The sequence below is a fragment of the Pristiophorus japonicus genome, chromosome 22 (assembly GCF_044704955.1).
Source record: "Pristiophorus japonicus isolate sPriJap1 chromosome 22, sPriJap1.hap1, whole genome shotgun sequence".
NCBI classification, from domain to species: Eukaryota; Metazoa; Chordata; class Chondrichthyes; family Pristiophoridae; genus Pristiophorus; species Pristiophorus japonicus.
Genome location: NC_091998.1, coordinates 54,909,342 through 54,980,812, shown reverse-complemented (window position 1 = coordinate 54,980,812; position 71,471 = coordinate 54,909,342). Strand labels below are relative to the sequence as shown.

Here is a 71,471-nt window from a genome sequence, read left to right as displayed (position 1 = left end):
CGGTGTCCATCGGTACGTTCGCGGCCTTCCGCGAGAGGTGGGCGCAGGAGGGACTGGAGTGCATCATCACCCCCGGCAACCAAATTTTAATTTGATTTTACATGTTTTAAAATTTAATTTGTTTTATTGCCGGGTTTTAGTGTCCCCTCCCTTTTACCAAGGGGGCACTTGTAAAATTTGTGTTTTTTATTGCCCAAAAAAACCTCCCAAAAAATCACCAAAAAAAACCCCCAAAAAAACACACAAAAAGAAAGGGCACTTGAAAAGTGTTTGGAGTGCTCCTCAGATCGGGGGGCACTTGGTTTAACTGTTTAATTTTGTTACAACAAAAGAGTTGTAGAGCTGTTGAGGTTCATAGGCCGCCTGCAAATTCTGCGGTCTGGAGGAGTCTGTGTTCCATGTCTATGTGGAATGTGAATGCAGCCCCTATTCCATTATTTGAAGGGGCTGCTCCTCAAATTCTGGTTGCACTTCAGTCCCACGCTCCTGATCTTTGGGCCTCCTGTGCGGAGGGGAGCGGGCAGGTCGGAAGGCCTCCTCGTAGGACTGCTCCTGGGCACGGCCAAGGGGGCCATCAGCCGGTCCAGGCAGCGGGCGGTCAAGGGGGTCATTCAGCCCGACTGCCTGCCTCTCTTCCGTGGATACATCCAAGCCAGGGTGTCCCTGGAAATGGAGCACGCAGTGTCCACCGGTACGCTCGCGACCTTCCGAGGGACTGGAGTGCATCATCACCCCCGGCAACCAAATTTGAATTTGATCATGAAAGTTTAAAGTTTAATTTATTTAACTTGCTTGTTTGAGTGCCCCCCCCCCCCCCACCCACCCCCGTTAACAAGGTTCATAGGTTCACAAAAACAATTGTGGAGCTGTTCCAACAAAATAGTTGTAGAGCTGTTGAGTTGTGAGTGGCTTAGCCAGTCATGTGATGTTCACAAGGCTCAATAAAACCCCAGCCAGTTGGGTTCGGGGGATCCACGATGAGGCAGGTGGTTGTGAGCCTGGTGGATGAACCGGTAATGTGTCGTGTGATTGTTAAACCTTTGTGAACAAACGAACTAGTTCTTAATAGCAATGTGTTGCTACGAATTCTTAAGCAAAGAACCCATGAAGCAAATACATTACAATCCTAAACTTGAACATTTCTCTTTTATTTTAAAGAGGAAGAGCTAAAGCATAAAAGTTAGGTTTTAGTTCTCTGGCCAATGACACCTCTCAAAATGGCTACCTAACCAGCCTGCACCAATTAAAAGTCTAACTGCCCATGATTAGTCTCGTGTCGTTCGCTCCCGTGTCCTCCACTGACACTGACAGAAACGTCCCGGTGCTCACCAATGAGAATCTGAACTCATCGCACAGCTCGCTTAGAAATGAAACTGTACAAAGACGTCTCGATGCCTCCTAAAAGACTTCTTGATTAACAAAAGCCCAGTTGTCCTGCTGATTTCATTTGAGGGGGAGAAGCTACTGATTTTGCTCAAGCTTTCCACAACTGTGTGTTAACTCTGTCCATTAGTGTTTAGTTCCACGAGCAGTCTAAATTGAGAATAGTTTCAGACATTAGGTCATCAGTGTCCATTGTCCACATACATTATACTCTAACTGCAGCACTTCTAGACGGCCAGCGCTTGAAAAAGCAACAATTTTTCCACATGGATATTGTAATGTTACTCAGTGTGGTGTCTATCACCTGTTCTGGCAATCACCAATCCACACACTCGTCCATGGACATAATGTAAGCTCTTCTGTGACCCGCAGGAGCACTACTTTAGCTCAAGTTTTGCTCCAACCAACTTTGAACTTTGTACGCGCTCTCGGCCCACATCATTGTGATGGTGGGGTGGGAGTATATTCTGAACCTAGTCAAGACCCAACAGGTTTCACGTGTCACTGGCTTCCTGGAGGATACCTGCAGCTTCTCAAATAAATAATTTGCATTTATATATCGCAGCAGGATGTCCCAAAGCACTTCGCAGCCAATGAAGTCGTTTTTGAAGTGTAGTCACTGTTGTAATGCAGGAAACGCGGCGGCCAATTTGCGCACAGCAAGCTCCTACAAACAGAAATGTTATAATGACCAGATGTTTATTGAAGGATAAATTTTGGCCCAGGGTCCCGGAAGCACTCCCTTGCTCTTCTTCAAAATAGTTTCACGGCTTTACATCCACCTGAGAGAGCAGACGTTTAGCGTCTCATCCGAAAGACAGCACCTCCGACAGTGCAGCACTCCCTCAGCACTGAGCTGAGAGTGTCAGCCTAGATGATGTGCTCATGTCTTTGGAGTGGGACTTGAACCCACAATCTTCTGACTCAGAGGCTAGGGTGCAACCCACTGAGCCACGGCTGACACTTTAAAGTCAAACATTGCAACTATCCTAGCCTGTGCTCGACAAGGCCACATACGATATTTTCCATTTGCTTGGCTCAGCTTGCATAGTTTAATTTCTTCCTGTTGTCCATAACGACTGTATCCAAGTCAAGTGGAAACGGTTGCTGCTCATGCCAGTGATTATCACGAACTGTGGGTAAACACAAAACACAAATTTCCTTATCACCACCTTCCATTAACTTCCACGACTAACTCTCAGCATGCACATTTTTCCAAAACACTTTCATTTATAATGATAAGCAATGGTTGCAAGTGTGTTTCATGCAACTCATTTCTTTACTGAGTACCCACGGGTACAGGTGCCGCACCACAACTATCAAAGGCTACTGTAGGAGATAGACCCATTATACAATGTAGGGTAGACCCATTATATAATGTAGGAGATAGACCCATTATATAATGTAGGGTAGACCCATTATATAATGTAGAAGGTAGATCCATTATGCAATGTAGGGTAGACCCATTATATAATGTAGGAGGTAGACCCATTATATAATGTAGGGTAGATTTATTATACAATGTAGGAGATAGACCCATTATATAATGTAGGGTAGACCCATTATATAATGTAGGAGATAGACCCATTATATAATGTAGGAGATAGACCCATTATATAATGTAGGGTAGACCCATTATATAATGTAGGGTAGACCCTTTATATAATGTAGGAGATAGACCCATTATATAATGTAGGAGATAGACCCTTTATATAATGTAGGGTAGACCCATTATATAATGTAGGGTAGACCCTTTATATAATGTAGGGTAGACCCATTATATAATGTAGGGTAGACCCATTATATAATGTAGGAGATAGACCCATTATATAATGTAGGGTAGACCCTTTATATAATGTAGGAGATAGACCCATTATACAATGTAGGGTAGACCCATTATATAATGTCGGAGGTAGACCCATTATATAATGTGGGACAGACCCATTATATAATGTAGGAGGTAGACCGATTATACAATGTAGGGTAGACCCTTTAAATAATGTAGAAGGTAGACCCATTATACAATGTAGGAGGGAGACCCATTATACAATGTAGGAGGGCGATCCATTATATAATGTAGGGTAGACCCTTTAAATAATGTAGGAGGTAGACCCATTATATAATGTAGGGTAGACCCATTATATAATGTAGGGTAGACCCTTTATATAATGTAGGAGGTAGACCCATTATATAATGTAGGGTAGACCCATTATATAATGTAGGAGATAGACCCATTATATAATGTAGGGTAGATCCTTTATATAATGTAGGAGATAGACCCATTATACAATGTAGGGTAGACCCATTATATAATGTAGGAGGTAGACCCATTATATAATGTGGGACAGACCCATTATATAATGTAGGAGGTAGACCGATTATACAATGTAGGGTAGACCCTTTAAATAATGTAGGAGGTAGACCCATTATACAATGTAGGAGGGAGACCCATTATACAATGTAGGAGGGCGACTCATTATACAATGTAGGGTAGACCCTTTAAATAATGTAGGAGGTAGACCCATTATACAATGTAGGAGGGAGACCCATTATACAATGTCGGAGGGAGACCCATTATACAATGTAGGGTAGACCCTTTAAATAATGTAGGAGGTAAACCCATTATACAATATAGGAGGGAGACCCATTATACAATGTAGGAGGGAGACCCTTTAAATAATGTAGGAGGTAGACCCATTATATAATGTAGGAGGTAGACCCATTATATAATGTAGGAGGTAGACCCTTTAAATAATGTAGGAGGTAGACCCATTATATAATGTAGGGTAGACCCATTATATAATGTAGGAGGTAGACCCATTATGCAATGTAGGGTAGACCCTTCAAATAATGTAGGAGGTAGACCCATTATACAATGTAGGGTAGACCCATTATACAATGTAGGAGGTAGACCCTTTAAATAATGTAGGAGGCAGACCCATTATACAATGTAGGGTAGACCCTTTAAATAATGTAGGAGGGAGACCCTTTAAATAATGTAGGAGGCAGACCCTTTAAATAATGTTGGTGGTTCATAATACAATAGAATATAGAAAGTGCAGAGGAGAAGCAAAAACGGAATTGAGAAGTTCAAAGAGAGTTCATGAGAAAAGATTAGCGGGTAACATAAAAGGGATCACTAAATGTCTTTTTTAAACCTATAAAGATATAAAAGGATATTCAAAGGAATGGTGGGGCCAGTTAGGGACCGAAAACAAGATCTCCTTGTAGAAGCAGACGACATGGCTGAGATTCTAAAATAAGGTTCTTTGCGTCTGTCTTCAAAAGTAGAGGTTGCTGCCAATGTCACAGTAAAGGACGAGGTTGTAGATAAATTGGATAGGGTAAAAAGATAAAGAGAAGATACTAAAAAGGTTGGTATTGCTCAAAGTAGAAAAGTCAACCTGTCCAGATGGAATGCATCCTCAGTTGCTGAGGGAAGTAAGAGTGGAAATAGCGGGGGCTCTGGCCACAATCCTTCAATCCTCCCTGGATATGGGAGCGGTGCCAGAGGACTAGAGGGTTGCAAATGGTATACCCCTGTTCAAAGGAGGGATAAACCTGCTATTTACAAAACCCGGGGGGAGATGCGGAAAAATAGTTTTACGCAGCGAGTTGTTGTAATCTAGAATGCACTGCCTGAAAGGGTAGTGGAAACAGATTCAATAGTAACTTTCAAAAGGAAATAAAAATGAAAAATCTGTAGGGCTAAGGGGAAAGAGCAAGGTGAGTGGGACTAATTGGATCGCTCTTCCAAAGAGCAGGCACAATGGGCCGAATGGCCTCCTTCTGTGCTTTTGGATGATGTTTTAAATTTTATTGTCAAACGGCGATGCACAGTAAGCGGTAACTTTACAAACCAATGCTTGCAAGGCAGGGTCGTGCGTGCCAAGAGCACTTGTTAAGAGGTCAGATGTGCACACAGAGAATTCCTGAGTTACAGTCCCAGTGGGTGAGGATTCAAGCCGGGAGCTCGATTTGGTCAACTCGCTGTGGATATTGCCAGTGCTCAGAACTGTTCCTGCACAGCTGGAATTTGGGCTTAATCCCAGCTGCAATTAAGCTCTTGCTTTTTGCATAATCTATTTTGACACCGTTTAGATCAGTGTACAGGCTGTGAACAGATCAGCATTTTTGCAGATAATCAGAAGAACGTGCAAAGAAAGAGGATTTATCAATCCAATCCAATAATCCTGAAACTCGATCCAAACAGTTGGCTTACTTGCTGCACTGTTGAATCCATTTGCAACAAACCTTGAATATACAAGAGTAAAGCCGTGGTGAGACCATACCTGGAGTATTGTGTACAGTTTTGGTCTCCTTATCTAAGGAAGGATATACTTGCCACAGAGGGAATGCAACGAAGGTTCACCAGACTGATTCCTGGGATGGGAGAATTGTCCTATGAGAAGAGATTGAGTAGACTAGGCCTATATTCTCTAGAGTTTAGAAGAATGAGAGGTGATCTCATTGAAACATACAAAATTCTTACAGGGCTTGACAGGGTAGATGCAGGGAGGATGTTTTCCACTGGCTGGGGAGTCTCAGAAAAAGGACTCGGCCATTTAGGACGTAGATGAGGAGGAATTTCTTCACTCAGAGGGTGTTGAATCTTTAGATTTCTCTCTGCCAGAGGGCTGTGGAGGCTCAGTCGGTGAGTATATTCAACACTGAGATCGATAGATTTTTGAATATTAAAGGAATCAGGGATATGGGGATAATGCAGGAAAGTGTTGAGGCACAAGATCAGCCATGATCATATTGAATGGCGGAGCAGGCTCGAGGGGCTGAATGGCCGACTCCAGCTCCTATTTCTTGTGTTCTTAGGAACTTAATATTTCTGCATCAAAGTTTGGAGTCACGCAACAGGGGTCACAATTTTAAATTGTATAACAGCAACCTACATTTATATAGCGCCTTTAGCGTTAACAGACAGAAATTGACACCGAGCCATATTAGGACAGGTCAAAGAGGTCGGTCTTAAGGAGCATCAAAGAAGGAGGATAGAGAGGTAGCGAGGCGGAGAGGTTTAGGCAGCGAGTTCCAGAGCTTAGGACCCCTTCAGCCTCCAATGGTGGAGCGATGAAAATCGGGGCTGCTCAAGAGGCCAAAATTGGAGGAGCGCAGTGATCTCGGAGAGTTGTAGGACTGGAGGAGCTTACAGAGATAGGGAGGAACGAGGGCAATGGAGGGAGTTGAAAACAAGGATGAGAAGTTTAAAATCATGGCATTGCCAGACCGGGAGCACAGGGTGATGGGTGAACGGGATTGAGTGCGAGTTAGGAAAGTGGCACCAACTGGAGTCAAATGATGAGACCCTGAGCTGCGGGGATTTACGCGGCTGAAATGTTGCACTGTTATATTATTACAGATTGTAGCATCTCCTTGTAACAATAAAGAGGAATGAATACTTGGACAGGAAGCTTTGGAGTGGAAATTCAGTCTTCTGCTGCCCTATCAGCGCCCCAGAGGGGCGGTAATGGCAGCAAAGAGCACCTGCGCCCGGGCAGCCAGCTTCCAGCACCCCGCCCGGACATTCGGTGCCGGGTTTGCGGGGTGCAGTACTGCCCGGGAGAGGTGAGCCGGTGTGCAACGCCCCTGGTTGCGACACTGGCTCGATTTTTGGTTGCTGCCTGACCCTTGGTGCGCCCTGGAGGGAACGCCTGTGAAAGCTGCCATTCCGAGCTGTAGTGCCCACACTGAGTTTAAGTAAGACCTCAGGTAAGTGTGATTGGTTTAAAACATTTTTTTTTTGCGATTTATGTTGTGGTGGTGTGAGCAATGTATCGGGAATGATTTAATTGGGTTTCCCCGCCCCCCCCCCCCCACCCCCGCGGGCCTCTGATATGGCACTCCGAGGCCTGCTGCTTAGCTCGGGATTTTCCCTTGCTCAGCCGGCCTAGCGCCCTAAACTAAGTGTGGAACGCCTCCCTTAGCGCTCCACTCCAAACTCCGGGCCCAGCTGATTTGCCGCCGCACAATTTACCGCTCCGCCTGGGACACCACCCCAACTGAGGCACGACCAAATTTTTCACCCTTTGTGTCTTAATTAAAAAAGGTGCGGTAAAGATAACCTTTTCCGATAGCCAACAGCTTTATAGAGAATAATGAAAAATCTGGGATCTAATCTTGGCGTTTGTAACTGCAAGAGCAACTCTCGAGCAATTTACAACTCCGTGCTTAGACTTTTGTCACGGTGTTGTTCACTGTCTCTGCTTCGTGGGGGCTTTGTGCTATTGTTAATGCACACGGACTTTCACAGCGAAGGATTTAAGTTAGTCATCCATTATCGCAGTTTATTGGGAAATAATCAGAAGCTGAGTCCTGGGAAATTCTCTGGCCTGTGCGGTTGTAATTGTTTCATCTCCATCCAGCTGGAGTTGGACAACTGTAGTCGCAGGTTATGTTCATCTCTTATAATCAATGAAGTCACTTTGATATAATTTGAAATGTTATTTCCAAACTTTTTAATTTCTCCAAAAGTGGTTAGCTTTTGTTCCACTCATGGAAATCTGGAATTCTCTTCCCCAGAAGGCTCTGGATACTGAGTAGTGTAATGTATTTGCTTCATGGGTTCTTTGCTGAAGAATTCATAGCAACACATTGCTATTAAGAACCATTGGTTTAGAAGCAAAAGGTTTAACAATCACACTACACATTACTAGTTCATCCATCAGGCTCACAACCACCTGCCTCATCGTGAATCCCCCCAAACCCAACGGGCTGGGGTTTTATTGAGTCTTGTGAACATCACGTGACTAGCTGAACCACTCCCAACTCAACAGCTCTACCAACCTGTGAGCGTACTCACCGGTACCTACATTACAGGGGGCGATTGGAGCTCTCAAGGCTGAGATCGATAGATTTTTGTTCGGTGAGGGTATCGAGGGATTATGGAACGTACGCGGGAAAGGGGAGTTGAGGTGCATATCAACCATGATCTGATTGAGTGGCGGAGCAGACTCGATGGGCTGATTGGCCTCCTCCTGTTCCTAATATTACAGAGGGTGATTATGTTATGGCTGCATATAGTAATACCCCTATTCCCTGCCAAAATAGATTTTTTTAAATTATTCATTCATGGGATGTGTGCGTCGCTTGCAAGGCCAACATTTATTGCCCATCCCTAATTGCCCTTGGGAAAGTGGTGGTGAGCCGCCGCCTTGAACTGCTGCAGTCCATGTGGTGAAGGTGCTCCCACAATGCTGTTGGGGAGGGAGTTCCACGACTTTGAACCAGCGATGATGAAGGAACGGCCGATATATTTTCAAGCCAGGATGGTGTTATTTGGAGGGGAATGTGGAGGTGGTGGTGTTCCCATGCGCCTGCTGCCCTTGTCCTTCTAGGTGGTAGAGGTCACGGCTTTGAAAGGTGCTGCAGAAGAAGCCTTGGCGAGTTGCTGCAGTGCATCTTGCAGCCACGGTGCGCAGGTGGTGGAGGGAGTGAATGTTGAAGGTGGTGGATGGGGCGCCGATCAAGTGAGCTGCTTTGTCCTGGATGGTGTAGAGCTTCTTGAGTGTTATTGGAGCTGCACACATCCAGGCAAGTGGAGAGTATTCCATCACACTCCTGACTTGTGTCTTGTAGATGGTCGAAAGGTTTTGGGGAGTCAGGAGGTGAGACACTCGCCACAGAATACCCAGCCTCTGACCTGCTCTTGTAGTCACAGCATTTATGACTCTGGTTAAGTTTCTGGTCAATAGTGACCCCTCAGGATGTTGATGGTGATTTTTTTTTTTTTTTTTGAAATTCGTACCCAATCGTTCCAATTCTTTGTCAAATCACAAACGCCAGAGGTCACCTTGGGCCCATTCAAGGATCACTCTGCGCCAATGCTCTTAGCCAAAAGGCCTAGAGCCACTGCACCGTTCCTGGAAGTACTGCAATACCAGGTTCATGCCATGGAGGTGGATGGGTCAGGTCCCCCACACACCTCCGTGGAGGTGGATGGGTCAAGCCACCCCACCCACCTCCTATGTGATGGTGATATGATTGGGTAATTCGTCAATCATTAGAGAGGGAGTTCCAGGATTTTGACCCAGCGACGATGAAGGAACAGTGATATATTTTCAAGTCAGGATGGTGTGTTACTTGGAGGGGAACTGGGATTGTAGGTGACTGGGATTGGTTTTACGCACATAATTTGTATTATGTAACTATCCCACATTCACTGCATATTGCTTTAATCAGGAAATGTTGCTGCAGTTTCTGTCACGAGTTCTGTTTGCTGCAGTTTATAGAGACTCTTTTTAGATATACTCTGTAGACTGTTGCTGTATTGTACTGTTTAAATAGACTCTGTTTGCTGAGTAAGTAGACATTATGTGAATCCTGCCATAAGTCCCGCCCCACCTCCAACTCATTGGCTGACACAACGGTGTCAGTAGACTTTCTGCAACATTATTAGAAGAAGTGTTCAGGTTTTGTATTTTTTTCCTGCTGTGCTCGGCTAATCAGCAATTACATAAGAAGATGAGGAACAGGAGCAGGAATAGGCCATTCGGCCCCTCGAGCCTGCTCCACCATTCAATAAGATCATGGCTGATCCTCTTCCTCAATTCCACCTTCCCACACTGTCTGCATAACCCTTCGTTCCCTTAGTAGCCAAGAATCTATCGATCTCAGTCTTACTGACTATTGGACCTTTCTGAAATGCAAGTTTGTTAATTGTTGACTGAAGCAGCTCCGTTTAATGCCTCATTAACCTGCTCCCATTATAATCCAGTCAGCGTAAATATTACATTCTATGCACTTGTAAGGTTTACAAAGCTGGCCGGCTGTTAGACAAAGCTCATTAGTCTTAATATGTTTGGTTTTGTGCTCCGTATACACACGGTACAGACTCCTCTTTGGGTACGTGTCATGATGACTGTAAAACAAACAAAGGACAATCAGTTTGAAGAGAACCATCCCAAAGTTCCACACCCAGGGTCCCACCGTCTGAGGCTGCGGGTTTCAGTGGGATGCAGCGAGCCACAACCAGGGCCCCACCGTCCGAGGCTGCGGGTTCCACTGGGATGCAGCGAGCCACACCCAGGGTGAGGCGGGGAAAGAGAGCTCGACAGCGCTCTCCTGAGGTGCAGGATGTAACAAATGTGGTTCAGATATGGCAATGAGTGCGGAGAGCATTGACCTTACGCGATCACTCCTGGACACCATCAGTGGGGTGGGTGATGAGGTATCGGGACTGTCGGGATAAATAACAACACTCTCACAAGAAATGGGAACACTGTCCGGGCACATGAGAGCGAGAATGTCGCAGGCAGCTGATACACTGTCAGTGAACATGAGGGAGGGAATGTTGCAGGTAGCTGAGACACTGTTGGGGCACACAAGGGAGGGAATGTCTGAGTTAGCTGCTGCAATAAGGGAACACGCCGAGGTCCCGTGGCCATTGACAGAATCAACTGCCACTTCCACTCCAATCCCCAGACCAGTTTCTGAAGAGGCCCAAGCGGGGCCTTCCACATTATCGTCTGCCCACAACCCCCCCCATCAAGAAGTGGGCATTACCCGAGATGCTCGAAAGTATAAGCTTGGTACCAACCCAAGAAACACTGCACCACCGCCTGCAGGCAGGGGTGCAGTCACCAAGACCAAGTGCAGTGGACAGTCTTAAAATAAGGTTGAGGAGAGATGGGTGCAGCCTTTCTTTGCTGGTGTTGTTGTTGTTATTATTGTTGTTACCGTTGTATCTGTTCTCAAATTAAAAGTTTTTCGTAAGTGATGTAAATTTACAAGTTTAAAAGTTTGTAAATGATTTTAAAGTTTGTAAGTAATCTTAAAGTTTGTAAGTGATCTAAACTAAAAACTTTAAAGTTTGATACAAGAATATTTTTATTAAAGTTAAGTACAATCAAGTGTTAAACTTTTGCATAAAATATATTTTAAATTACAACTGAATCATTTCCATTTGTTCCATTATTAACACAACTTTTTGAATTAAAGAAGAATAATTTGCACTATTTATTCCATTATTAACATAACTTTTTGAACTACAAAGAATCATTTCCATTATTTGTTCCATTAACACAACACAACATTATGGAACAGGTCCAAACAGTAAACATGGTCCATTTGGAATAGTTGCAGCTGAGCCTTCAGGCAGCAAAACGTTCACGGATGAGCTGCTGGCACAAGGCTCAAGCAATTGTCAAGAACACAAAAAATAGGAGCAGGAATAGGCCATTTGACCCCTCGAGCCTGTTCCGCCATTTAATAAGATCATAGCTGATCTGATTATGGACTCAGTTCTATTTCCCTGCCCACTCCCCATAGCCCTTTATTCCCTTATCACTCAAAAATGTATCTATCTCTGCCCATGGAGAGTAGGTGAGAAAAAAGGAGCTGAGGTTCAGATCATCCACGATCAGATTGAATGGCGGAGCAGGCTCAAGGGGCTGAATGGCCCTCTATGCTATTTGAAAAGGTGAGACAAGAAAATGCTGAGCTGAGAATGGGCGAGAGAAGGATGTGTGAAAATGTCACGATTGCCGAGAAATGGTCCAGAACTTGCTGGGGGAAAAATGGTGAGTTTAATGCATTTGCTGTTATTAACGTGTGAAAAAAAACCCTAGCAAGTCGTGGTGAGCTGTGAGCTGCGAATCACCACAAGTTGTTGGACGATTTGCGTCGCTAGCCTCGCAGAAATGACATTTCCCGCTAAACCTCCCCATGAGTCTCAAGAAATTGTTGGTTTTGCACTTTAAATATTTTACATTTAAATTTTTAAAAAATCTTACATTTTCTTCCTGTCCTTTATTTCTCTCTCTTAAACTAATCTTCCCCTTTCTTTATTTCTCTTTCTGTGCCTGATTTGACTCTAATTCACCCTATTTCCTTCTCCACCGTTCCTCTGATTCTTTCTCAATTCTTAAATCTCATTGTTGGTCTCATCAGTCACCGAGGTCCCAGATGCCCCGTTGCCCAGTTAACATAGAATCGTGGGATGGTTACAGCACGGAAGGAGGCCCATTGAGCCCATGCTGGGTCTCTGCAAGAGCACTTCAGCTAGTCCTACTCCCCCGCCCTTTCCCCATAGCCTTGCAATTTATTTTCCTTCGGGTACTTATCCAACTCCCTTTTGAAAGCCACGATTGAGTCTGCCTCCACCACCCTTTCAGGCAGTGCGTTCCAGAGCCTAAACACTTGCTGCATAATAAAATTTTTCCTCTCATGTCGCCTTTGGTTCTTCTGCCAATCACCTTAAATCTGGGTTCCTCCTCTGGTTCTCAACCCTTCCACCAATGGGAACAGTTTCTCTCTGTCTACTCTGTCGAGACCCCTCATGATTTTGAACACCTCGATCAAATCTTTTCTGCTTTGAGAAGAACAACTCCAGCTTAGCCCGCGCTTCCAGAAACTTGCAACACACAAAGACGTTCGAGCTGAAGGGTGAGGAATAAAGTCTAACAAACGGGGCTCTCTGCAAGATGCCCCACTCCAGCAAAAGGTGTTTGTCTCAAGTTCCTCTGCCCCGTGGAGACATTAACCGCCAGCTTTCAAATGGCCCATGGCTCTATTAAAATGGCGGAGCTTTATGCGAATGGGTTGAGCGTACGCGTGCTGATTTTGCAAACCGTCATTTTTAGGTGAACAGGTAGCAATGATGATGTGACATTGCCCAGTAAGGGAAACCAGAATCAAGGTCAGTTGGACCGAAGTGCCAGTTTACAGAACACTCCAGCTGTGTGATTTTGCTGCTTTAGAACTTAAGAACATAAGAAATAGGAGCAGGAGTCAGTCATTCGACCCCTCGAGCCTGCTCCGCCATTCAATGAGATCATAGCTGATCTGATCTTGGGCTCAACTCCACTTCCCCGCCCGTTCCCCATAACCTTTGACTCCCTTATCGTTCAAAAATCTGTCTATCTCCACCTTAAATATACTCAATGACCCAGCCTCCACAGCTCTCTGGGGAGAGAATTCCACAGATTCACGACCCTCTGCAAGAAGAAATTCCTCCTCATCTCAGTTCTAAATGGACGACTCCTTATTCTAAAACTATGCCCCCTAGTTCTAGATTCCCCCACAAGGGGAAACATCCTCTCTGCATCTACCCTGTCCAGCCCCCTCAGAATCTTACACATTTCAGTAAGATCACCTCTCATTCTTCTAAACTTCAATGAGTACAGGCCCAACCTACTCAACCTTTCTTCATGAGTCAACCCCTTCATCTCAGGAATTAACATTTTGGTTAAAAGAAAATACAACGCAGAACTTGTCCATCAAATTCCTGCCATACATTTCCGGCAGCTTGTCTCATTCCTCCGTCTCCTTATAATCAATTACTGAGAGGATGTAAAGTGCTCTCGAAGTTGTCACTTTCCTGTTTTCTTTCCAGGGACCCGGCAATCAGCAGCCTGATTAGTGGCAGTGCTGATGGCACTGAGAGATGAAACAGCACTCGAGCCCCTCGCTGCACTGTGAAATCGCGCACACAGCACAAAGGCCTTCTCACGATAGGCAGCGGGCAGCCATTCCGGCCCCTTCTCACGCAAACTGACCGCTTCCCACACGCAAAGGAAAACTGGCCAGGCTGGGGCTCTTAGCTCTGGAAAGGAGAAGGCTGAGGGGTGACCGAATAGAGGTCTTTACAATTACAGAGGGGTAGACGTAGAGAAAGTGCTTCCACTTGTGGGGGAAGCCAAATTTCGGGGCCATCAATATCAGATAGTCACTAATAAATCCAATCTGGAATTCAGGATAAACTTCTTTACCCAGAGAGCGGTGAGAATGTGGAACTCACTACCACAGGGAGTGGTTGAGGCGAATAGTATCGATGCATTTAAGGGGAAGCTAGATAAACACATGAGGGAGAAAGGAATAGAAAGATATGTTGATGGGGGTAGATGAAGAGGGTGGGATGAGGCTCGTGCGGAGCAGAAACACTGGCACAGAGCAGTTGGGCCGAATGGTCTGTTTCTGTGCTGTAAGTTCTATGTCTGATGTAAAAATAGACGTGCTCTATTCCTGGATAGATAAGTTGATTTATCAACAGCCTCCTTACACATCCCCCCCCCCCCCCAGCCCCCCCACCCCCACCCCGCGCACCCTCTCATGGCCCCACTCACCAACAAGGATCACTAACGTGAGTGTCAAACAGCGGGGGATGGGTAAACATGACAGGAGCAATATGGATTGAGAGCAAAACCTTTAGACCCGGTAACTCTTCCCCCCCCCCCCCCCAACTTCCTCAAAAAACTGTGGAAAAATACTCGGGACCTTTCAGAGACCCACAAGAGTTGTAGCAAGTTGCTGCCGCTCAGTCGCACTCACTTCATTCACATTGACAGTGGCATGGTGACCTGTGTGTGCGAGACCTTTGGTGCCATGGTTATTGCCGTAAGCAATGGGGCTTAGTGGGAAAGGGGGCATAGTTTAAGAATAAGGGGCCGGCCATTTAGAACTGAGATGACGAGGAATTTGTGCTCTCCGAGGGTCATGAATCTGTGGAATTCTCTGCGCCAGAGAGCTGTGGAGGCTGGGTCATTGAATATATTTAAGGCGGAGATGGACAGATCTTTGAGCGATAAGGGAGTGAGTGGTTATGGGGAGCGGGTGGGGAAGTGGAGCTGAGCCCAAGATCAGATCAGCCATGATCTTATTGAATGGCAGAGCAGGCTCGAGGGGCCAACTGACCTCCTCCTGCTCCTATGTAAAAGTCTTTCATCAACTGTCAGAGACACTAGAATCTGTGATCTGGAACAACGGTATAGGGGGCGTCCCATCTGGAACTCACACACTCCTTATCAAATTCCCCTCCAATCAGCCTCCTTGTTAACTCGCCAAGTCCGAGGAACCTTGTCTACAGTCTTTGCCGGCAGCAATTAAACCTGTTTGCGAAGACGGTACACAACACTCAGGTACCGCCCTCCCGTCCGTCCATTGGAGGCACAAGCCCAGCGAAGCACCTCTGGGGTTTCCTGACTTCAAGGCACGACCCCGGGCAACGTCAGCACTCGATTGGGCGACACCAGCTGCATTCCTCAGTTGCTTACTGCAGCCATTCCCCCGCGACGGTAAACAGGATAGACGCGCTCTCCGCTGCTCCCAAACCTTCTTATCGAGGCTAGATCTCAAAAGTTAATTTGAACAAAACGCCCCCGATTATTTACTTTCTTCGTCTTAAAAAAAATGCTGACCACATTCCAGATTTACAGATTACAGAAAGGGTGGGGGAGGGGGGGAGGTCAAGACCTTTCGTTTTCAGAAGCGACGTTGATGGATATTGAACTGGTGCCATTTCTCGGCGATCACGAGAGGAGAGAATATAGAAACACGTGGAATTCACAGCCCAGAAACAGGCCATTCGGCCCACTGCTCCGTGCCGGTGTTTATGCTCCACACCAGCCTCCTCCCACCCCTCTTCATCTCACCCCATCACCATTTCAACAACAACAACTTGTATTTATATAGCGCCTTTAATGTAGTGAAACGTCCCAAGGCGCTTCACAGGAATATTGTGAGATAAATAACTTGACACCGAGCTGCCCGGTCAAAGAGGTAGGTTTTAAGGAACATCTTGAAGGAGGTAGAGAGGTGGCGAGGTTTAGGCAGGGAGTTCCAGAGCTTGGGGCCGAGGCAACAGAAGGCACGGCCACTCATGGTTGAGCGATTACAGTTAGGGATGCTCAAGAGGGCAGAATTAGAGGAATATACTTCTATTTTCTCTCCCTTATGTTTTTATCTGGCTTCCCCTTAAGTGCATCTATGCTATTCACCTCAACCACGCCCTGTGGTGGCGAGTTCCAGATTCTTTGGTAAAGAAGCTTCTCCTGAATTCCCTATTGGATTTATTGGTGACTATTTACAGCCCCGAGTGACTTCTTGTCCCCAAGTGGAAACATCCTCTCTACGTCTACCCTATCGAGCCCCTTCGTCATTGCACAGACATTTTAAACACATAAATCATGTGTTTGTAATTGCAGCTGAATGATGATGTGTTTGTTTTATGAAGGGTGGCAAATGGGAATGGAATCTATTCAATCTGACAAGTGCCTTTCTGACCTCTGTTCAGCGCCATGTCGTATTCTGAGGGGGGGGGCGCGGAATGTGTACAATCGACTGGTTGAGGCTGTGAGCTCTGGTCAGCGTTAGAGTAGACTGAGATGGAATATACGCAAAATACTGACTGCCTCGAGACCTTCTGTTCCTCATCAGGCAGTGTTGGGATTGAATACAGCGATGATTTTCCACGATCTGTCCACTGAGACACTGAGCAGCATAGCTGTATGTTGGCAGCAGAGTTATTGTGTAACCCGACTGGGAGGGATAGGAGGGGAGGGGTCCCCAACTACCATTGTGTGCAGGTGCACTTGCTGTTGGAAATGCAACATCTCGTGTTGTTCTTTGAGAAGCCCAGCCCGATCTACCAAACCCTCAGATAAATAACCACGTTAAAAACACAGCATTCACTTCACTGAAACAGGCATGGCATGGTCGATCAAAATACGACCTCACTCTCTGCTCTCCCTCTCACATCTTTGTCTGGTTTGCATTTCAACCGTGACTGCGAGTCAAACACTACTTCATTGGCTGTAAAGCACTTTGAGATGTCCTGAGGTTGTGATAGATGCTATATAAGTGCAAGTTATTTTCTTTCTCTCTCTCTCTCTCCTTCCTTCTCTCTTTCCCTCTCTCTTTCTCTCTCTTTTTCTTTCTCTCCTTTCTTTCTCTCATTTCTTTCTCTCTTTCCCCTCCTTCTCTCCTTCCCTCATTCTCTCTCTCTCTCCTTCCCTCCTTCTCTCTCTCTTTCTTTCCTTCTCTTTCTTTCCTTCTCTTTCTCTCTCTCTCTCTCTCTCTTTCCTTCTCTCTCTCTTTCTTTCCCGACAAAAGAGTTGTTTCTATTTTTGCAGCGATCTGGTCATTATCACATTGCTGTGTGTGGGAGCTTGCTGTGCAAATTGGCTGCTGCGTTTCCCACATTAAAATAGTGACTACACTTCAAAAGTTGGCTGAAAAGAGCTTTGAGATATCCGATGGTTGTAAAAGGCGCTATATAAATCCAAGTCTTTATTTTTCTTTGCCTAAGGTGGTTAGCTACTGGGCTTTGGTACTGAGGTGGAAAGATAAGCACTTAAAATGGAGAGGGGCGAGTAACAACTCGCAAGCTGAAGCAAGCCTCGACACGGAGCACTGAAACACAAGCAGGCACTTCCAGCCCACCACTTCCCACCTGTAACCAGCCCCGACCGCAAGCACTTGACACCGACAGCCTTTCGGGTCCCGATCTGTCATCAGTGCAGTTATTAATTTTCCCCTGCATGCAACTTGTTTACATTTGAGCTCAAAGACTGTAAAATCCCCGAGTGCCGCCTCCTCAGTGTAAGAGGGATGCACTTAGCTTCGAAAGTGTATTGTATTTTTGGAAAAGTCAAATTGCCCTATTCATTTTGTTGAAAGCCTAGTGTGTTAAGTGTAAAGTCGTTACAATACTTGTCATTTGAAGAGTTATCGTTGCAGTGGGTGCGCGCTGCTCTCTTCACAACTCACAATGGCCCCTAATTTTCACTTTTCCAGAAATGGAAATGACATAAATCAATCAGTTAATCAATTATGTGCTTTTGTCGTTTACGAGCCAACTAGATTTAGCTTGCAAAGAGGTCACATTTGATGAGGGATAATTCCCTGATTGCGATCTCCCAAAGGTCATGTGGGAACATCGGAACATGAGTAAGCAGTTTCGCCCCTCGAGCCCATTCCGCCATTCAGTGAGATCAAAATACTCAATTGGCTGCGAAGCACTTCAGGATGTCCTGAGGATGTGAAAGATGCTATATAAATGCAAGCTCTTCCTTTCTATCTCCCTGCTATTAATGTGCGGCTTGAGGCCACATATCAAGTTTGAATCTATGTTCACATTAATTTGTTTATATCTCATGTCATTGGTGCCAACAGATCTCAGTGTTCGGAGTTAGGATATAACTATTGGTGGGAGAGTGCGGCAGCCTTTAGTCTGGACCTCCTAATGACCAAATAAAGATGTCTATTTGGAAAGACTTGGGGGGGGAGAACAGGAGCTTAGCGTCTCCCGTTAGCGTCTGGTGGGGGGCGCGGGTTCGCTAAGGGGTTAGTGACCGGGGGAGGGCGAATGCAGCGATACCCGCGAACTTCAGTGCCGGTTTAGCGCTGGCGCTATCTCTTACACCCTCGGCCTCCAACGCCTCGCAAATCGTGACGTCATAAAGTACGCAGCATTCCATTACCTCCCCGGATGTGAAATTGACTCTCTCCTCCTGCTGTATCGCCTCGCGCCAAAACGCCAGCAAGAGGAGGTGTTGTGGACTCGGCTGGCCGCTTGGGGAGCGGTAATTAAAGGGAATGGTTTTCAACCAGCGCAACCTTTATTAGTTGCACCAGTCTGGTGCCTACACAAAGTTTTTCATGGTTCACTGGTGCGCGATGTCCGAGCCCTCTGCTTTCTGAGAGTGTTTGGTGCTGAAATGGCAGTCGCGCAGGTCGCCTTGCAACATAGAAACATCGAAAATAGGTGCAGGTGTAGGCCATTCGGCCCCTCGAGCCTGAACCACCATTCAATAAGATCATGGCTGATCATTCACCTCAGTCCCCCTTTCCTGCCATCTCGCCATACCCCTTGATCCCTTTAGCCGTAAGGGCCATATCGAACTCCCTCTTGAATGTATCCCATGAACTGGCATCAACAACTCTCTGCGGAAGAGAATTCCACAGGCTTACAATTCTCTGAGTGAAGAAGTTTCTCCTCATCTCGGTCCTAAATGGCTTACCCCTTATCCTTAGGCAGTGACCCCTACTGACAACTACCTTGTGCAGCATCTTCCCTTTAGCCTCTGATGCTCGAAATTGTTCAGCGATCTGCCGCTACTGCCCCGCTCTCGGACTTTCGTGCCCCAAGAGAAGTGGTTAGCGCTTGATTTAGCTCCACTTCCTTCTTGGAGTGCTAAAGCTGAATATAGCTGGCGCTACTTGTTCAACTTTTCCAAATTTACTGAATTTCTAGCCCTCGTATTTTGATCTAATTGAATGGCCTGCCCATCCTCTCAGCTGCATGTCTAGGCAGGACGATAAAAGGATAGAGAAAATAAGGGGGCAGCGAGTATATACATATATCTCCCTCCCTAAACCTCTCCGACTCTCTACCTCTCTTTCCTCCTTTAAGACGCTCCTTAAAACCTACTTCTTTAACCAAGCTTTTTGGTCATCTGCTGTAATTTCTTCTTCTGTGGCTCGGTGTCAAATTTATCTGTTTTGTCTTATAACATTGCTGTGAAGCGCCTTGGGATGTTTTACTACATTAAAGGCGCTCGATAAATAAAAGCTGCTGTAATGTGTATATATATACATATGTAAAATGTCAAAGCCTCTCCACTCTGTCCTCCTTGCTAGTAAAATACTAATATTTTAGCCTGTAATGGTCCGACAGCATAATAATTTCTACCTTTTGGTGGAGCCAAGAAAATATGGTGGCGTCCCACATGATTGGCAGTGAGCCAACAGTGTCAAGCGACTAAACACTGCCTCTGTCTTGTGCTGGCTGAGATCCCACAGGCAGCACTGAGGTGAATGAGCACTTCATCCCTTTTCAGTGATTTTAGTTGAGGGAAGAATGGTGGCGAGAACACTGGGAGAACTCCGTGAGGATTTTTCACATCCCCAGAACAGGCAGGCCCGCTTCGATACCTTGTCTGAAGGAATAGGACCACAGTGAGGTTTGAACCCACGACCTTCCGATTCAAAGCCAAGGTTGCTCTCAATTGAGGCAGGCTGAGTCAGTCGGATCAGTGAAAGAAGAAAGACTTGGATTTATATAGCACCTTTCACGAACACTGGACGTCTCAAAGCGCTTTACAGCCAATGTAGTACTTTTGGAGTGTAGTCACTGTTGTAATGTGGGAAACGCGGCAGCCAATTTGCACACAGCAAGCTCCCACAAACAGCAATGTGATTATGACCAGATCATCTGTTTTAGTGATGTTGATAAATATTGATAGGATACCGGGGAGAACTCCCTTGCTCTTCTTCGAAATAGTGCCATGGGATCTTTTACGTCCACTTGAAAGAGAGCAGATAGGGCCTCGATTTAACATCTCAGCTGAAAGACGGCACCTCCACCAGTGTAGTACTCAGTACTGCTCTGGAGTGTCGGCCTGGATTTATGTGCTCAAGACCCGAGAGTGGGACTTGAACCCACAGCCTTCTGACTCAGAGGCGAGTGTGCTGCCCACTGAGCCATGCTGACTCGTGTCCCACAAATCTGGTGACGGGTTTTCCAAACAATTCTAAATAGTATAATTGCTCAAATTTATTCTCCTCTAAACTACCGTTTATCACGAATACACAATATAACAGTGACTGTATTGGCCATTAACTAACCACAAAAATAAAGGAGGATTAATTTGAAGAAGGAATCTCTACGTGTCTTTTAAAAGAATCTTGTTCCCCGTTAACCCTTACAACTACAGTGAATTTTAACATGGTCCTCTGTCGATTATGTAGTATTCCAAATGGTGGGAATTATTATGCTGGCAGACAAGTACAGGTTAAAACTACCAGTCGAGTTTATTTACACACCAATTTATGCACAGAAACCAAATTTTACAGCAAGGATCTGAGTCAATACAAAATATAAAAAGAAAGATCATAGGTTGGGTCAAAGTGTATAGAGATCAGAGTGTAAGTACCCCTTCATAACAAGTTTGATTTTAAGCCACGAGCTCGCACTTTATCATAATCTGCTCCTTGCTATTTTTCCTCTATTACTGTGAGTAGAGATGAAGGGCAAATTGTTCATTCCATGCTGTTAAGCCGTATAATTAATATAATTACAGCCAATCTTTCACATGAGTAATTGTCAAATTAATATGAAAAAGTGCTTGAATTGTGCATTATCAAGAGAGTGGTCATTGCGATTGGACAACCCACGTATTGCATCCAATTTACCGAAGGTCACCCCATGATTGCCTATCCATCTTCTTCACAAGCTCAGACTCAGCAACTATTCCAAGCCACCGATCCCAATGAAGCCATCAGCGTAAACAGATACATACAGTATCCAGCAAATATAGTAATGAGCACATATACACAGTATTGATATATATTCAAGTCCCGCTCCAGAGACTTCACAAAAATTTAGGCTGACATTCCACTGCGGTACTAAGGGCACTGTCGGAGGGGCAGTATTGAGGGAGCGCCGCACTGTCAGAGGGGCAGTACTGAGGGAGTGCCGCACTGTCGGAGGGGCAGTACTGAGGGAGCACTGCACTGTCGGAGGGGCAGTACTGAGGGAGCTCTGCACCTTCGCAGGGGCAGTACTGAGGGAGCACCGCACTGTCGCAGGGGCAGTACTGAGGGAGTGCCGCACTGTCGGAGGGACAGTGCTGAGGGAGCGCCGCACTGTCAGAGGGGTAGTACTGAGGGAGCGCTGCACTGTCGGGGCAGTGCTGAGGGAGTGCTGCACTGTTGGAGGTACCGTCCTTCGACGTGAAACCGAGGCCCCGTCTGCTCTCTCCGGTGGATGTAAGAGATTCTGTGGCACTATTTTGAAGAAGAGCATGGGGACTTATCCCCGGTGACCTGGCCAACCAACCACTATCACGAAAAACACAGTATCTGGCTATTATTTCTTTGCTGTTTGTGGGAGCTTGCTGTGCGCAAATTGGCTGCGGCTTCCCTACATTTCAACAGTGACTACACTCCAAAAGTACTTCATTGGCTGTAAAGCGCTTTGAGACGTCCTGAGGTCATGAAAGGCAATGTAGTAATGGAAATGATTTCCTTTCTTTCTTCAGTATTAACCAAATATATATGCTATAAACATATACAGTTTTGAACAAATACACTTCAATTAAAATATATACAATATGAAACAAATACATACATACTAAAATATACACATTATTAAAAAAGATGTACAAAAATGTTTTAAATTAATAAAAAGAAGAGAAACGCTGAGGGTGTTAAATCTCCGTCTCTGTTCTTTATAAATGTTTGGGTTTAGACAGAGCTGATGACATCTTCAATCTCAGGAGTGATGACCCATGTCCCTCAAATGTCTCTGGGCAATATTCGAGTTTAAGGTCACATAGAAACCCTATTTAGTCTGTACACGCTTTGAGTGTGTGCAAAAATAAATTTGTTTCCTTAACTGGAAAATATGGCAAATATATCTTCCATTAGACAGGGGAAAATATACCTTTTGTTCAAATGTGCCCAAATATACTAACAAATTGTTTCAATCACTACCCACTGTGGAACTCAGCCGCATGGTCCAGGAAAATTCCCGGATATAATCCCCAATCAGTGGGAACAGCAGGCGGGGCCGGATAAGGGGGGGAAAAAGACACAATTTTCAGCCTTAGGGACAAGGGAAACCCAGCCCTCAAACTGAGGCCTATTTGCACTTATATTTCTTCTTCCCTGGGACATTGTTTGAATTGCCCAGGGCTGGTGTAGTTTGGAATGGGCTGTTCGCTCATGTTTTGGATAAATCCTAAATTGACAACAAGAATAACCTGCGAATTCCCTCCCTAAACCTCTCTACCTCTCCCTCGCTGCCTCTGTCCTCCTCCTTTAAGATGCTCCTTAAAACCTACCTCTTTCACCAAGCTCTTTGGTCACCTGTCCTAATGTCTCCTTATGTGGCTCGGTGTCAAATTTTGTTTGGTCCCGTTCCTGTGAAGTGCCTTGCGATGTTTTACTGCGTTAAAGGCGCTGTATAAATGCAAGTTGTTGTTGTTCAGTACGAACTCTGCCATGCAACAGAGGCTCAATCAGCACTGCTTCCCTAAATAAAAGACGAAAGCAGATAGAGAGGTTTGGAAATCGCCTGTGCTGTGCTTGGCACTTTCAGCAGAGCAGTGGCTCCCTGATCCGCATCGTTCTCTTGTAACCCCTTCAGCGCTGGCCCTGGGGTAGAACTCCCAATGGCCCTGTTCGGGTGTTAACGCTGCTGAAAGCTGGCTCAGTCAATGCGGCCTTTCGGCTTTGGCACCTCAGCCCCTCACAAGATCAGGGGGGGTCCCGGGTCTGAGTCCCCTCCCACCCGCTTCGGGTCACGTTAGCCGATGTCATCATGCTGTCGCCGTGGCTGCTCTGAAATAAAAATTACATCGTTTCTACTAACCAGCTGGAGGCGATGAGTTGTAGAAATCAGAAAACAGACAGAGTGTGGTGGAATATATTTCATAACATTTTTTTAAAATCTCATCCTTGTTTTCAAATCCCTCCATGGCCTCGCCCCCTCCCTATCTCTGTAATCTCCTCCAGCCCTACAACCCCCCTGAGATCTTTGCGCTCCTCTAATTCTGGCCTCTTGCGCATCCTGATTTCCATCACTCCACCATTGGCGGCCGTGCCTTCAGCTGCCTGGGCCCCAAGCTCTGGAACTCCCTCTCTAAACCTCTCTCCCTCTCTTTCCTTCTTTAAGACGCTCCTTAAAACCGACCTCTTTCACCAAGCTCCTCTCCTAATACCTCCTTATGTGGCCCGGTGTTACGTTTTGTTTGATAATCGCTCCAGTGAAGCGCCTTGGGACATTTTACTATGTTAAAGGCGCTATATAAATGCAAATTGTTGTTGTGCTCTATAAAGAAATTCAAAAGGGTATTCACAGAGGCGTCGTGACTGAGAACGCGATGCTCACACTCCATCTTTGACTCTGACTTTCAATGCAGAGGAACAAGAGTTGGCCATTCAGCCCCTTGGCTACTGTTCCACCATTCAATTAGAAAAATAGTTTTCTTTCACAACCTCAGGACGTGCCAAAGCGCTTTACAGCTAATGAAGTACTTTTTGAAGTGTAGTCACTGTTGTAATGTAGGAAACGCAGCAGCTAATTTGCGCACAGCAAGCTCCTACATGAAACATAGAAACATAGAAAATAGGTGCAGGAGTAGGCCATTTGGCCCTTCGAGCCTGCACCACCATTCAATATGATCATGGCTGATAATTCACCTCAGTACCCCTTTCCCGCTTACTTTCGATACCCCTTGATCCCTTTAGCTGTAAGGGCCACATCTAACTCCCTCTTGAATATATCCAATGAACTGGCATCAACAATTCTCTGCGGCAGGGAATTCCACAGGTTAACAGCTCTCTGAGTGAAGAAGTTTCTCCTCATCTTAGTCCTAAATGGCCTAGCCCTTATCCTTAGACTGTGTCCCCTGGTTCTGGACTTCCTCAACATCGGGAACATTCTTCCCGCATCTAACCTGTCCCGTCCCGTCATAATCTTATACGTTTCTATGAGATCCCCTCTCATCCTTCTAAACTCCAGTGTAGAAACATAGAAACATAGAAACACAGAAAATAGGCGCAGGAGTAGGCCACCTGGCCCTCCGAGCCTGCACCGCCACCCAACGAGTCCACGGCTGAACATGCAACCCCAGCACCCCACCCCCGCCCCCCCAGCCACACCCCACCGATCCCCCCAGCAGCAATGTGATAATGACTGGATAATCGGTTTTGGTGATGTTGATCGAGGGATAAATATTGGCCACAGAACACCGGGGAGAACTCCTCTTCTTCAAATTGTGGTTGTGACATCTTTTACATACACCTGAGAGGGCAGATGGGACATCAGTTTACCGTCCCATCCGAAAGACAGAAGTAAGCCATTCAGCCCCTCGAGCCTGTTCCGCCATTCAATTATACGATGGCTGATCCGTTCACCGACTCCATTCACCCGTCTTTCTCGTGCCAAGTCTGTACCACGGCTTACCGGGTAAAGCTCTGGCACTAACGAGGCAGCACGCGGTGACTGGCAGTGCGAACCGTGGGGTGATTGGAATCGTGGTTCACGGAACGACGCTGGGGTCAAAATTGCCCCTTTTGCGATGCCCATTAGCGCCTCCGGGGGAGGGGGGGGGCGCTAGTGGGGCGAGAAAAATCTTTTGCCGGGGGTGGGGGGGAGGGTGGGCGGGGGAGACACGCTACGGGCTCCCAGAAAATGGCCCCGGGAGTTAGCGGAGGCACACCTGGCTGGGGGTTAGCGGAGGCACACCTGGCTGCCGTGCATCTGGCGATGACGGTGGGTATTGCCTCGCGCCCAGGTGTCAACAACAGCCTCGCGGGTCGCGAACCAGGCCGACATCCGCTGGCGGGGCAGAAGTTAAAGGGCAGGTCGCGAGAACCCTGCGCCGCCATCTTGGCAGTTTTTGCCGACTCTCAGGTGGGATCCAATTCTTGTCCCCTTGCGTGGTACGGGCCGCCATCGTACAGCCCACCGCTCCGTTTCGGGTGCTGGGCTGCAGCCCCTGGCACCACGCCGCCCTGGTGGCCCAGCGGAGGCCGAGAGAGGCCATGCAGAGTGCGCAGTGGCCCGCCCCTTTAAGCGAAGCGGAGGGGCATTTGAAACGCGTCAGCGCTACACGGAGCATCCCCGTAGCGCTGCCGATCGCGCCACTACAGGAAGTGGAGCACGCGAGGTTGAGGGGTGGTAAGGCCAATTTCGCAGCCGGGACGGGACTTCCCCCGGGTGCAGGACGTACCGCCCCGAGCAGGTTACTGCCCCCAATCGGGGTGCTGGGGAATTTCACCCCCTCTATCACGACAAAAGCTGATGTCAAACTCAGTATTGAACCTGGATCTCGATGGGCACAAACGGGACTGACGTCCCTTTTAATCCGATGAGCTGACGTCATCCCACTTTAGGAAGCAATTGCTCTCTGATGTATGACCGAGTTGTTTTTGCCAATCCCTGGAAAATTAACTTCAGTTTGGAGGCATTCAATCTTTGCCAGTTCATTGCTTTTATCCTGCAGCTCGAAATAGGATCTCAACTAACATCTGGTGACCATTTGCATGTCTGAGGAGTTGTACCTGCATGCTGTACTGCATGTATCAAGCCAAATCATTTTGTTTGCGTTTAAAAGCAAGGTAATGGATAACTTGGAATGAGAAAGCCTTTCTCCAAAAATGAGATGGTTTCAGGGTCATGTGACAGTGTTAGAGTTATATTTATGTCAGCCGTGGCTCAGTGGGCAGCACTCAGTCTCGTCTCTGAGTCAGAAGATTGTGGGTTCAAGTTCCACTCAAGGGTCTTGAGCACCTAAATCTAGGCTGTGCAGTGCTGAGGGAGGGTTGCACTGTCGGAGGTGCCATCTTTCGGATGAGATGTTAAACCGAGGCCCCGTCTGCACTCTCAGGTGGACGTAAAAGATCCCATGGCACTATTTCGAAGAAGAGCAGGGGAGACCTCCCTGGTTTCCTGACCAACATTTATCTCTCAGCCAACATCACTAAAACAGATTATCTGGTCATTATCACACTGATATTTGTGGAAGCTTGCTGTGCGCAAATTGGTGGCTGCGTTTCCTACACAACACTTCAAAAAGTACTTCATTGGCTGTAAAACGCTGAGCTCGTGAGAGGCGCTACAATAATGCAATGTTTTTTTTAATATTGGAAACTTTTTAAAGGAGAATATACTATACCTTTTAATATTAGTTTCTGTTCTAGTTTAAAAGCCTGTAACTAGTTACAGAATGCTCCAGTTCATTGCGTTGGGATGTTCTGAGGCCATGGAGGGTGTTATATTAATGCAAGTCTTTCTTTCTTCTACATATACACCCAGTGTTAGAGCGAGTTATACACCAGTATTAGAGATAGTTATCCCCTAGTGTTAGACCTAGTTATCCCCCAGTGTTAGTGCTAGTTATCCCCCAATATTAGAGCTAGTTATCCCGTGTTAGCGTTAGTTATCCCCCATTGTTAGAGCTATTTATCCCCAGTGTTAGCTAGTTATCCCCCAGTGTTAGAGCTAGTTATCCACCAGTATTAGAGCTAGTTATTCCCCAGTGTTAGACCTAGTTATCCCCCAGTGTTAGAGCTAGTTATCCCCAGTGTTGGACCTAGTTATCTCCCAGTGTTAGAGCTAGTTATCCCCCAGTGGTAGAGCTAGTTATCCCCCAATATTCGAGCTCGTTATCCCCAGTGTTAGAGCTAGTTTTCCACCCAGTGTTACAGCTAGTTATCCCCAGTGTTAGAGCTAGTTATCCCCAGTGTTAGACCTAGTTATCCTGAGTGTTAGAGCTAGTTATCCCCCAGTGTTAGAGCTAATTATGCCCTAGTATTAGAGCTAGTTATCCCCCAGTGTTAGACCTAGTTATCCCCCAGTGTTAGAGCTAGTTATCCCCCAGTATTAGAGCTAGTAATCCCCCTGTATTAGACCTAGTTATCCCCAGTGTTAGAGCTAGTTATTCCCCAGTGTTAGAGTTACTTATCCCCAGTGTTAGACCTAGTTATCCCCAGTGTTAGAGCTAGTTATCCCCCAGTGTTACAGCTAGTTATCCCCCAGTATTAGGCCTAGTTATCCCCAGTGTTAGAGCTAGTTATCCCCAGTGTTAGAGCTAGCTATCCCCCAGTGTTAGAGCGAGTTATCCCGAGTGTTAGAGCTAGTTATCCCCATGTTAGACCTAGTTATCCCCCATGTTATAGCTCATTATCCCCCAGTGTTAGAGCTAGTTACCCCAGTGTTAGAGCTAGTTAGCCCCAGTATTAGAGCTAGTTATCTCCCAGTGTTAGAGCTAGTTATCCCCAGTGTTAGAGCTAGTTATCCTGAGTGTTGGAGCTAGTTATCACCCAGTGTTAGAGCTAGTTATCTCCAGTGTTAGAGCTAGTCATCCAGAGTTTTAGAGCTAGTTATCTCCCCATGTTAGAGCTAGTTATCCCCCAGTGTTAGAGTTAGTTATTCCCAGTTATCCACCAGTGTTAGAGCTAGTTACCCCAGTGTTAAAGCTAGTTATCCCCCAGTGGTAGAGCTAGTTATCCCCAGTGTTAGAGCTAGTTATCCCCAGTGTTTTATCCCCAGTGTTAGAGCTAGTTATCCCCCAGTGTTAGAGCTAGTTATCCCCAGTGTTGGACCTAGTTATCTCCCAGTGTTAGAGCTAGTTATCCCCCAGTGTTAGAGCTAGTTATCCCCCAGTATTCGAGCTCGTTATCCCCAGTGTTAGAGCTAGTTTTCCACCCAGTGTTACAGCTAGTTATCCCCAGTGTTAGAGCTAGTTATCCCCAGTGTTAGAGCTTGTTATCCACCCAGTGTTACAGCTAGTTATCCCCAGTGTTAGAGCTAGTTATCCCCAGTGTTAGACCTAGTATCCCGAGTGTTAGAGCTAGTTATCCCCCAGTGTTAGAGCTAATTATGCCCTAGTATTAGAGCTAGTTATCCCCCAGTGTTAGACCTAGTTATCCCCCAGTGTTAGAGCTAGTTATCCCCCAGTATTAGAGCTAGTAATCCCCCTGTATTAGACCTAGTTATCCCCAGTGTTAGAGCTAGTTATCCCCCAGTGTTAGAGCTAGTTATCCCTAGTGTTAGAGCTAGCTGTGCCCAGTGTTAGAGCGAGTTATCCCGAGTGTTGGAGCTAGTTATCCCCATGTTAGACCTAGTTATCCCCCATGTTATAGCTCATTATCCCCCAGTGTTAGAGCTAGTTACCCCAGTGTTAGAGCTAGTTATCCCCAGTGTTAGAGCTAGTCATCCAGAGCATTAGAGCTAGTTGTCTCCCCATGTTAGAGCTAGTTATCCCCCAGTGTTAGAGTTAGTTATTCCCAGTTATCCACCAGTGTTAGAGCTAGTTACCCCAGTGTTAGAGCTAGTTATCCCCCAGTGGTAGAGCTAGTTATCCCGTGTTAGAGCTAGTTATCCCCAGTGTTTTATCCCCAGTGTTAGAGCTAGTTTTCCCCCAGTATTAGAGCTAGTTATCCCCAGTGTTAGAGCTAGTTATCCCCAGTGTTAGAGCTAGTTATCCCCCAGTGTTGGAGCGAGTTGTCTCCAAGAGTTTTATCCCCAGTGTTAGAGCTAGTTCTCCCCAGTGTTAGAGCTGGTTGTCCCCAGTGTTAGAGCTTGTTATTCCCCAGTGTTAGAGCTTGTTATCCCCCAGTGTTGGAGCTAGTTATCCCCAATGTTAGAGCTAGTTATCCCCAGTGTTAGAGCTAGTTATCCCCCAGCATTTTATCCCCAGTGTTAGAGCTAGTTATTTCCAATGTTAGAGCTAGTTATCCCCAGTGTTAGAGCTAGTTGTCACCCAATGTTAGACCTAGTTATCACCCAGTGTTAGAGCTAGTTATCCCCCAGTGTTAGAGTTAGTTATTCCCAGTTATCCACCAGTGTTAGAGCTAGTTACCTCAGTGTTAGAGCTAGTTATCCCCAGTATTAGAGCTAGTTATTTCCCAGTGTTAGAGCTAGTTATTCCCCCAGTGTTACAGCTAGTTATCCCCAGTGCTAGAGCTAGTTATCCCCAGTGTTTTATCCCCAGTGTTAGAGCTAGTTATCCCCAGTGTCAAGGCTAGTTATCCCCCAGTGTTAGAGCTAGTTATCCCCCAGTGTTAGAGCTAGTTATCCCCCAGAATTTTATCCCCAGTGTTAGAGCTAGTTGTCCCCAGTGTTAGAGCTTGTTATCCCCCAGTGTTAGAGCTTGTTGTCCCCCAGTGTTGGAGCTAGTTATCCCCAGTGTTAGAGCTAGTTATCCCCCAGCATTTTATCCCCAGTGTTAGAGCTAGTTATCCCCCAGTATTAGAGCTAGTTATCCCCAGTGTTAGAGCTAGTTATCTCCAATGTTAGAGCTGGTTATCACCAGTGTTAGAGCTCGTTATCCCCCAGTGTTAGAGTTAGTTATTCCCAGTTATCCACCAGTGTAAGAGCTAGTTATCCCCAGTGTTGCAGCTAGTTATCCCCAGTGTTAGAGCTAGTCATCCTGAGTGTTAGAGCTAGTTATCACCCAATGTTAGACCTAGTTATCACCCAGTGTTAGGGCTGGTTATCCCCAGTGTTAGACCTAGTTATCCCGAAGTGTTAGACCTAGATATCCCCCGTGCTATAGCGAATTATCCCTCAGTGTTAGGGCTAGTTATCCCCAGTGTTAGAGCTAGTTATCCTGAGTATTAGAGCTAGTTATCTCCCAGTGTTAGAGCTAGTTATCCCCCAGTGTTAGAGTTCGTTATTCCCAGTTATCCACCAGTGATAGAGCTAGTTACCCCAGTGTTAGAGCTAGTTATTCCCCAGTATTAGAGCTATTTATGCCCAAGTGTTAGAGCTAGTTATTCCCCCAGTGTTAGAGCTCGTTATCCCCAGTGCTAGAGCTAGTTATCCCCAGTGTTTTATCCCCAGTGTTAGAGCTAGTTATCCCCCAATATTAAAGCTAGTTATCCCCAGTGTCAAAGCTAGTTATCCCCCAGTGTTATATCCCCAGTGTTAGAGCTAGTTATCCCCAGTGTTAGAGCCAGTTATCCCCAGTGTTAGAGCTAGTTATCCCCCAGTGTTTTATCCCCAGTTAGAGCTGGTTATCCCCCAGTATTAGAGCTATTTATCCCCCAGTATTAGAGCTAGTCATCCCCAATGTTAGATCTAATTATCACCAGTATTAGAGCTAGTTATCCCCCAATATTACAGCTAGTTATCCCCAGTGTTACAGTTAATTATGCAGCCAGTGAACCATTTATATTCCACAGTAGACAACAATGATTGGTCCATGTTGTGGGGCAGCTGCAGTGCAGATCCTTGGCTCCCAGCTCCACATGAACCACTCCTGGTGAAGTAATCAAGTTGCTGACTGGATTCGCAACAGCGGCCGACAGAGTATGACATTCAGCACTCACTCAGTCGGAATGTGCTGCAAAGGCAGGCTGTGAAGTGCGGGAGTGCCCCAGTGAAACACACCACCCTCCACATTCATTGCTGTTTGGGAAGTGAAAACTGGGTCTAATCGCTGAGAACAATCTGGTAGATGGAACGGAATTTGATCTAAATTATAGAGCATTTTTGCAAAATAATTACCACCCTGTGATAACAGCGCGGTTCCTTCTGGAAGTGCTTGAGTCCGCACATTTGGAATATTTGCATTCTAAGGAGCCGATCGCTAAATAAAAATTGTTCTGCTCTTAAGTCATTTACCAGGAGCTGGGAAATTTCCACGTCTAGTCCATGCTGCGTAAGAGCCTTCCTGGTGTACACATCATGTGCAGGCCACATGCGCTTGTACAGCTGTTTGCACAGGAATCATTGATCATCTACACACAAGACTTCTCTGCCCACCTCAGACTGTCCACAAATAAATAATGGATGCTCCGCCACCAATCCGTCTTGTCCTATCCTCTGCTATTGCAGAGATAAACCTCCCATTGTTCGTGGTACGCACAGCCTGGAGCGGACTTGGCCCTGAGGTAATATCGATACTGAGGCCTCACCCTATAGTCTGTGCTCAGTGTCAGCCAGTGTCTCAGTGGGTAGCACTCTCGCCTCAGAGTCAAAGAGTTGTGGGTTCAAGTCCCACTCCCATGAATTGTGTACAAAAATCTAGCCTGACACTCCACTGCAGTGCTGAGGGAGTGCTGCACTGTCGGAGGGGCAGTACTGAGGGAGCGCTGCACTGTCGGAGGGGCAGTACTGAGGGAGCGCCACACTGTCGGAGAAGCAGTACTGAGGGAGTGCCGCACTGTCGGAGGGGCAGTACTGAGGGAGCACCGCACTGTTGGAGGGGCAGTACTGAGGGAACGCTGCACTATCGGAGGGGCAGTACTGAGGGAGCGCTGCACTGTCGGAGGGGCAGTGCTGAGGAAGCACTGCACTGTCGGAGGGGCAGTACTGAGGGAGTGCCACACAGTCGGAGGGGCAGTACTGAGGGAGTGCCACACTGTCGGAGAGGCAGTACTGAGGGAGTGCCGCACTGTCAGAGGGGCAGTACTGAGGGAGTGCTGCACTGTCGGACTTGCCATCTTATGGATGAGACGTTAGACCAAGGCACCATCTGCTCTCTCAGGTGGATGTAAAAGATGCCAGGGCACTATACCTTTCCTTTTTGTCCGTCCGAAGGTCTGAACTTTGTGTACACACAGACGTAAGTAGCTCACTCAGAACTGGCCCCATTACCATCTCCTTTCGCCTCGCACCCTCATCCCTTTTGTCATTAATCTCTCCTGCCTTCCACCCTATTGTGGACCCTCCCCATTGTTCTTTCCTCCCTGCTTTCCCTGCCTGTGCACTTGCTTAAAACCTTTTTTTTATTCGTTCACGGGATGTGTGCGTCGCTGGTAAGGCCGGTATTTATTGGCCATCACTAATTGCCCTTCAGAAGGTGGTGGTGAGCCACTTTCTTTAGCCGCTTTCTTGAAACTGTTAAATCTCTAACTGTATCCAGTTATGACAAAGGGTCATCGACCAGAGACATTAACTCTGTTTCTCTCTCCACCGATGCTGCCTGACCCACTGGATGTTCCCAGCATTTTCTGCTTTTAGTCCAGAACAAGGGGGCATAACCTTAAAATTAGAGCTGGGCTGATCGGGGGTGATGTCACGAAGCACTTCTTCACATAAAGGGTCGTGGAAATCTGGAACTCTCCGATAAATGCAAGTCTGTCTTTCTACTATCTTTCCAGGACGGGCTCTCATGCCGAAACCTTTCTTACATTTAGCCTTTCAAGAAAATGGCAGAGACTCAATTGCTCATAAATTGTCAGGTTGCAATGGAAGACCAACAGGAAGAGCAGTGCAAGGAAGGTGGTGCAGGAGTCCCCTGTGGTCATCCCCCTGCAAAACAGATACACTACTTTGGGTACTGTTGAGGGGGATGACTCATCAGGGGAGGGCAGCAGCAGCCAAGTTCATGGCACCGTGGCTGGCTCTGTTGCACAGGAGGGCAGGAAAAAGAGTGGGAGAGCGATAGTGATAGGGGATTCAATTGTAAGGGGAATAGATAGGCGTTTCTGCGGCCGCAACCGAGACTCCAGGATGGTATGTTGCCTCCCTGGTGCAAGGGTCAAGGATGTCTCGGAGCGGGTGCAGGACATTCTAAAAAGGGAGGGAGATCAGCCAGTTGTCGTGGTGCACATTGGTACCAACGACATAGGTAAAAAAAGGGATGAGGTCCTATGAAACAAATTTAAGGAGCTAGGAGCTAAATTAAAAAGTAGGACCTCAAAAGTAGTAATCTCGGGATTGCTACCAGTGCCACATGATAGTCAGAGTAGGAATCGCAGGATAGCGCAGATGAATACGTGGCTTGAGCAGTGGTGCAGCAGGGAGGGATTCAAATTCCTGGGGCATTGGAACCGGTTCTGGGGGAGGTGGGACCAGTACAAACCGGACGGTCTGCACCTGGGCAGGACCGGAACCAATGTCCTAGGGGGAGTGTTTGCTAGTGCTGTTGGGGAGGAGTTAAACTAATATGGCAGGGGGATGGGAACCAATGCAGGGAGACAGAGGGAGACAAAAAGGAGGCAAAAGCAAAAGACAGAAAGGAGATGAGGAAAAGTGGAGGGCAGAGAAACCCAAGGCAAAGAACAAAAAGGGCCATTGTACAGCAAAATTCTAAAAGGACAAAGGGTGTTAAAAAAACAAGCCTGAAGGCTTTGTGTCTTAATGCAAGGAGTATCCGTAATAAGGTGGATGAATTAACTGTGCAAATAGATGTTAACAAATATGATGTGATTGGGATTACGGAGACGTGGCTCCAGGATGATCAGGGCTGGGAACTCAACATCCAGGGGTATTCAACATTCAGGAAGGATAGAATAAAAGGAAAAGGAGGTGGGGTAGCATTGCTGGTTAAGGAGGAAATTAAGGCAATAGTTCGGAAGGACATTAGCTTGGATGATGTGGAATATATATGGGTAGAGCTGCAGAACACCAAAGGGCAAAAAATGTTAGTGGGAGTTGTGTACAGACCTCCAAACAGTAGTAGTGATGTTGGGGAGGGCATCAAACATGAAATTAGGGGTGCGTGCAATAAAGGTGCAGCAGTTATAATGGGTGACTTTAATATGCACATAGATTGGGCTAACCAAACTGGAAGCAATACGGTGGAGGAGGATTTCCTGGAGTGCATAAGGGATGGTTTTTTAGACCAATATGTCGAGGAACCAACTAGGGGGGAGGCCATCTTAGACTGGGTGTTGTGTAATGAGAGAGGATTAATTAGCAATCTCGTTGTGCGAGGCCCCTTGGGGAAGAGTGACCATAATATGGTGGAATTCTGCATTAGGATGGAGAATGAAACAGTTAATTCAGAGACTATGGTCCAGAACTTAAAGAAGGGTAACTTTGAAGGTATGAGGCGTGAATTGGCTAGGATAGATTGGCGAAGGATACTGAAGGGGTTGACTGTGGATGGGCAATGGCAGACATTTAGAGACCACATGGATGAACTACAACAATTGTACATTCCTGTCTGGCGTAAAAATAAAAAAGGGAAGGTGGCTCAACCATGGCTATCAAGGGAAATCAGGGACAGTATTAAAGCCAAGGAAGTGGCATACAAATTGGCCAGAAATAGCAGCGAACCCGGAGACTGGGAGAAATTTAGAACTCAGCAGAGGAGGACAAAGGGTTTGATTAGGGCAGGGAAAATGGAGTACGAGAAGAAGCTTGCAGGGAACATTAAGACGGATTGCAAAAGTTTCTATAGATATGTAAAGAGAAAAAGGTTAGTAAAGACAAACATAGGTCCCCTGCGGTCAGAATCAGGGGAAGTCATAACAGGGAACAAAGAAATGGCGGACCAATTGAACAAGTACTTTGGTTCGGTATTCACTAAGGAGGACACAAACAACCTTCAGGATATAAAAGGGGTCGGAGGGTATAGTAAGGAGGAGGAACTGAGGGAAATCCTTATTAGTCGGGAAATTGTGTTGGGGAAATTGATGGGATTGAAGGCCGATAAATCCCCAGGGCCTGATGGACTGCATCCCAGAGTACTTAAGGAGGTGGCCTTGGAAATAGTGTATGCATTGACAGTCATTTTCCAACATTCCATTGACTCGGGATCAGTTCCTATGGAGTGGAGGGTAGCCAATGTAACCCCACTTTTTAAAAAAGGAGGGAGAGAGATAACAGGGAATTATAGACCGGTCAGTCTGATATCGGTAGTGGGTAAAATGATGGAATCAATTATTAAGGATGTCATAGCAGTGCATTTGGAAAGAGGTGATATGATAGGTCCAAGTCAGCATGGATTTGTGAAAGGGAAATCATGCTTGACAAATCTGGAATTTTTTGAGGATGTTTCCAGTAGAGTGGACAAGGGAGAACCAGTTGATGTGGTATATTTGGACTTTCAGAAGGCTTTCGACAAGGTCCCACACAAGAGATTAATGTGCAAAGTTAAAGCACATGGGATTGGGGATAGTGTGCTGACATGGATTGAGAACTGGTTGTCAGACAGGAAGCAAAGAGTAGGAGTAAATGGGGACTTTTCAGAATGGCAGGCAGTGACTAGTGGGGTACCGCAAGGTTCTGTGCTGGGGCCCCAGCTGTTTACACTGTACATTAATGATTTAGACGAGGGGATTAAATGTAGTATCTCCAAATTTGCGGATGACACTAAGTTGGGTGGCAGTGTGAGCTGCGAGGAGGATGCTATGAGGCTGCAGAGCGACTTGGATAGGTTAGGTGAGTGGGCAAATGCATGGCAGATGAAGTATAATGTGGATAAATGTGAGGTTATCCACTTTGGTGGTAAAAACAGAGAGACAGACTATTATCTGAATGGTGACAGATTAGGAAAAGGGGAGGTGCAAAGAGACCTGGGTGTCATGGTACATCAGTCATTGAAGGTTGGCATGCAGGTACAGCAGGCGGTTAAGAAAGCAAATGGCATGTTGGCCTTCATAGCGAGGGGATTTGAGTACAGGAGCAGGAAGGTGTTGCTACAGTTGTACAGGGCCTTGGTGAGGCCACACCTGGAGTATTGTGTACAGTTTTGGTCTCCTAACCTGAGGAAGGACATTCTTGCTATTGAGGGAGTGCAGCGAAGGTTCACCAGACTGATTCCCAGGATGGCGGGACTGACCTATTAAGAAAGACTGGATCAACTGGGCTTATATTCACTGGAGTTCAGAAGAATGAGAGGGGACCTCATAGAAACGTTTAAAATTCTGACGGGGTTAGACAGGTTAGATGCAGGAAGAATGTTCCCAATGTTGGGGAAGTCCAGAACCAGGGGTCACAGTCTAAGGATAAGGGGTAAGCCATTTAGGACCGAGATGAGGAGGAATTTCTTCACCCAGAGAGTGGTGAACCTGTGGAATTCTCTACCACAGAAAGTTGTTGAGGCCAATTCACTAAATATATTCAAAAAGGAGTTAGATGAAGTCCTTACTACTAGGGGGATCAAGGGGTATGGTGAGAAAGCAGGAATGGGGTACTGAAGTTGCATGTTCAGCCATGAACTCATTGAATGGCGGTGCAGGCTAGAAGGGCCGAATGGCCTACTCCTGCACCTATTTTCTATGTTTCTATGTTTCTATACACGATTCTGCCACCACTCCATTAACTCTTTCCAGACCACATTCACAATTTCAATCGATGCATTCCGTCACTGGCACGGGAAAGGTTAATACCACACAGAACTGCATGTGTCCATCTCTGCAAATGGCATCGTAAGTGCAAAGGAAAAGAAAGACTTGCATTTATATAGCACCTTTCATGGTCTCAGGATGTCCCAAATCACTTTGCAGTCAATGAAGCATTTGTTTGAAGTGTAGTCACTGTTGTAATGTAGGAAATGCAGCAGTCAATTTGCGCACAGCAAGCTCCCACAAACAGCAATGTGATAATGACCAAATAATCTGTTTCTGTTATGTTGATTGAGGGATAGATATTGTACCCGGGATCCCTGCTCTATTTTGAAATAGTGGCCGTGAGATCTTTTACATCCACCTGAGAGAGCAGACGGGGCCTCGGTTTAACGTCTCATCCGAAAGGCGCCACTTCCGACAGTGCAGTGCTCCCTCAGTACTGCCCCTTCGACAGTGCGGCACTCCCTCAGTACTGACCCTTCGACAGTGCGGCACTCCCTCAGTACTGCCCCTTCGACAGTGCGGCGCTCCCTCAGTACTGCCCCTCCGACAGTGCGGCACTCCCTCAGTACTGACCCTTCGACAGTGCGGCACTCCCTCAGTACTGCCCCTTCGACAGTGCGGCACTCCCTCAGTACTGCCCCTTCGACAGTGCGGTGCTCCCTCAGTACTGCCCCTCCGACAGTGCGGCACTCCCTCAGTACTGACCCTTCGACAGTGCGGCACTCCCTCAGTACTGCCCCTCCGACAGTGCGGCACTCCCTCAGTACTGCCCCTCCGACAGTGCAGTACTCCCTCAGCACTGCCCCTCCGACAGTGCGCCGCTCTCTCAGTACTGCCCCTCCGACAGTGCGGCACTCCCTCAGTACTGCCCCTCTGACAGTGCAGCGCTCCCTCAGCACTGCCCCTCCGACAGTGCGGTGCTCCCTCAGTACTGTTTGTCAGTCACAGTGCGGCACTCCCTCAGCACTGCCCCTCCGATTGTGCAGTGCTCCCTCAGCACTGCCCCTCCGACAGTGCAGCACTCCCTCAGTACTGACCTTCCGACAGTGCAGCACTCCCTCAGTATTGCTCCTCTGACAGTGCGGTGCTCCCTCAGCACTGCCCCTCCGACAGTGCGGTGCTCCCTCAGCACTGCCCTTCCAACAGTGCAGCACTCCCTCAGTACTGCCCCTCCGACAGTGCAGCACTCCCTCAGTACTGCCCCTCCGACAGTGCAGCACTCCCTCAGCACTGCACTGGGAGTATAAGCCTCGATTTTTATGTTTAAATCTCTGGAGTGGGGCTTGAACCCACAATCTTCTGACTCAGAGGCGAGAGTGCTGCCCACTGAGCCACGGCTGACACCAAAGTATTCTGGGAAATACTAATTATTTTCCCCTACCCACAGAATAATGTTATCTGCCTCTGCAGTCTGTAATTATCTTGGGTCGGGTACAAACAGTCACCCTTGGGTTCATCATCCAACTCAATAGACTTTACACTGTTCAGTTAAGGTGGAGCGCAGTGGTGGACCGCCATCTAGTGGCAGTTCTGCTGTGTGCGGCAATGGGCACACTTATTGAAGAATTTCCGTGTCTGTTCCTGCCTCCAGCCCCAGTGTAAGGCACAGCAGAACTTGGATTATTGGCAAACTAAGCAGGCGGAGGGGTGAGCTGGTCAAGCTCTTCTAGATAATGAAGGGTCACCGCAAGGTCATTGGCGAGAGCCTGTTTCCACTGGTTAGTGATACTGTACTGTGAGGACCAAAATTTAAGATGATCACAAAAGTTAATGGGGAGGTTCGTAAACCTGCATTTGCCAGAAGGTGGAATTTTCTGCCTCATCCCCTTTTGAAGCCGAGACCATCATTTATTTTCAATTTGATAGTTGTTTGCAAAGAAGAATATTGCAGATTATGTGGCAGGGCATGGGGAGTGAAGGGGAGAGTGGGATTAGACTGGGTGGTGTATTAAAGGGTGTGGGGAGTGAGGGGAGAGTGGGATTAGACTGGGTGGGGTATTAAAGGGTACGGGGAGTGAGGGGAGAGTGGGATTAGACTGGGTGGGGTATTAAAGGGTACGGGGAGTGAGGGGGAGTGTGGGATTAGACTGGGTGGGATATTAAAGGGTATGGGGAGTGAGGGGGAGCGTGGGATTAGCATGGGTAGTGTATTAAAGGGTGTGGGGAGTGAGGGGAGAGTGGGATTAGACTGGGTGGGGTATTAAAGGGTACGGGGAGTGAGGGGAGAGTGGAATTAGACTGGATGGGATATTAAAAGGTGTGGGGAGTGAGCGGGATTAGACTGGGTGGGATATTAAAGGGTACGGGGAATGAGGAGAGTGGGGTTGGACTGGGTGGATATTGAAGGGTGCGGGGAGTGAGGGGAGAGTGGGATTAAACTGGGTGGGATATTAAAGGGTATGGGGAGTGAAGGGGAGAGTGGGATTAGACTGGGTGGTGTATTAAAGGGTGTGGGGTGTGAGGGGGAGAGTGGGATTAAACTGGGTGGGATATTAAAGGGTATGGGGAGTGAGGCGGAGAGTGGGATTAGACTGGGTGGATATTAAAGAGTGAGGGGAGAGTGGGATTAGACTGGGTGGGATATTGAAGGGTATGGGGTGTGAGGGGGAGAGTGGGATTAGACTGGGTGGGATATTGAAGGGTATGGGGAGTGAGGGGGAGATTGGGATTAGACTGGGTGGGATATTAAAGGGTACGGGGAGTGAGGAGGAGAGTGGGGTTGGACTGGGTGGATATTGAAGGGTATGGGGAGTGAGCGGGATTAGACTGGGTGGGATATTAAAGGGTACGGGGAGTGAGGAGGAGAGTGGGGTTGGACTGGGTGGATATTGAAGGGTGCGGGGAGTGAGGGGAGAGTGGGATTAGACTGGGTGGGATATTGAAGGGTATGGGGAGTGAGGGGGAGATTGGGATTAGACTGGGTAGGATATTAAAGGGTACGGGGAGTGAGGAGGAGAGTGGGGTTGGACTGGGTGGATATTGAAGGGTATGGGGAGTGAGCGGGATTAGACTGGGTGGGATATTAAAGGGTATGGGGAGTGAGGGGGAATGTGGAATTAGACTGGCCAGGACATGTTGCTGCTGAGATATCACAGGACTAAGGCAGATATTATCGGACTAAGGCAAAAGTTTTGGCTCACTTGCTCAGCTGTCCGAGGTGTCAAGATGATGGCAAGTGGCTAGGTGAGGGCAGAGGTATGGGGTGAGGAGGAGCCCACAGGGAGCAGTGGGAGCTCACAGTGAGAGTGACAGGTCACTGGGGAGCGGGGCGGCAGCTAGTGTGCTCCCCGGGTCCTAGTGCCCACCCTCTCAACTACCAACAACAACCAAAAACTTTTCCTGTCCCTCTCAACTTCTGGAAATACCTCAACACGCAAAAAAAACACCCGCTTATCAAAAGCTGCTTATTAAACAAGGATAGCCAATCGACCCTGACCCGTTCGGTATCTCATTGCAGCCACCCTCCCCCCCCCCCCCCCGCCTTTTCCCAGTGGCCTGCGCCTTTAAGAGGGTTTGCGCCGACGCCCACAGGTAGGTTGGATTTTGGTGTCAGTGGCCACACCGGGAAGTTAAGATGGTGAAGGTTACGGATGCGAATCTCTTCTTCCTCGCTGTGTGGCTGAGCAGAGCCATTGCAGAGACTCCCAGCACAGGCACTGCACCTCCAAGGAGGATAGGTAAAGGAGCATGGGTGGAACATTGCAGCTCAAAGTGAAAGCACAGCCTCGCCCTGCAACCCGAACTCCGGCCACAACTGGTCAAAGTACATGTGGGGAAGGATCTGGCAGGGTTCATGTTCTTTCTCTCTCTCTCAACAGACACTCAGCCTCTGTCCAGAGATAGAAAAATGTTTTAACATTTCAAGTCTAAGATTATTGTCAGAACAGGAAGATATTACAGACGGGACAGTCCATTCGTGTGTCAGCTGTGGCTCAGTGAGTAGTACAGTGGTTAGTGGGCGAGTCAGAAGTTTGTGGGTGGACTTGTGCACAAAAATCGAGGCAGACACTCCCAGGCACATTGTCATTGGTGCCGTCTTTCAGATGAGACGTTAAACCGAGGCTCTGCCTGCACCCTCAAGTGGAGGTAAAAGATCCCAGGGCACTATTTCGAAGAAGAGCAGGTGTCCTGGCCAATACTTATCCTATAACAAAAACAGATTATCTGATCATTAATACATTGCTGTTTGTGGGAGCTTGCTGTGCGCATATCTATCCAATTTAGCACGCCGGTTGTCAATGTTCCCGCTAAGTGTGCGGTTCCTGTAAAGATGCTGCGGCATTTGGGGGAACACCATAGAGGGCTGAAGATGGGACTTGGTCTCTACAAGGATGTTGGTGGTCACTCCGACCAATGCTGTCATGTCAGTAAGATAATGGGACTAAAGGCGGATAAATCCCCTGGACCTGATGGCTTGCATCCTCGGGTCTTAAGAGAAGTAGCGGCAGGGATAGTGGATGCATTGGTTGTAATTTACCAAAATTCCCTGGATTCTGGGAAGGTCCCAGCAGATTGGAAAACTGCAAATGTAACACCCCTACTGAAAAAAGGAGGCAGACAAAAAGCAGGAAACTATAGACCAGTTAGCCAAACATCTGTGGTTGGGAAAATATTGGAGTCCATTATTAAAGAAGCAGTAGCAGGATATTTGGAAAAGCATAATTTGGTCATGCAGAGTCAGCATGGATTTATGAAGGGGAAGTCATGTTTGACAAATTTGCTGGAATTCTTTGAGGATATCCAAACAGGGTGGATAAAGGGGAACCAGTGGATGTGGTGTATTTGGACTTCCAGAAGGCATTTGACAAGATGCCACATAAAAGGTTACTGCACAAGATAAAAGTTCATGGGGTTGGGGGTAATATATTAGCACGGATGGCTAACTAACAGAAAACAGAGAGTCAGGATAAATGGTTCATTCTCGGGGTGCTGCAGGGATCAGTGCTGGGACCCCAACTATTTACAATCTATACTTACAACTTGGAACAAAGGACTGAGTGTAACGTAGCCAAGTTTGCTGAGGATACAAAGGTGGGAGGAAAAGCAATGTGTGAGGAGGACAAAACAAATCTGCAAAAGGACATAGACAGGCTAAGTGAGTGGGCAACAATTTGGCAGATGGAATATAATGTTGGAAAGTGTGAGGTCATGCACTTTGACAGTAAAAAATCAAAGAGCAAGTTCTTATTTAAATTGAGAAAAATTGCAAGTGCTGCAGTACAGCGGGACCTGGAGGTTAGTATGCAGGTACAGCAAGTGACTTGGCCTTTATTGCAAAGGGGATGGAGTATAAAAGCAGGGAAGTCTTGCTACAGTTAGTTAGGGTATTGGTGAGGCCACACCTGGAATACTGAGTACAGTTTTGGTTTCCATATTTACGAAAAGATATATTTGCTTTGGAGGCAGTTCAAAGAAGGTTCACTCGGTTGACCAGAGATGAGAGGGTTGACTTATGAGGAAAGGTTGAGGAGGTTGGGCCTCTACTCATTGGAGTTCAGAAGAATGAGAGGTGATCTTATCGAAACGTATAAGATTATGAGGGAGCTTGACAAGGTGGATGCAGACAGCATGTTTCCACTGATAGGGGAGACTAGAACTAGGGGACATAATCTTAGAATAAGGGGCCGCCCAAACTGAGATGAGGAGGAATTTCTTCTCTCAGAAGGTTGTAAATCTGTAGAATTCGCTACCTCAGAGAAGCCGTGACATTGAATAAATTAACGACAGAAATAGACAACTTCTTAACCAATAAGGGATTAAGGAGTTATGGGGAGCGGACAGGGAAGTGAACACGAGTCCATGATCGGATCAGCCATGATCGTATTAAATGGTGGAGCAGGCTCGAGGGACCGTATGGCCTACTCCTGCTCCTCTTTCTTATGTTCTTAACAGGTAGACGAGTGAGGACGAGGTTAGATAGGTGTTCCCCTCGTGTTGGCTCTCTCACCACCTGCTGCAGGCCCAGTCTGGCAGCTGTGTCCTTCAGGACGCGGTCACTGATGGTATGACCGAGCCACTCTTGGGTATCCAGTGGAATCCGGTTATGCTGATCCCTGTTGTGCTGAATACTTGATTATCCTGATCAAAATCTGCCTTCCAAAATATCAACCTATTTGATGCAATATTGATGCTGATCAATGGGTTCCGTTGCCATGTGCATTGTACTGGTAATTCACCATTGCTGAAAGATTCCACTGTTTTGCCATCAGCCTAAACATGTCGCTCGTAAGACCAGACCCCCTTAAGACCGCTACACATTCTATGCCCCCACAACAAGAACTGTAGTATTTTCTATTCTCTGTGGGTCAGTGGGTATCACTCTCGCCTCTGAGTCAGAAGGTTGTGGGTTCAAGTCCCACTCCAGGAACTTGAGCACATAATTCCAGTGCAGTGCTGAGGGAGCGCTGCACTGTTGGAGGTGCCGTCTTTCAGATGAGACATTAAACCGAGGCCCCGTCTGCCCTCTCAGCTGGGTGTAAAAGATCCCATGGCACTATTTTGAAGAAAAGCAGGGGAGTTATCCCCAGTGTCCTGGCCAATATTTATCCCTCAATCAACATAACAAAAACAGATTATCTGGTCATTATCACAGTGCTGTTTGTGGGAGCTTGCTGTGCGCAAATTGGCTGCCGCGTTTCCCACATTACAACAATGACTACACTCCAAAAGCAGTTAATTGGCTGTAAAGCGCTTTGACATGGTCGTGAAATGCAAATCAATCTTTCTTTTCTTTATTCTCCATGGCTGTCACTGGAGTGACTGATAGTGCCATTGAAAGGATGCAGCGAGTCTCACCTCAGATTGTACTTTTGCCCGCCAGAAGGACGACATTGGTCCAGTGCCCGCCTGTCTGCCGTGTTGCTGGTTCGAACGTGCCAGTTTAGTTGTGGGGGGTGATGCTGGTCTTTGCAAAGATGCTCTGGTGGAGCTGTACAGGTGGGGCCATCCCCTAGGGGAAGGGGCAGCCCGGACGCAATCGGAAGCTGCAACCCCATCAACCACACAAATTGCCAGCTTGTGGCGAAAGCACGGGTTATAAGAATTGAGGCCAATCTGGGAAAGGACGAGGGCACATTTGTTTATTCCTCCTGGCGGTGTCTCAATTTTACTCTTAGCAAATATGGTCTTTTTTGCAAACCCAAAATAGGAATCATTATTTTTGCAATAGGTTGAAAGGTTTTGATAGAGTAGATAGAAATAAACTGTTTAGACTGGCAGGAGGGTCGGTAACCAGAGGACACAGATTTAAGATAAATTGGCAAATAGGACCACAGGGGGAGAATGCTTTTATGCAGCGAGATGTTGTGATCTGGAATGCGCTGCCTGAAAGGGCGGTGGGAACAGATTCAGTCGTGACTTTCAAAAGGAATTGGTTAAATTAGGGTGCACAAACAGAGATTCTGGGGGTATGCGTTGAAGGCGGCAGCACAGGTTGAGAAAGCGGTTAAAAAGACTTACAGGATCTTGGGCTTCATGAATAGAGGTATAGAGTACAAAAGCGTGGAAATTATGCCGAACCTGTATAAAACACTGGTTCAGCCCCCACCTGGAGCACTGTGTCTAATTCTGGGCACCGCACTGTAGGAAGGATGTGAAGGCCTTAGAGAGGGTGCAGAAAAGATTTACGAGAATGATTCCAGGGATGAGGGACTTCAGTCACGTTAATAGACTGGAGAAGCGGGGCTTGTTCTCCTTGGAGCAGAGAAGGTTTGACAGAGGTGTTCAAAATCGTGAGGGATTTGGACAGAGGAGATAGAGAGAAACTGCTCCCATTGGCGGAAGGGTCGAGAACCAGAGGTCATAGATTTAAGGCGATTGGCAGGAGAACCAAAGGCGATATAAGAAAAAACGTTTTTACGCAGTGAGTGGTTAGGACTCTGTCATTCCAATACTTGAAAAGGAAAAGTAGGCAGGGCTTTGGGGAAAGAGCAGGGGGAGTGGAACTAGTTGGATAGCTCTTTCAGAGAGCTGGCACAGGCGCGATGGGCAGAATGGCCTCCTTCTGTGCTGTAAGATTCTGCAATGTATGTTCATGCAGCATGCTACCTGTGCAAACTTTGGTTTGGTTGTGGCAACTTTTAGCCTCTTGTATTTTTTTTCTGCTTAAGTGACTAAAACATCAATATTTGTGCTTCCTCCCCCCCCCCCCCCCGCCCCCCAGCCGTGATCGGGGCAGGGATTGGAGGAGCCTCAGCCGCACATTTCCTGAGACAGCATTTCGGAAAAAGCGTCAAAATCGACGTTTATGAGAGCGAGGCAGTGGGAGGCCGTTTAGCCACGACAAGCATCAGTGGCCAAGAATATGAGATGGGAGGGACGACCATTCACCCTCTTAATCTGCACATGAAAGAATTTGTGAAGATGCTGGGTGAGTTTGCACTGATTTCTGCTTTAACTTTGTCTGTAAAAACTGAACTCAAAAATTGTTTCTTTTTTTCACCTTTTTCAACGTTGCATTTTCTTTTTCAACCCTACCTTTTTTGCCAGCTCTGTCACTTTCATCCGTTCTTTGAACGAGCGATCGTATTAGTCCCACTCCCCCCTGCTCTTTCCTGATAGCCATGTAAATGTTTCCCTTTCAAGTATTTATCCAATTTTCTTGATTATTTTGAACACCTCGAATAAATCTCTCCTTAACCTCTGCTCTAAGAAGATCAATCCCACCTTCAATGAAAGGGTTAAAAGCATGTTCTCTCGTGACGTCCTATTTGATCCTGAGCTGAGCTCCCGATCCCATATCCTCTCCGTCACCAAGACTTCCTAATTCTAACTCAGCAATATCGCCCAGCTCAGCCCATCTGCTGCTGAAACCCTCATCCATACTCTTGTTACCTGCAGATCTGCCTCCTATCTTCCACCCTCCGTAAACTTGAGCTCAACCAAAACTCTGCTGCCCCGTGTCCTAACTCGCACCAAGTCCCGTTCACCCATCACCCCCTGTGCTCGCTGTAACCTCCTCTAGCCCCGCAACCCTCCGAGATCTCTGCGCTCCTTTAATTCTGGCCTCTTGAACATCCCCGATTTTAATCGCTCCACCATTGATGGCCGTGCCTTCAGCTGCCTGGGCCCCAGGCTCTGGAATTCCCTCCCTAAACCTCTCCGCCTCTCTCTCCTCCTTTAAGACACTCCTTAAAACCTAGCTTTTGGTCACCTGTCCTAATATCTCCTTATGTGGCTCGGTGTCAAATTTTGGCTGATAACCCTCCTCTGAAGCACCTTGGGGTGTGTTACTGGGTTAAAGGCGCTACAGAAATGCACTACATAAATGCACATTATTATTCCAACTATAAAATTGATTGCTTCCAAGAGTTTATTTTCATGCCCCTCTCTGTGTGTCAGAATACTGCCCTTGCGTGCCCCGCCTGGATGCAATGACCCCCCCCTGCTGGGTCAGTGTTTGTCCGATGCCAGCCCCTGGCCACCTGCGGTACCTCACTCAGGTCACCATTCTTCACCGGACGTTTCGTCCTGCCATGAGGATATCAGTCCCCGCAAGCTCCTATTCCCAGCTTCCTGCTAAAAATCCCTCGAGTGGAATGCGTAGCAAAGATAAAACAGGTGGTTTCTGATCTCTTTCAAATGTTGCTCATTCTGGGCTCAGAGGGGTGATCTGATAGAGGCCTTTACAATTATGAAAGGGTTCGATAGGGAGACACAGAGAAAATGTTTCCATGTGTGGGGAAATCCAAAAGTAGGAGCCATAAATAATATAGTCACTGATAAATCTAATGGGGGAATTCAGGAGAAACTTCTTTACCCAGAGAGCGGTGAGAATGTGGAACTCGCTGTCACAGGGAAGGGCTAAGGCGAACAGTATCGATGCATTTAAGGGAAAGCTGGATAAACACATGAGGGAGAAAGGAATAGAAGGATATTCCGATAGGGTGAGATGAAGAGGGATGGGAGGAGACTCGTGTGGAGCATAAACACTGGCACAGACTTGTTGGGCCGAATGGTCTGTTTCTGTGCCTTATATTCTCTGGTTTTATCTCTGTAATATATTTGCTTCATGGGTTCTTTGCTTAAGAATTCATAGCAACACATTGCTATTAAGAACTAGTTTAATAACAAAAGGTTTAACAATCACACTGAACATTACCAGTTCACCCACCAGGCTCACAACCACCTGCCCCATCGTGGATCCCCCGAACCCAACTGGCTGGGGTTTTATTGAGTCTTGTGAACATCACGCGATTGGCTAAGCCACTCCCAGCTCAACAGCTCCACAACCGTGTGACCATACTCACCGGGGCATACATTAAAATCTCCCTCTCTTTTCCCAATGTCTGTTGACGCTGAAGGTCTAAAGGAACGCCTGCACCCCGATAACCTGCTGGCAGTGTCTGATGGGGAGGAATTTGTGTTTGAAGAGAGTAACTGGTTTATTGTGAACATCATCAAATTGATCTGGAGATACGGCTTAGACTTCGTGCGCATGAAGATGTGGGTGGAAAGTTACCAGCACAGGTTCATGAAGTAAGTAATGTCGCCATCGAGAGCTTCTTTTTGACACATGCCATCTTTCTCTCTCTCGTTCCTATTGAAAATTTCGGGTGTGCGCTCGACCTCCTCTCACTTTCAGGATTGTATCAACAACAACTTGTATTTACATAGCGCCTTTAACTGAATAAAACGTCAAAGGCACTTCACAGGAACGTAGTCGAACAAAATTTGACACCGAGCCACATAAGGAGACATTAGGGCAGGTGACCAAAAGCTAGATCAAAAAGGTAGGTTTTAAGGAGTGTCTTTGTTGTATATGCAGACGATGGATGTACTCTCTGTGTAGTCACTGTGTGGTTGCATGAGATGGAGACTTGTTTACCTGATGCACTTCAATAAGGTTTACACTGTGTATATACATGCTGGCACCACTAGAGGGTGCAACTGGTGGAGACCGGGGGTTTCCTGTCCTGTATAAAATACTGCACACCATGCTTGTGCCTCACTCTAGAGTTTGGAATAAAGGACCAAGGTCACTAAAGCTTGAGTATAACACATTGCCTCGTGGAGTCATTCATAAGTACATCAAGACATAATAGTCTTAAAGGCGGCGAGAGAAGAGGAAGGGTTTAGGGAGGGAATTCCAGAGCTTGGGGCCCAGGCACCTGAAGGCACGGCCGCCGATGGTGGAGCGATTAAAATCGGGGATGCCTTAACAGGCTAGAATTGGAGGAGCGCAGATATCTCCAAGTTTTCCAGGGCTGGAGGAGATTACAGAGATAAGGAGGGCGAGGCCATGGAGGGATTTGAAAATGAGGATGAGAATTTCAGAATCGAGGCATTGCTTAACCGGGAGCCAATGTAGGCCAGCGAGCACAGGGAGTGATGGGTGAGCGGGACTTGGTACGAGTTAGGACACGGGCAGCCGAGTTATCCTAATCTATTGGCCTGGACTAAAAGGTGTTAAATTATGAGGACAGTTTGCATTGACTAGGCTTGTATTCCCTTGAGTTTAGAAGACTAAGGGGGTGATCTGATTCAGGAGTTTAAGATGATTAAAGGAACTGATAGGATGGATCGAGAGAAACTGTTCCCTCTGGTGGGGAGAGTCCAGAACAAAGGGGGTGTAACCTTAAAATTAGAGCCAGGCCGTAGGAGTGATGTCAGGAAGCACTTCTTCACACAAAGGGCTGTGGAAATCTGGAACTCTCTCCCCCAAAAAGCTATTGCGGCTAGATTAATTCAGAAATCAGAAATTAGATCAATAGATTTTTTGGGGGCAGGGTTAAGGAAAGAAAGCGGGCAGACCTTTATTGGAACAATGTGGGAAGCCGAGTTCAGAGTACGAGTGAGGCAGAAAATTAAAATGGCAAGCAAACTTGAAGCTCGGGGTCACACTTGCGGACTGAACGGAGGTGTTCTGCAAAGCGATCACCGAATCTGCATTTGGTCTCCCCATCGTGAGCAGCGAATACAGTATACTAAATTGAAAGAAAAGAAAGGCTTGGATTTATATAGCGCCTGTCACGACTACCGGACATCTCAAAGTGCTTTACAGCCAATGAAGTACTTTAAAAAAAAAAAAGTGTGGTCACTGTTGTAATGTGGGAAACGCAGCAGCCAAGTTGCGCACTGCAAGCTCCCACAAACAGCAATGTGATAATGACCAAACAATCAGTGTTTTGTGATGTTGGTTGAGGGATAAATATTGGCCAGTACACCGGGGAGAACTCCCCTGCTCTTCTTTGAAATAGTGTCATGGAATCATTTACGTCCACCTGAGAGAGCAGACGGGGCCTCGGTTTAACGTCTCATCCGCAAGACGGCATCTCCGACAGTGCAGCACTCCCTTAGCACAGAACTGGAGTGTCAGCCTAGATCTAGTTATGCTCAAGTCCCTGGAGTGGGACTTGAACCCACAACCTTCTGACTCAAAGGCGGCAGTGATACCCATTGAACCACAACTGACAAGTAAATTGATGTTTCACCTGGAAGGAGTGTTTGGCGTTTCAATGTGTGTGTTTTTTTAATGAATGAGTTTGTTTTCCTTGAGACTTGGTGCTCAGTGGAGGATGAGACATCTCTGCTTCTCGCCTGCAGGATCTATCGGTACCAGGCTCATGGCTACTCCTTCACAACCATGGATAAACTCTTGCACGGACTTGGGGGAGATGAGTTCGTACAGATGACCAAGCATTCGATCGACGAAGCCTTGCAGAAAATCGGCATCGGTCACCGATTCATGGATGAGATGATCACGCCCATCATGAGACTCAATTATGGGCAAAGTGTGAATATCAATGCATTTGTCGGTAGGTGCACTTCACTTTGTTTTACAGTGTTCTTGGGGTATTGGCGTTGCTGGCAAGGCCACGTTTATTGGCCACCCCTCATTGCCCTGCGAAGCTGGGGAGGGTGTGGTGCAGGGGGCCACTTCAGGGGACATCTTTTCACAGTCAGTGCTCCGTTGCCAACGCTCAAATGACCAGATTAGTTGGGTCCAGCTTCGCAATTTGCCACAGTGGGATTTGAACTCGCGACCTCTGGGTTGGTGGTCCGGTACGGTGACCCCTTGGCTCGCACTGAATGTCAAAGCAACCGTTGAGACTTTTCTTTGAAGGTGAAGGGCAACCTGACTGACGAGACCTGATCCCACCTGGATTTTGAGTTCACGCAAGAACACAAGAAATAGGAGCAGGAGTCGGCCATCTGGCCCCTCGAGCCTGCTCCGCCATTCAAAACGATCATGGCTGATCTGATTCTGGCCTCAACTCCACTTCCCAGCCCGCTCCCCAAAACGCTTGACTCCCTCATCATTCAACAATCTGTTTATCTCCACCTTAAATATATTCAATGACCCAGCCTCCACAGCTCTCTGGGGCAGAGAATTCCAAAGATTCACGACCCCCTGAGAGAAGAAATTATTCCTCATTTCCATTTTAAATGGACGACCCCTTATTCTGAGACTATGTCCCCTAGTTCTAGATTCCTCCACGAGGGGAAAGATCCTCTCTGCATCCACCTTGTCGAGCCCTCTCAGAATTTTATAAGTTTCAATAAGATCACCTCTCATTCTTCTAAACTCCAATGAGTACAGGCCCAACCTGCTCAACCTTTCTTCATAAGATAACCCCTTCATCCCAGGAATCAACCTCATGAACCTTCTCTGAACTGCCTCCAATGCAAGTATATCCCTCCTTAACTAAAGAGACCAAAACAGTACGCAGTACTCCAGGTGTGGTCTCACCAATGCCCGGTACATTTGTAGTAGGGCTTCCTTACTTTTATACTCCATTTCCCAGTCACAGGCAAGAGCCTAAGGCCAGAATCGAGGCTGGGGGGGCGTGGGGAGGCCCGACAGGCCTGCTGCAGCGCTAATAGCCACCAGTGGCGGGGCCTTAGGCTGCTTCAAGGCCTCCAGGCCCAATCCGCATCCTGCTGACCCCGCAGAAGGAAGCCACTTACTTTCCTCCTGGCTGGCACCCAAGACCCCGGCCTCTGATCTGAGCGGAGCAGGGTGGCAGGCCGAAGCTGGTTCCTCCTCGGTGCCCTTCCTAATTTTGTGGCCTGCAGGAAATTGAGGCCAAGGCTTTGTCGGGGTCTTCCCACCTTGAGGTGCAAGACCTGTGCCTCACCCCCTGCAGACACAACTGAGCTGTGCCAACCAGTGGCTCAGTGGGTAGCACCCTCGTCTCTGAGTCAGAAGGTCGTGGGTTCAAGCCCTAATCTAGGCCGACACTCCCGGTGCAGCGCTGAGGGGCAGTACTGAAGGAGCGCCGCACTGTCGGAGGGGCAGTACTGAGGGAGTGCTGCACTGTTGGAGGGGCAGTACTGAGGGAGCGCTGCACTGTCGGAGGGGCAGTACTGAAGGAGCGCTGCACTGTCGGAGGGGCAGTACTGAGGGAGTGCTGCACTGTCGGAGGGGCAGTACTGAGGGAGCGCTGCACTGTCGGTGGGGCAGTACTGAGGGAGTGCCGCACAATCGGAGGGTCAGTGCTGAGGGAGCGCCGCACTATCGGAGGTGCCGTCTTTCGGATGGGACGTTAAACCGAGGCCCCTCTCAGGTGGACGTAAAAGATCCCATGGCACTATTTCGAAGAAGAGCAGGGGCGTTATCCCCTGGCCAATATTTATCCCTCAACTAAAATCAACTGATCTGGTCATTATCACATTGCTGTCTGTGGAAACTTGCGGTGCGCAAATTGGCTGCCATGTTTCGCACATTACAACAGTGACTGCACTTCAAAAAGTATCTCATTGGCTGTAAAACGCTTTGGGATGTCCTGAGGTTGTGAAAGGCAAGTTCTTTCTTGTTCGTTCTTCTACCAAGTATGAGATCATGCGTGAAACTAAACGAGACTGAGCCAGGGATCGTTCAGAACTGGTCATTGTTACTCAACCTCTTTCAAGCAACAAGGGCTATGGAAAAGCTGATAAAATGGCACCAAAACAAAAGAAGAAGAGATCATATTAGTGTCTTTGTCTCCCCTACAGGCATGATGTCGCTTGTGAGTGCTGAGTCTGCTCTGTGGACAGTAGAAGGGGGCAACAAACTGGTTTGCTCGGGCTTGCTCTACTCGGCCAAAGCTAACCTCATCAAAGGCAAGGTTACGTCAGTGGAGAGCAAACAGAGGCCTCTACGCAATGGTGAGTCCGCTGATATTGAGGGTCAGTAAATGGCACACTCTGCCACGAACACAGTTGTTGAGATCCAATCTGGCCGGGCTTGGTCCTCCAATGCCTGGTCTTTAAAGGACTGAATGGCATTGCTATCCAGCATGTGATCCTGATTTCAGGACACTCTTGGGAATTCCGATTCCGGATTTACAGTTCTGATCATTGCAGAATTATGATGTTAGTCCGCCTCAGCGCAGTACTGAGGGAGCGCTGCACTGTCGGAGGGGCAGTGCTGAGGGAGCGCTGCACTGTCGGAGGGGCAGTGCTGAGGGAGCGCCGCACTGTCGGAGGGGCAATACTGAGGGAGCGCCGCACTGTCGGAGGGGCAGTACTGAGGGAGCGCCGCACTGTCGGAGGGGCAGTACTGAGGGAGCGCTGCACTGTCGGAGGGGCAGTACTGAGGGAGCGCTGCACTGTTGGAGGGGCGGTACTGAGGGAGCGCCGCACTGTCAGAGGGGCAGTACTGAGGGAGCGCTGCACTGTCGGAGGGGCAGTACTGAGGGAGCTCCGCTGCATTGTCAGAGGGGCAGTACTGAGGGAGCGCTGCACTGTTGGAGGGGCGGTACTGAGGGAGCGCCGCACTGTCAGAGGGGCAGTACTGAGGGAGCGCTGCACTGTCGGAGGGGCAGTACTGAGGGAGCTCCGCTGCATTGTCAGAGGGGCAGTACTGAGGGAACGCCGCACTGTCGGATGAGACGGTAAACCAAGGCATCGTCTTCCCATTCAGGTGGACGTAAAATATCCCATGGCGCTATTTCTAAGAAGAGCAGGATAGTTATCCCCAGTGTTCTGGCCAATATTTATCCCTCAATCAACGTCACTAAAAAACAGGCTATCTGGGCATTATCCATTGCTGTTTGTGGGAGCTTGCTGTGCGCAAATTGGCTGCCGCGTTTCCCACAATACAACAGTGACGACACTACAAAAGTACTTCATTGGCTGTACAGTGCTTTGAGATGTCAGATTATGGGACTAAAGGCAGATAAATCCCCTGGACCTGATGGCTTGCATCCTCGGGTCTTAAGAGAAGTAGCGGCAGGGATTGTGGATGCATTGGTTGTAATTTACCAAAATTCCCTGGATTCTGGGGAGGTCCCAGCATATTGGAAAACTGCAAATGTAACGCCCCTACTTAAAAAAGGACAAAAAGCAGGAAACTATAGACCAGTTAGCCTAACATCTGTGGTTGGGAAAATGTTGGAGTCCATTATGAAAGAAGCAGTAGCAGGACATTTGGAAAAGCATAATTCGATCAGGTAGAGTCAGCATGGATTTATGAAGGGGAAGTCATGTTTTACAAATTTGCTGGAATTCTTTGAGGATGTAACGAACAGGGTGGATAAAGGGGAACCAGTGGATGTGATGTATTTGGACTTCCAGAAGGCATTTGACAAGGTGCCACATAAAAGGTTACTACACAAGATAAAAGTTCACGGGGTTGGGGGTAATATATTACCATGGATAGAGGATTGGCTAACTAAAAGAAAACAGAGAGTCAGGATAAATGGTTCATTCTTGGGTTGGCAACCAGTGACTAGTGGGGTGCCGCAGGGATCAGTACTGGGACCCCAACTATTTACAATCTATATTAACGACTTGGAAGAAGGGACTGAGTGTAATGTAGCCAAGTTTGCTGACAATACAAAGATGGGAGGAAAAGCAATGTGTGAGGAGGACTCAACAAATCTGCAAAAGGACAAAGAAAGGCTAAGTGAGTGGGCAAAAATTTGGCAGATGGAGTATAATGTTGGAAAGTGTGAAATCCTTTGGCAGAAAAAAATCAAAGAGCAAGTTATTATTTAAATGGAGAAAGATTGCAAAGTGCCGCAGTACAGCGGGACCTGGGGGTACTTGTGCATGAAACACAAAAGGATAGTATGCAGGTACAGCAAGTGATTAGGGAGGCCAATGGAATCTTGGCCTTTATTGCAAAAGGGATGGAGTATGAAAGCAGGGAATTCTTGCTATAGTTATACAGGGTATTGGTGAGGCCACACTTGGAATACTGCGTGCAGTTTTGGTTTCCATATTTACAAAATGATACACTTGCTTTGGAGGCAGTTCAAAGAAGGTTCACTAGGTTGATTCCAGGGATGAGGAGGTTGACTTATGAGGAAAGGTTGAGTAGGTTGGGCTTCTACTCATTGGAATTCAGAAGAATGAGAGGTGATCTTATCGATACGTATAAGATTATGAGGGGGCTTGACAAGGTGGATGCAGAGAGGATGTTTCCACTGATGGGGGAGACTGGAACTAGAGGGCACAATCTTAGAATAAGGGGCCGCCCATTTAAAACTGAGATGAGGATAAACTTCTTCTGCGGAAATCTGTGGAACTCGCTGCTTCAGAGAGCTGTGGAAGCTGGAACATTGAATAAATTTAAGACAGAAATAGACAGTTTCTTAAACGATAAGGGGATAAGGGGTTATGGGGAGCGAGCAGGGAAGTGAACCTGAGTCCATGATCGGATCAGCCATGATCTTATTGAATGGCTGAGCTGGCTCGAGGGGCCGTATGGCCGACTCCTGCTCCTATTTCTTATGTTCTTATGTTCTTATGTCAGGTGGTCTAATAAGGCGCTATATAAATCCAAGTCTATCTTTAAACCTCTCCTCGTTTAAGATGCTCCTTAAAACCTACCTCTTTGACCAAGCTTTTGGTTACCTGTCCTAATATCCCCTTCTGTGGCTCGGTGTGAAGCACCTTGGGACGTTTTACTGGGCTGACGTTGCAAGCTTGTGTTGTTATGACAAGACGGAACATCAAATGTCTGGTGTGTTTTGTGCTTTTAAGTTATGAAATACCGCCCTTTATTTTCAGGTGAGGTGGTCACATTCTATGAAGTGAATTACACAGCGGGGCCAGACAGTGGCTATAACATGTATGACATCGTCATTGTGGCCGCACCCTTGCACTCGGGCAAGTCGGAAATCCGATTCCACGATTTGACCCAGCCGATCGGCGGGCAGTACCAACCGATGGTCGTCACCCTGGTGCTGGGCCGTTTAAACACCTCCTACTTTGGTCACCGGGGGCCTTTCCGTCCGACCGCCATCACCACCACCGCCCAATCGGGCAGCTTTATCCTGGGCGCCAGCGTCACGCCGCCCGTGGCGCCAGACGCCCGGCCCCCGAGCCCCGCCCCCGCCCGTGTCTGGAAGGTGCTGTCGCCAGAGCCGCTGGGCGAGGAGCGCCTGAGCCGCCTGTTCCCCACCGGCCACGGGGCCATGCGGGAGGCCCGCTGGCTGGCCTGCCCCCGCTACAGCCCGGCTGACGTGGTGCCGCCCTTCGTCCTCCGCGACCGCCTGTACCACCTCAGCGCCGCCGAATGGGCGGCCAGCACCATGGAGATGGCCGCCATCGCCGCCAAGAATGTCGCCCTCCTCGCCCACCACCGCTGGTTCCAGCGGCTGGACAAGATCGACCCGGACGCCCTGCCGCAGAGACTGAAGACCGAGCTCTGACCTGCGCCTGCAGGAAAAGACACTGCGTTCCGCACAGCCTTTTTACACATCTGCAACGTTTACTACCAGTTACTTGAAATGTTGAGTTCAACACAATTAAATGGAATTACATTGGATTTTACAGCACAGACACAGGCCATTCTGCCCAATTGCTCCATGAATCGTAGACATTTACAGCACAGAAGGAGGCCATTCCAGCCCATCGTGTCTGCGCCGGCCCACCAAGAGCTCTCCAGCCTCATCCCACTTTCCAGCTCTGGGTCCATAGCCCTGTAGGTTACGGCACTTCAGGTGCACATCCAAGTACTTTTTAAATGTGGTGAGGGTTTCTACCTCTATCACCCTTTCAGGCAGTGAGTTCCAGACCCCCACCACCCTCTGGGTGAAAGAATTTCCCCTCAAATACTCTCTAAACCTCCTTTAAATCTATGGTCCCCCCCTGGTTGTTGACCCCTCTGCTAAGGGAAATAGGTCCTTCCTATTCCATGGCCGGTGTTCATGCTCCACACAAGCCTCCTCCCACCCCGCTTCATCTCAGCCTATCAGTATATCATTTCTTCTTCATGTACTTAACTCACTTCCCCTTAAATGCATCTTTGCTAATTAACTGAACTACTCCCCGAGCTCCGCATTCTAATCACTCTTTTCTCACCATTACCAAGTTAAAGGCGCTACATGAATACAGGTTGCTGTTGTTGTCTTGTCTGCCTGTTCAGGTCAGCATTGAAAGTCGCACGGCAACATTTAGAGTAGAGCAGGGAATTCTATTACCCCAGCCAACATTCCGCCCTCAATTAACAATCATAAGAACATAAGAATTAGGACCAGGAGTAGACCATACGGCCTCTCGAGTCATGGCTGATCTTTGTCCTCAACTCCACTTTCCTGCACTGTCCCCATAATCTCCTCATCTCTGTCCTAAATGGCCGACCCCTTATCCTGAGGCTATGCCCACTAGTTCTAGACTCTCCAACCCGGGGGAAACAGCCTCCCTGCATCTCCCCTGTTAATCCCCCTCAGAATCGTGTATGTTTCAATGAGATCGCCTCTCATTCTTCTAAACTCCAGAGAGTATAGGCCCGATCTACTCAATCTTTCCTCGCAGGACAATCCCGCCCCCCCCCCCACCCCCCCGCCCCCCCATCCCTGGAATCAATCTCAGAATTCACCTCACTGCTGTTTGTGGGATTTACTTTGTGCAAGACGATTAGCAGCTCGCCCTTTCTCTAATTAACGATCAGGAGACACTGGGTTGCCTCCGTGTCAACAGACAAAGTGCAACAAATAGAAAACGAAATCAGAATAAACAAAGGAGACTTACTAAATGAAATAACAGTACTCTTATCCATGTCTGCCACACACTGCAGTCCCTGTGGTGTCCACCGGTCGTGGAAAACCCCAAGCGTACAGGCGGACACCGTGTGTCCCTTCTCCAAGACACTGCCAGCTTGCACGCTCAACAATGACTGCAATTCTCTTGAAAAAAGAAGACTGAGGGGTGACCAAATAGAGGTCTTTAAAATGATGAAAGGTTTTGATCGAATGGATAGAGAGAGATTGTTTCCCACATTGCAACAGTGACTACACTTCAAAGATACTTCATTGGCTGGAAAGCGCTTTGAGATGTCCGCTGGTCATGACAGGTGCTACTTAAATCCAAGTCTTTCTTTATTTGTGGGGAAGAGCATGACTATAAGTTAAGACCATTAATATAAGATAGTCACCAAGAAATCCAATAGGGAATTTAGAAGAAAATGTTTTACTCAGAGAGGGGTGAGAATGTGGAACTCGCTGCCACAGGGAGTGGTTGAGGCGAATAGTATCGATGCATTTAAGGGGAGGCTAGACAAGCATATGTGGGAGAAGGGACTAGAGGGTTATGCTGATAGATTTAGATGAGGAAAGACGGGAGGAGGCTCGAGTGGAGCATAATCGCCGGCATGGACTGGTTGGGCCAAATGGCCTGTTTCTGTGCCGTCTATCCTATGCAATCCTGTGTATTTCAGTGCAAGTGAAGTGCTAGGAGCCCCATCTGGGAGACTTGATCAGGTGGTATATAAATGCAAGTCTTTATGGAGTCACAGCATCGTAGACACAGCACAGAAGGAGGCCATTCGGCTCATCGTGCCTGTGCCGGCTCTTGAAAGAGCAGTCGTAGTTAGTCCCAATCCCCCGCTCCTTGTCCGTAACCCTGTAACTTCCTCATCCTCACGTACCTGTCCAAATCCCTTTTAATATTATTGATGGAACCAGCTTCCACCACCATTTCCCCACAACTCTCCGCATGAAAACAATTCTCTTCATCTCTCCGCGAGATCGTTTGCCAATGATTTTGAACCGCTGACCTCTGGTTATTGACCCACTCGCCAGAAGGAGTATTTTTCCCTGTTTACTCTATCAAAACCTCTCATCATCTTGAAAGCCTCTATTAGGTCACCTTTTAACCTTCTCTGTTCCAAGGAGAATAGTGCTAAATGTTCCAACCTCTCCTCACTACTGAAGTCTTTCATCCCTGGTAACATCCTGGTAATCCTCCTCTCTTTCCTGAACATCTTTCCTGAAGTGTGGTGCCCAGAATTGTCCACAGTACTCCAGCTGAGGCATAACCAGTGATTTATAAAGTTCTAGCATGATTTCTTTGCTATTATATTCTAAAAAGTAAAGAGACTTGAGCACAGACATCCATGCCGACACTCCAGGGCAGTGCTGAGGGAGCGCTGCACTGTCGGAGGTGTCGTCTTTTGGATGAGATTTTAAACCGAGGCCTCATCTGCTCTCTCAGGTAGAAGTTAAAGATCCCACAGCCCTGCTTCGAAGAAGAGCAGGGGTATTATCCCCGGTGTCCTGGCCAATATTTATCCTTTAACCGGCATCAATAAAAACACATTATCTGGTCATTATCACATTGCTGTTTGTGGGAGCTTGCTGTGCGGAAATTGGCTGCTGTGTTTCCCACATTACAACAGTGACTACACTCCAAAATGTGCCTCATTGGCTGTAAAGTGCTTTTGGATGTCCTATGGTTGTGAAAGATGCTATAAAAATGAAAGTCTTTTTGTTAATATTCCATTCTTTTACTTATAAGCAATGACTTGGACTTGGGTGTACAGGACACAATTTCACAACTTGCAGATGACATAAAACTTGGAAGTATAGTGAACAGTGAGGAGAATAGTGATAGACTTCAAGAGGTCATAGAGAGGTGTTGTAATGGACGGGCACGTGGCAGATGAAATTTAACGCAGAAAATTGCAAAGTGATACATTTTGGTCGGAAGAACAAGGAGAAGCAATATAAACTAAAGAGTATAATTCTAAAGAGGATGGATGAACAGAGAGACCTGGGGGTATGTGTGCACAAATCATTGAAGGTGGCAGGACAGGTTAAGAAAGCAGTTTAAAATGCGTACGGGATCCTGGGCTTCATAAATAGAAGCATAGAGTACTGAAGCAAGGAAATTATGATGAACCTTTTTATAAAACACTGGTTTGGCCTCAACTGGAGTATTGTGTCCAATTCTGGGCACCGCACTTTGGGAAGGATGTGAAGGCTTTTGAGAGGGTGCAGAAAAGATTTACAAGAATGGGATAAGGGACTTCAGTTATGGGAATAGATGTGGAAAAGCTGGGGTTGTTCTCCTTGGAGCAGAGAAGGTTGAGAGGAGATTTGCTAGAAGTTTTCAAAATCATGAGGGGTCTGGACAGAGTAGAGAGAGAGAATCTGTTCCCATTGGCAGAAGGGACCAAAACCAGAGGGCACTAAATTCAAGGTGATTGGCAGAAGAACCAAAGGCGACATGAGGAAAAACTTTTTTACGCAGTTAGGATCTGGAATGCGCTGCCTGAAAGGGTGGTGAAGGCAGACTCAATCGTGGCTTTCAAAAGGGAATTGGCTAAGTACCTGCAGCAAAAAAATTTGCAGGGCTCCGGGAAAGGGGCGGGGGAGTGGGACGAGCTGAAGTTCTCTTGCAGAAAGCCGGCAGAGGCTTGATGGGTCGAATGGCCTCCTGCGCTGTAACCATTCTATTTAGAGTACAGCTGTGGCTCAGTCGCCTCTGAGTCAGAAGGTTGTGGGTGAGATTTCCACTCCAGAGACTGGTGCACATTAATCTCGGCTGACACTCCAATGCAGTGCTGAGGGAGAGCTGCATTGTCGGAGGTGCCGTCTTTTGGCTGAGATGTTAAACTTGCTCTCTCAGGTGGACGTTAAAGATCCCACAACACTATTTCAAAGCAGAGCAGGGGAGTTCTCCCCGGTGTCCTTCACCAATATTTATCCCTCAATCAACATCACTGAAAACAGATTATGTGGTCATTACCAGAGTGATGTTTGTGAGTTTGCTGTGTGCAGATTGGCTGTCGCATTTCCTACAACAGTGACTGCACTTAAAAAAAAATGCTTAATTGGCTGTCAAACAGTTTGAGATGTCCTGAGATCAAGAAAGGCGTGATATAAATGCAAGTCTTTTTTTCAATTTTCCATTCCTCTATTTATAAACCCAAGTAACCCTTGAAGTAACCTACAAGGCTATGTACCAAGGACTGGAAAGTGGGCTTAGGCTGGATCGCTCGTTTTTGGCTGGCACAGACACAACGGAGAGATGCTAGGTAACACTTCTACATGCAAAGGGGGATAGAAGTTTGATTCACTCTTCCGCAAAAGGCAGTTGATGTTCGATCAATTGTTAATTTTAGATCTGGGATTTGTTAACCAAAGATATTAAGGGGTACGGGGCAAAGGCAGGTATATGGAGTTAGGTCACAGATCAGCCATGATCTCATTGAATGAAGGAACATGCTGGAGGGGCTGAATGGCCTCCTCCTGTTCCTTGATTCTTTCCTATGATGGGCCGAATGGCCAATTTCTACGCTGTAAACCTCTATGATTCCAGATGATTTTTTTTAAAGCACCTTATCAACTTTCTCATAAAGCAGTGCCAACTTTCTCATAAATAACTGCACGTGGGTGAGAGAGAGAGAGAGGACAGGAGTGAGAGCTGATGAGGCCATTGCACGAAATGCAAATTGCACTGACTGAAGACAAGGGGAAGATGCTCAGGAGCCGGGAGGGACGCTACTGCGCATGTGTGGTCCTGAGAGAGCCGGTGCTGCTCATGTGCGATCCTGAGTGGGAATGGTGTTGCGCATGTGCGATTCTGAGGGGAACGACACTGCACATGTGCGATCCTGAGGGGGGATGGTGTTGCGCATGTGCGATCCTGAGGGGGTCGGCGTTGCGCATGTGCGATCATGAGGGGGACGGCGTTGCGCATGTGCGATCCTGAGTGGGAACGGTGTTGCGCATGTGCAATCCTGAGAGGGAATGGTGTTGCGCATGTGCAATCCTGAGTGGGACGATACTGCGCATATGCGAGTCTGAGGGGGACGCCTTTGCGCATGTGTGATCCCGAGAGCAGCAGCTTGGACCGAACCGCCGAGGAACGATGAGCAAAGCGCACCCGCCCGAGCTGAAGAAGTGAGTCCGCCGGGAGAGGGATCCTGGGGAGCCCCGGGGTGTGGGGGAGACTGTACCCGGGGCCTTCCCGCCCGCTCTGGGGGCAGCAGGCCTCAGCCGAGGCCTCGATTTAATGCCCGCCCAACACAGCGCGTGGCGGCGGCAGCGGCGGCGGCCTTGTCCCTCCGCCTCATTACCCGGGGCCTGGGCCTCTTCCCCTTTCCTCCCCGCAGCCTCAGCGCGGCTCGGACGCCCACCGGGCAACACCCCAGGAACCCGCCTCACACAACGTGCGCGGCCCGCTGCCCGCCCGCCCAATAGCGGGCCTGCCGGGCGCCCCCGGGGCGGGATTGCGGCCTCGGTGCTGGCCGGGGGCCGGCGGGGGTGGGGAGGGTGATTGTGAGTTATGGCGGGGCCGGGGAGTGTTGGCTGGGCGGACGATGTGAACTCACTTTGCTCCAACTACCCCCCGCACATGGGGAGCATGAGAAAAAGGCTGTGGAGTTGGCCATTCGGCCCTGCTCCGCCATTCAATGAGATCCTGGCTGATCTGTGATCAGCACCAACTCGGCCCTGGTAGCCCTCCCCGGGAGAGCACACTGCTCTATCATAGCCAGTCCCTCGAGGATGACTTGCTTCCACACGAGTTCACAGATGTTTCAATGAAGAACACGATATCCCAGTCCTGAACTCCAGTTGAAAGGGTGGAAGATGCCTGTGCGTGGATTTTTTTAACGTGTGGTGGCCGTAGCACGCCAGGCTTGGTCCAGTGGCAAGGGTTAACCAGAACGACTGGAGACCAGCTCTACTGCACGGATCTATCGCAGTGTGGGCTGGCACGTGCTGCTTCTGGGCCCCAAATCCTCCTCCGCCACAAACATTCGCCACGATCTCCCGCCGCACCAAACATTCGCTGAACCTCCGTCACGATCACCCACAATCCCTCAACGCTACTCCGCCTCGATCGCTCGCCTCTCCTCATGGATGGCCATGAAAGGCGCTGTATTCCATTTGTTTCACAGCACAGCAATAGGCCATTCAGCCCAACTGCTCCATGCTGGCATATTTATGCTCCACACCAGCCTCCTCCCACCCCTCTTCATCTCCCCCATCACCATATCGTTCTATTCCCTTCTCCCTCATGTGCTTGTCTAGCTTCCCCTGAAATACATCTATACTATTCACCTCAACCACTCCCTGTGGCAGCGAGTTCCACATTCTCCACACTCCCTAGATAATGAAGTTTCTTCTGAATTCCGGATTGGATTTATTACTGACTATCTTATATTTATGATTCCTATAAAAGGAAGACTGACTTGCATTTATATATTCACGGCCACCGGAAGTCTCAAGCGCCTTACAGCCAATGAAGTACTTTTGGAGTGTAGTCACTGTTTTACTGTGGGAAATGCGGCACCCAACTTGTGCTCAACAAGCTCCCACAAATTGCAATGTGATGATGACCAGATCATCTGATTGTTATGTTGATTGAGATATAAATATTGGCCAGGACACCAGGGAGAACTCCTCCTGCTCTTCGAAATAGCACCATGGGATCTTTTACGTTCTCCTGAAAGGGAGCAGACAGGGCCTCTGTTTAACATCTCATGCGGAAGACGGCATCTCTGACAGTGCCACATTCCCTCAGTACTGCCCTGGGAGTGTCAGCCTAGATTGAGTGCCCAAGTCCCTTGAACCCACAGCTTTGTGACTCAGAGGCGATATATTTAATGAAAAAGTATATGTTCATGTGAGTCTTTTTTTTAAAATATTTTATTTAATCTTGCATCGATGGCACCTAAACTACTGGAATAAAGTTTGCTTCCATCTACCATGTCCCATTCATAATTTTACACGTTTCTATCATATTTCCTGATAATCTGCATTCTAACAAAAAAGCTCCATTCCTTCAATTCCTCCTTCATATTTGTATCCACAAAAGCAGATTCCTTATACCAGACAGCAAGCCAGTGTAGTGTGCACTGCACTCTTGGGGGTTTTATGAAGGTTTTATCTCGGCTCAGCATTATATCTTGGTGTTTATATTCTATACCTCTAAACGGCCGTATCAATCCATTCTGTGGAGAATTTGTTTCCCCAAAGAGGATAGTCAATATGTATGAGACAGTGCGTTCGCCTTGCATTCCTCCGTTGGTCAGTATATACATTAATCGTCAGTGATGGCCCCTCATGTTCCTACTTTGGTCAGTGTATTTTGTGGAAGATTGTTAGCTGCTTATTCAGTCCATGTGTTTTAGGAAAGAGCGATGATAATTAGCTACGGTTACGCACTTTGTTCTCAAGGAACCTAATTTTTGCACATTGCATAAACCACTTGATAGGCATTTTTCAGTCGCTGCAAGAGATGAGTGCTGGCAATCACTGGGGAATATTCTGGACATCGGCTCATCCACTTGCCCCTTTGCAGAGCACATAAAAACTGTGCACTCTGAAGCGTTTTACTTCCTTCCACCCACCCACCACTTGTGAAAATGGAACCTTTTTGAAATAGTAGGAAAGGTTGGAAATAAACATACAGAGAAGAGACCAGTTACGATGTATGTTGTGTGTATTCATCACAGTATAAAGAACGATATTCTATGTGTTATCACGACCTGTCGTTACTCTTCACAGGTGATGATTGGCCTGCTTTGTATTTCCACTACTTCAGATTTTCAGCACTCTGGAATTTATCCCAATGTATTTTCTAGCTTTCAGCCCTTATAGTCTGCTAGCAGGCCCAGGGTAATTTCTATTTCGCTGGTCTGCCTTCAGTTGTGATCCGTGGGGAGTAGAGGAGCTAATTGCAATATCTTTAATTGTAATAATGAGCGTTTATAATAAATGCTCAGAAATGACGAGCAGCAGGAGATCCATGGGTATTATTAAAAATGTTGTAAGCAATTCGCGGTGAATATATGCATCAAAAGGTTTTCCCTCCAGTTTTCTTTAGAGGCAGCATGGCTTCTGGTGAATTAAGGGGGCTTTTAAGTTCTGATGGTGTGCCTGCTATTTGTGTTACTACAGTACTGTCCTTGAACATCTCTTTAGTAATTTTTGTTTCCTTTCTTAGGTTCATGGACAAGAAGCTGTCATGTGAGTTTTGCATTTACTTTCTGTACAAGTAACATAGTTGAGGGAGAAGTGTTGAATTACTCTAAACTGGAACTGTGCCGAATAACTTAACCAGGATCGGTTGCTGGAACAGCAGAGTACCTGTCGGGAGTGGGGAAACGCAGAGATTTATGATCAGGTTGATGCACACTGCGGCTGTGCAAATGTTGAAGCATTTTACAGATGTATCAAAGTAGAATTTCAATCCCCTATAACCGTGAATGCAGCTTTTTATTGCATGGTGCAGGGGGGGATGGGAGATGCATTTCATGGAGGAGGCTATTTTGAATCCTGCAGCACATTTTAAGCAACCAGTCATCTGGTAGAAGATTTCAAGTAAATGCACCAATAACTGTCAAAACATACTTAAACAGGAGCACGGAGCAAATTCTAACTTGACGTAGATGAGATTCAGTAGTTTTCTTTATATTAAAAATAAGCTGAGAACTGGTCAAGGACCATATGGCAGCATGACAGGACCCTCTTTTTATTCTATTGTCTTGAGTAAATAATCTACATTATCATCTTGTGCCTCATCTCAGAACTTTAAGCCTCCCTGTATAAAACTGCATACTTTGTGGTATGCCTCTTATGATGATTTAAATCTTGCTTGTTTTGATGTGTGTTCTAAAAGACAATTTTCAAAGATGCTTTAGGTAGCTGTGTGTATGTCACAAATCTTCTGCGACATTGGGGAAGGAACATGACACTGCTTCTGTCCATAAGTAAATTAGCAATTAAAATTGTTATGTGGATAGATTTAGATGAGGAAAGATGGGAGGAGGCTCGAGTGGAGTGGAGCATAAACGCCGGCATGGACTGGTTGTCCGAATGGCCAGTTTCGGTGTCGTATATCTCATGTAATTGTCTTTTTTCCCCCATTCTCGCTATTACAAAAGCTGCAGACCCTTTGTCTGGAAAGTGTTTCTCTTCAATGTTCTGTCCATTCTTGATCATAAATTAAGATGGTGGGGAAGTGATGCTAACGTCACAACTGTTAACGGTTTGTTAGTTTAGTTGCTGCCACGGTGGCGGGGGGTGCTACGTTCAAAGGGCAGCTCTGCAATCTAGTCGGCTTTCATGTTCGTTAACTGCAGGCGGCGTGACTTTACTAGTTACTGGTGGGATCCCGCTTCCAAATCAATTGTGCGCAGAGATCACAGAGCAGCGCAGTTTTCAGAGAGAATAGGAGATGCTTTCCACAGAAGCTGTTGATGCAGATTTCATGAAACTTTGTTTTCTCATTCAGTAAAACTGAATGGTGGGAGGCATGTGCAAGGAATTCTGCGTGGGTTCGACCCCTTCATGAATCTTGTAGTGGATGAATCGGTCGAGATGGCACCGGGGGGACAGCAGAATAACATCGGCATGGTGGTAAGTTACACTCAGCTCTTGTGTTTCTACTCAATTTCTACTCAATTAAATCGATTTTCCCCATTTGGGAGTCCTCACAGTGACCCAGTTGGAGGGCATTTTATTTACACACACATTTTTATGCAGATCGGACCACACAGTGTTTGTGTTACTTGTCGGTTGATTTATTTGGGGATGGGGTGGGCGGGGGATTAAGCCACGTAAGAGGAGATCCCATTTGAGCTGGCCTTTCATGGAAACCAGTTTACTGCCCAATAACGCTCCTCTCACCTCACCGAAAATGCTACACTCTTCTTGCTTTTAGTTTCTAATGTTAAGTGTTGTGAATTAACATTTGGAACCATGTTTGCAGTATTCCCCCTTAAATATATATACATATACATTATATATTTCTTGGTGTAAAGTAAACTTCAATTCACCAAGGGCCATATATCTCTGACGCTAGACCACTCTGGTAATATCACTGATGGGACAGAGAACGGTATCCAGTGGGGATTTATTAATTAAAGCGTTGGAGCTGATCTGATGTCTCCTCATCGCCAGAAAACGGTTTTTGGATGCGTATGCACCACCAAGCTTTAATGAGGCCTAAATCAGTTTGGGCTGTGTTTCTTTTCGATCCCGCTTCTGCTCTCCTCGGTCGTGATCTTCATTCTTTAATAGCTGTCTCCATTGGCGGGGTGCTATGAGTTGTCAAGTGACAGTGCTTTTCTGTTCCACCGTAGCTGCAATGTCGGGCCCCTGTCGCTCAGTTAAAGGAAGAAAGGTGGACTATCTGGTCACGGGTCTGCAGCCTGAGTGATGATGGGAATGTATACCACACCACTCAATGTTTCACAAGAACATAAGAAATAGGAGCAGGGGTAGGCCCCTCGAGCCTGCTCCGCCATTCAGTAAGATCATGGCTGATCTGATCTTGGCCTCACTCCACTTCCCTGTCCGCTCCCCAGAACCCTTGACTCCCCTATAGTTTAACAATCTCTGTCTTGAATATACTCAATGACCCAGCCTCCACAGCTCTCTGGGGTAGAGAATTCCAAAGATTCACAACCCTCTGAGATGAAATTCCTCCTCATCTCTATCTTAAATGGATGACCCCTTATTCTGAAACTATGCCCCCGACTTCTCGATTCCCCCACGAGAGGAAACACCCTCTCGGCATCAACTCTGACAAGGCCCCTCAGAATCTTATTTGTTTCTATATAATCACCTCTCATTCTTCTAAACTCCAATGAATACAGGCTCAACCTTTCCTCATAAGATAACCCCTTCACCCCAGGAATCAATCTTGTGAACCTTCGCTAAAGTATATCTCTTAAATAAGGAGACCAAAACTGTACGGAGTACTCAGATGATGTCTCATCAACAGTTGCAGCAAGACTTACCCACTTTTATACTCCACCCCCCTTGCAATAAAGGCCAACATTCCATTTGCCTTCCTAATTACTTGATTTACCTGCCTTTTTGTGTTTCATGTACGAGGACACCCAGATCCCTCTGTACCGCAGCATTCTGTAGTCTCTCTCCATTTACATAATATTTTGCTTTTCTATTCTTCCTACCAAAGTGGATAACCTCACATTTTCCCACATTATACTCCATCTGCCAAATTTTTACCCATTCAGTTCACCTATCTATATCCCTTTGCAGATTCTTTGTGTCCTCCTCAAACTTGTTTTCCCACCTATCTTTGTATCATCAGCTACAATACACTCGTTCCCTTCATCCAAGTCATTAATGTAGATTGTAAATAGTTGAGGCCCCAGCATTGACCCCTGTGGCACCTGTTACAGTTTGCCAACCTGAAAATGACCCACTTATCCCAAATGCTTTCTGTTAGCTAGCCAAACCTCTATCCATGCTAATATATTGCCCCCCCAACACCATGAGCTCTTATCTTGTGTAGTAACTTTTTATGTGGCACCTTATCAAATGCGTTTTGGAAATCCAAATACAGTACATCTACTGGTTCCCCTTGATCCACCTTGCTCGTTACATCCTCAAAGAACTTTAATAAATTTGTCAAATACAATTTCCCCCTCATAAATCCATGCTGACTCTGCTTGATTGTATTTTGATTTTCTAAATGTCCTGCTACTACTTCCTTAATAATGGAGTCCAGCATTTTCCCAGTGACAGCTGTTACACTAACTGGCCTATAGTTTCCTTGTTTTTTCAATAGGGACGTTACATTTGCGATTTTCCAATCTGCTGGGACCTTTCCAGAATCCAGGGAATTTTGGGAGATTACAACCAATGCATCCACTATCTCTGCAGCCACTTCTTTTAAGACCCTAGAATGCAGGCCATCAGGTCCAGGGGGCTTGTCAGCATTTAGTTCCATTAGTTTGCCGAGTACTTTTTTCCTCTAATGCAGGTTGTTTTAATTTCCCTGTAGGCTGCAAATGTTCCTCTCGGCCAGTTTCTTTTAGTGCGCAGGTCCATTGAATTTCCGTGCGTGCACGGTGTTTACAATGCAGAAGCCGGTGAGCGTTAATGTTCCCGCTAAGCTGCACACGGCCATCTGCAAGCTCCCCGCGCAGCCCGCTCACCGGCCTTTGTGGGTACCGCGCGTGCACAGACATTTGAATGGGTCACTCGGGGGGGCGGGGGGGGGGAGGCAACGCAGCACACGGGAGGTGCTGCCGACCAGCTACGCGGGACCTTTCCCATTACTGTGCGCTGGGAACAGTGACACCGCCCCAATTTGACTTCTTCCTGTCTACCTGAGAAAGCATTTTTTCTCGGCATGATTCGTCTCCATGCTGATCCAACCACAAGGCTCTCCCATAGTGCCATGAACACAATCTTGTGGTTTACCACTCAACCAGAGAGCTTGTGCTCAGCAGGAGTCTGGTATCAATGCCCGAGGTGGCACATTCCAGCACTAAAATGTCTTGTCTTTATTTTTCTTTTGATGAGCGTTTTAACTTTATTTTTCAAACTCAATCCATCAGGTTATTAGAGGAAACAGCATCATCATGCTAGAAGCCTTAGAACGAGTATAGTGAAGACATCTCCTTATTCTGAAGCCTTGGAAACATTGTGTAAACGATACTGAAAATGAGTTTTGAAGCTTGGAAGTCCTTTTTTTATCGAAGAAACGTACTTGATCATTAAAGATGCAACCTGTCATGTTTTGTGAATACTTTATAATCTGTACTTTGGAACCTCAAGAACATTAAATGCATTTTTGTATGAAGTTATGATTGGATGAAATGCTTTTGTATTCATTGTTTTTTTGTGTTCATTTTAGATGAACACTTAAATGATCTTCAATTTACCAGTAATATAATCTACGTTTCCTCCTGAAAATAACCCTTGTGCGATTATAATTGTAGCTGGAGACAATCATTGTCCCCTCCACGCCCCACACCCCCCAAATTCAGAAATAAAGATACTAGCTATAAATGCACACTATTAAGAATTCATCACATTTATGCAAAGTATGCCATGCTTGCACCCGCATGGCTCAAATTTCATATTCCTAAAGCTGTAACATCACAAAATAAGTGTCAGTTCCAAGAATGTACAAAAACAGCCACGTTTTTGAAGACTTGTCCATTCTAAGGTGAGCGGCTCAGTGCTTGAAATAAGGTTTGTAACTTAATCGACATGGCCATTGCAAGAAAATAATGTAGTGTGTAGTGAATGTGTCTAGCGTTTTCTGCAATTGTCTGCGCTCTAATTCTGCTCTCTTGAGCATCCCTGATTATAATCGTTCGACCATTAGTGGCCGTGCCTTCTGTGGTTTAGGTCCTAAGCTCTGGAACTCCCTTCCAAAACCTCTCCGCCTCTCTTTCCTTCTTCAAGACGCTCCTTAGCATCTACCTCTTTGACCAAGCTTTTGATGATTTGTCCTAATTTCTCCTTTGCGGCTCGGTGTCAAAGTTTTAATCCAATAACGCTCCTGTGAAGCGCCTTGGGATGTTTCACTACATTAAAGACACTATATAAATACAAGTTGTAGTGACCTGTGCCTCTGAAAAGCTTGGGGCTTGATTTTGGTGGATTTTCCAGCGATATCTCCACTGAAGGGACTCAATGAGGTGGCAAACTAAAACTCCTAGTGTGGATTGGTTCCTGCAACTCCCAGATATCATCTATGCTCAACAGGGCATGCTATTCTAAGTGTGGCGGAGTGTTGCTGTTTGTAAGCCTTGCTAGCTTCCGAGGAAACCAACAAAACCATTATTGGGGCTTGGAAGATAAATATTTTTTTTTCTTTGATTAAAAACAATTGCTCTGAGAGACTTTTATAAAACTATATGCTTCTGCAATGTGTTTATTGGGATAGCCATCTGTTTTATAACTTCCTTCTCACTCCCATTCCTCAATCTCGCACTGTCGGTTTGCGCTCTGCAGGTGTGGGAGATCTGCATTCTCCAAACTCGGTCAGCAATTGAACACATTGCCACTATAGTGGACAAAAGAATATAGCAACCACACCCTGAGCCCGCTGTTTTTCCCTATGTTATACGTGGAGAGGGTTATGAATACAACTTGCAGTTGAGGGAATAAAACTTATTTCTCTGAACTGTGGGTAAAGAAAACTTAAGATCCATTTATCAAAAAAATGCTTAAATGTCTTAACTTCTCAAACTGTTTTCAGTAGAAAGGTACAACCCAGCACTGCTGTTGAACAGTATAAGCTCCGATGCACCTCGAGTGGCTCCATGGATTCTCTGCTAGTTTAAATAATATAACTGCATGCTACCATTAGTGGTCTGCTGTGGGGTAGATTTACTGTTGGAGTGCTGAGGAGCTCATTCTTGGATCATGTATTGCTGACTTTAAAAGAAAACGGGGATTGTATATTTTGCCACTATAGAATACATAAAGAAAAAAGAAAGACTTGCATTTATATAGCACCTTTCACCACCCCAAAGCAGTTTACAGCCAATGAAGTACTTTTGAAGCAATGTAGGAAAGGCTGCAGTCAATTTGCCCACAGCAAGTTTCCACAAACAACAATGTGATAATGACCAGATAATTTTTTTTGTTGATTGAGGGAGAAATGTTGGTCAGGACACAAGGGGCAACTTTTGAAGTGAAGTCACTGTTATGTAGGTATAGCGGCAGTCAAATTGCACACAGAAAGCTCTCTGCTCTTCGAAATAGTGTCACGGGATCGTTTATATCCTGAGAGAGCAGGTGGGTCCTCGATTTAACATCTCATCCCAAAGACGGCACCTCCCACAGTGCAGCGCTGCCTCAGAGAGAAGGAAACTGAACTTACTCTCCTCTCGAGAAGGAATTGAATAATTTATTTTGTTTATAGTCTCCTTCAGTGCTGTAAAATGTTGTTCTGCAATCATGCACAATTAGTCAGCCGTGGCTCAGTGGGTTGCATTCTCACCTCTTGTGTCAGAAGATTGTGGGCTCATGTCTCACTCCACAGACTTGAGCACAAAATCTAGGCTAACACTTAAGTTATCAACACCAAAAATATTTCCCAATGATGTAACTAAAGGTCCCAGTCAAAATTGCAGATAAAATTCAAGGCTGGTATTGCAAAACAACTTGCATTTCTGTAACGCCTTTAACGTAGGGAAAGAATGGGAGGCAGACTTATTCAACGAATGGTACTGAACCAGGTAGAAGAGTGGCTGAAAAGGGTATGTCATTAATAGTGTGTTCAATCATTGCAGGGCAGCAATCATCAAAGCTGCAAAATCAGTTGAGTTTAAGGTTGAGGCCATTACATTGAAATTGTGTCATGCTCTTATCCGACTACACCTTGAGGACTGTGTTCATTTCCAATCACCAAGGCACAGGGGAAGTGGAGCGTCACAAAGGTTATCCTGAACACTAATAAATAAAAACAGCAAATGCTTGACATCTCAGCTAGTCAGGCAGCATCTGTGCAGAGAAACAGTTGACATTTTAGGGTCTGTAACCCTTAGAACTGGAAAAGTCAGATGTTACATGTTCTTAAGGAAATGCAGGGAGAAGCGGAGGGGGGAGAACAAAAGGGAAGGACTGTGATAAGGTGGAAAGCAGGAGAGATTAAGAGACAAAAAAGGGATGATGGGCAAAAATGGGATGGTAATGGAACAAGTTAAAGTTTCTTTCCACGGATGCTGTTTGACCCGCTGAGATTTCTAGCATATTCTGTTTTTATTTCATATTCCAGCATCCGCAGTGTTTTGCTTTATTATTAGTGACTTGAATAACTTCAAACTTAAGCTGCATTTTATTTATTTTCCATTTGCTTTCAATTTACAGTTCATCTACAGGCTGTTGTTTAGTGAAAGACCAGAAAATCACAGACTCTTGAGACTTGAAAGTAGA

General features: G+C 46.9%; 2 protein-coding genes across 2 annotated transcripts; both read left to right on the top strand.

Moving 5' to 3' along the window:
* The first annotated feature begins 40,225 nt into the window (after positions 1–40,225).
* LOC139234774 (prenylcysteine oxidase 1-like) lies at positions 40,226–55,235 on the top strand. Its single transcript, XM_070865466.1, has 6 exons — positions 40,226–40,328; positions 44,813–45,019; positions 46,953–47,127; positions 49,195–49,406; positions 51,589–51,741; positions 54,592–55,235. Exons 1-6 carry the CDS (start codon positions 40,226–40,228, stop codon positions 55,233–55,235), a joined length of 1,494 nt encoding a protein of 497 aa, XP_070721567.1.
* A 5,372-nt stretch (positions 55,236–60,607) lies between these two features.
* Positions 60,608–68,383, top strand: snrpg (small nuclear ribonucleoprotein polypeptide G). The gene is made up of 4 exons (XM_070865465.1): positions 60,608–60,710; positions 63,763–63,785; positions 65,053–65,177; positions 68,135–68,383. The coding sequence occupies exons 1-4, from the start codon at positions 60,679–60,681 to the stop codon at positions 68,183–68,185; spliced, it is 231 nt and encodes a 76-aa protein (XP_070721566.1). The 5' UTR covers positions 60,608–60,678; the 3' UTR covers positions 68,186–68,383.
* Positions 68,384–71,471: the final 3,088 nt, after the last annotated feature.

Bases quoted from the DNA above. Each gene is read 5' to 3' on its own strand.
- LOC139234774 (XM_070865466.1), top strand. From the start codon at position 40,226: ATGGTGAAGGTTACGGATGCGAATCTCTTCTTCCTCGCTGTGTGGCTG. The intron at 45,020-46,952 runs GTGAGTTTGCAC...TTGACGCTGAAG, and splicing joins AGAATTTGTGAAGATGCTGG to GTCTAAAGGAACGCCTGCAC. The intron at 49,407-51,588 runs GTAGGTGCACTT...TCTCCCCTACAG, and splicing joins GAATATCAATGCATTTGTCG to GCATGATGTCGCTTGTGAGT.
- snrpg (XM_070865465.1), top strand. From the start codon at position 60,679: ATGAGCAAAGCGCACCCGCCCGAGCTGAAGAA. The intron at 63,786-65,052 runs GTGAGTTTTGCA...TTTCTCATTCAG, and splicing joins CATGGACAAGAAGCTGTCAT to TAAAACTGAATGGTGGGAGG. The intron at 65,178-68,134 runs GTAAGTTACACT...TCAATCCATCAG, and splicing joins AGAATAACATCGGCATGGTG to GTTATTAGAGGAAACAGCAT.